This window comes from Haliotis rubra, unplaced genomic scaffold (assembly GCF_003918875.1).
Source record: "Haliotis rubra isolate DU_JTF1 unplaced genomic scaffold, ASM391887v1 Scf801, whole genome shotgun sequence".
Taxonomy (NCBI): Eukaryota; Metazoa; Mollusca; class Gastropoda; order Lepetellida; family Haliotidae; genus Haliotis; species Haliotis rubra.
Window position 1 is genome coordinate 415,584 of NW_025767526.1, and position 61,868 is coordinate 477,451.

Sequence of the window (61,868 nt, forward strand, 5' to 3'; positions counted from 1 at the left end):
ATGGCTGAAATATTGCCGATGTGACGTTAAATAATAACTCACTCACTCACTCAACTATATATTGTATGTAATGTAACCGTAACTAATTTGAATGTAGTTGTTTTAGTCACGATATGGTTCACTTCTGCCAGTGTGATTTTTCATATTGATTAACTCACTAACTCACTCACAGTAATTGGGTCGAGTTTAGGCCCAGTGTTAAATGTGTTCTCGCTCTCGGGGTGAATAACAAAACATGTTACATGATTTGTTTCGGTTAGATGGAGCAAAGAAGGCGAGTTTTCTTGGTAAGAAGATTGGGTGGGTGGCCGTGGTTGAGGGGGAGAAGTGGGAGATTGTTGGTGAGAGTGATTGAAACTGGATCGAAATGGAGTGATTGACACTGTATGCTGCTGATGATGATGGTTTGATGTTGAACGTTGGCTACTGACTGTAGCCAATGTCGCCGACGGGGTAGGTGGGATATAAGATAATAATTAATAAGTTTATAATAAGAGATAAACCACCAAACCCCCAAAAAATGTAAATGTGGGGGCGTTAACCTAAGTGGAATTTGGAAAAATAAAGTTTAAATCAGATAAACGAAATAAAATAGCAAAAGCCGAGTTTATGAAGGGAATAGAGAAATAAAAAAAGGGTAATGATTGTTAATAGGTAAGAGAAAGCATTAAGTTAAACGATAGATAGTGTAAAGGGGGGCCTAGGATGATGGAGGGGGCTAGGATGTGGGGGTGGTAGGAGGTAAGTTATAAATAAGTATAGCATAGTGGGGCATAGAATGTAGATGCAGTTAAGCTGCATGAGTTTAATAATGGGACTGTATAAAGTAGGAAAAAGGGGTTAAGCTTGGGGGAGGGGATGGAGCGTAGAAGGCAGTGAGACAGAGGACCGAAGCTGAAAGACGAGCGCTGGGAGTAAGCTGGCTGTTTTGAGTGGCCTTGACCTTGTCAGTGAGAGCTTGCGTCAGGTTGTTTACATTAGCGAGAGGGGAGAGGTAGCGTGCCGTGTGCAGAGTATGGGTAATTGAGTTTGAGCGGCGGGTCTGAAAGTGTGGGCTTATTTGTTATACTTGGGACATAGAATGGATAACTGAGGGTTGAACGCCTAGTCTAAATGTAACAGTAGGTTGAAGGTGAGAGAGGTGTATGTAGTTTATATGAGAGGTTCTTGATCCTTTGTAATAGGTTTGAGTTTTGAAGGTAGGCTGCTATGGCGTTGAAAACGATGGGGTGGGGGGAAAGTGTGTGGATTTAGAAGTAGTGGGGTATTGTTGTGATATTTAGGGGGAATGCTGTTGTGTAGTTGCTTGATATTTGCTTGTTGTAGTTTGCAGTGAATGAGTATGTGGTTTATGTCTTCTTGAGTATTTCAGTGTGCACATAAGCCATCTGTATGTCTATTTTGTTTGTAAAGTGTGTGGTTTAGGTTTGTGATGCCTGTGACTGAGTCTGTTTATAGCCGTGTCAATGTTTTTAATGTTAGAATATACAGGGATTTTCCTTAATGGTGATTTTATTATTGATGTGACCCATGTTGATTTGTTTGTGTTGATGTTGTGATGGAAGTTGGTATGTAGTATGTTTGATTTGATGAGTTGCTTAATTTCTGTCTTGGATGTGTGAAAGTTTATATTTGGTGATGTGTGGGTTGTTGCTAGTTTGGCTGCTGTATCAGCTGTGTCAGTTCCAGGTATGTTTGAATGGATGGGAATCCAGGTGAATGTTATATTTTTGTTTGATCGTTTAAGTGAGTTGGTTTGGATAATTATATTGAGGATTAGGTCTGGACGAGATTTGGAGTGCTTGTTTTGTATTTGCCTAATGGAGTTGAGTGAGTCGAGAATGAGGAAGTTGGTCTGGGGGAGAGTGGGGATTAGGTGCAGTGCAGTAAGAATAGCTGTGAGTTCTGCAGTATTTATTGTTGTGTGGTTTGTATAGTGGAGGTTGGTTGTTATAGGGGGGTTTGTTGGACATAGATGCCTATACCAGCGGTTTTGTTTTGGTTGACTGAGGCATCTGTGCATATATGAGTGTGGGTGGGGTAGCTGTTGTTGATGTAGTTGTTTGTGATGTTTGTTATGGTGGATTTGTTGGTGTCTTTTGGTAGCTGGTGGTGTTATCTAAGTTAGTGTCTGTGATGGGTGGGGGTTTGTCGTGGATGTAGCTTGTAATGGGAGGTGTGTGTTGTATATCGGTTAGTTGTTGTGAGTGTAGCAGTTTGTAGAGGTTGGTGATGCATGAAGCTCTTAAAGTGTTGAGTTTGAATTTTTTAAGTGTTGATTTCTTTATGTTGTTGTATTTGTTTGTGACGAGTTTAAATAGTGGATTGTGTTGGGCCCCAGCCAAGTAAGTGAGTGTTGTTTGGTTGATTCTTTGTGTGATTGAAGTGGTGCCTGAGAGTAGAAGGAGTGTGTTTAGGGAGGTACCACTCCTCGTGCCTAGGGCTAATTTTAGGGCTTTATATTGTATAGAGTTTAATTTTTGGAGGTTGCAGGGGGAGAGGGAGTTGAGGACCAGGGCGGCGTAGTCCAACTTAGGCAATATAAGCGTTTTGTCGACACCCCAGTTTGTGCCGCTGATGGCTCTCATTAAGTTGAGATCTTTTTGACAAGAGTTGACCAAGTTATGAATGTAGGGTGTCCATGTCATATGGTGGTCAAAAGTGACTCCTAGGAATTTGGCTTCTGTTTTTAACTCAATTTCTTGGTTATTTAAGTGTAGTTTGGGTGTGTAATTTTGCATTCGTTGAGTTTTGAATAATATGCCTACAGTTTTTTTTACATTTATGTTGAACCCCCATTTTTGGGCCCAATTTTGAATATAGTTAAACATTCTTTGAATTTTAATGGATGCCTGTCTTACTGAGGTGGAAGAGCTCCAAAATGAAATGTCGTCGGCAAATTTGGCAGTTGAGATTTCAGGCCATTTTTCTGGAAATATATCATTAATCATAAAATTGAAAAAAGTTGGGGATAATATGCTCCCCTGGGGGGGTCCATTTTCTATAGGATAGGGATCCGAAATGGTGTTGTGGGATTTGATTGTTATTTGTCTGTTGTTTAAGAAAGAGTGAATGAAATTTAGGATTCGACCGTGTATGGCATGTTTTTGGAGTTTTTGTAGGAGGCCATTGTGCAAAACCATGTCAAATGCCTTACTGAAATCTATGAAAATGGCCATTGTGTATTGTTTATGTGCCTGTGCTACTTTGATATCTTGTTCCAAATGTAAAATGTGATCTAAAGTTTGTCGGTTTGGAGTGAAGCCACTCTGGTCCTCTTTTATAAGGTTTTTACTTAGGATTTGGTGTTTTAGCCTGTTGTTTACAATGGTTTCGAGGGTTTTACATAAGTGGGAAGTGAAAGAGATGGGGAGGAATGAATCTGGATCGTTGTCTGGTTTGCGGGGTTTGAGGATTGGTACCACCCTGGCTGTTTTCCATGAAGTAGGTATGTTGCCTGATGTCCAGATGTGGTTGAAGAGTGTAAGTGTAAGGTTTTGCATGTTTGGTGTAAGTTTGTTTAGTATGGTGTAGGTAATGGCATCTGGACCTGGGTCTGAGGCTGTGTTTTTGTTTCTGAGTGCTGATTTAAGTTCGTGGATGTTAATAGTTTTGTTTATTGGGAGGTCTGTAGAGTGTTTTGTGTGTGTGTGTGGGGGTTGTTATGGTGTTTTGGAATTGTGGTGGGTAGTTGGTGGAGCTACTAGTGGCCGAGAAGTGGGCAGCAATAGCGTTAGCCATATCTTTGTTTGTGGTCAAGTCCGGAAGGTTGGGTGAAATGATTTTTTGGGAAAATGACCTTGATGGCTTTAAATTTATTCCACATTTGCAGAGTGTTAGATTTGTTTAGCCTAAGGGTTGAACACATTTTTCTCCAATGTTGGATTTTTGCTGCCTTTATAAGTTGTTTAGTTTTATTTCGTAGTTTGTTTGCCAAATATGATTTTGAACGGTCCCTTTTTGATTGATTTTTCTTGCCTTTCTGGCATTTATGATATCTGTGCTCCACCAGGGGACTGTTTTTAGTGCGGTGTTGGTCCGAATAGTGGTTATGCATTTTTTGGTGATGTTTATGATGGCGTTTGTGTAGTTGTTGTTGAATGTGTCTATGTCCTGGCTATAGATGTTGTTTGTGTCTAGTTGTTTGCAAAGTGTGGTAAATTTGTGCCAGTCTGTTTTTTTCAGGTTGAACTTAAGTTCAGCGGGGGGTGATTATGTATTGTTGGTGGTGTTTGTTGATGTGGGGGGGTTGTGTGATGTAATTGTGATTTTTATGGGGCAGTGGTCACTGCCCCAGGTGTCATTGTGGACCTCCCATGTACAAGATTGTGTTAGTTTTGGTGTGGTGAAGGTGATATCTATGGCTGTAGGTGATTGTAGGTGGGAGAGTGGGTATCTTGTGGGTTGGTTGTCGTTAAGTGAGGACAGGTTGTGTGTATCTAGCCAGTCGGATAGTCGGGTTCCATTAATATCGGTTAAAGGTCTTGTGCCCCACAGTGGGTGATGTGCATTGAAATCTCCGAGGATAATGGTATATGGCCTTATGAATTTGGAGAGTATTTCTAAATCGTTAGTAGTGATTTTATGTGTGGGCCTCCTATGCACATTTATAATGGTAAATTCTTTATTATTAATTTTCGTTTTATTGCCAGGACTTCTAGATCTTGGGTGGGGATTTCGAAAGTGGTATAGTTTCTCTGATATGAAGATGCCCAGGCCTCCGGCAGGGGGGCCTGGGATATTTACTGGCCGAGGTCTATCCTTCCGAATGAAAATATAGCCTGGTATTTTGAAGGCAATTTTGGGTGATAATCTGGTTTCTTGTAAAGCGATTAGTTGGGGGGGGGGGAGTTCATGCCCGTTGGTCCGGGGCCCATTGCAATTCCACTGTAATAAAGCCATGGTTGCAGTAATTTTGAGTAATAGCTTAAGAAAGACCATGGGTTGGGGCATAATTTGGAATGAGCAGTTGGAGGCTAGGGTAGCTTAGAGATCGGTTGGGTTTTTATGAGAGGTTTTTGATGGCGATGAGGTGGCTGGCTAGACTTTTGTGGTATAGTTTATTTTTGTTGGCAAGAGTATGTAGTTTTTTAGCTGTGGGGTCTTTGAGGAGTATGGCTGCTGATATGAATTCAATAAACTTGTTTAGGTTTTCATTAAGTCTTTGTGGAGTGAGAGTGAGGGGTTGCTTTTGTGGGGGCAGTGTGTTTGTGGTTGTGGGGTGAGGTTTGATAGCTTGGGGATGGGGGTTTGGGAAGAGTGATATTTGGGGTGGGGGTTGGTTAGTGGGTTTGGGAGGTGGCGGAGCTGTGTTAGTGCGAGGTTTTGGGGGTGGTGGGTGGGGGTTTGAAGGTGGGTTGGGTGTGGCGTGGTTTGGATGGTTTAGGAGGGGGCGGGGAGCTGAGGATTGAGGTGTTAGCAGATGGGGTAGATGATGATACTGAGAGGAGAGAGTGGTAAGCTAGTAGAGTGCGTGCTGGTTTTGGCAGGTCGGTGTGTTTTATGTGTTTATTGAGATTTAGTATGTGTCTTTGTTTGATTGGGCATGTATTTTGTGTTGAGGTGTGTCCGGTTGAGTCGCAGTGGATGCAATACTTTTGCCATGTGCATTCGTCAATTGTGTGAGTGTCCGACCCGCATTTTGGGCATAGCATGGGTGATTTGCAAGTGTTGGTTGTGTCTGTGTAGGAGAAGCAGTATTTACATTGTTACGGGGTTTTTCTCATTGGGTGTACTTTGTTGTAATTGTAACTGCCGTTGTTAGTGTTGGTAAATATGTTTGGGGCTCTGGTGCTGATTTAGTTTTTGGTGCTGTTGCGGCTTTTGGTTGCCATGCTGGTGAGAGTGTTGAAGGTTTAGTTGTTAGTTTAGTTTGGGAGATGTTGCCTTGCTGGTGATGGTGTTGGTGTGGACAGTGGTGATGTTGTTGGAGCTTGGGCTGATGTTGGTTCTGAATGTGACGCCATTATCAAAAATTGCACTCTTCTGAACTAATATCGCTCTGTTATGTTATCCCTATGTTCTTTGTAGCCAGAAGTTCTTGTATAAGAGGGGCGTTTGGGTACCCTAGTGGTTAAAGCGTTGGCTCGTCACGGCGAAGACCCGGGTTCGAATTCCCACAAGGGCACAATGTGTGAAGCCAATTCCTGGTGTTCCCCGCCGTGATGTTGTTGGAATATTGCTAAAAGCGGCGTAAAACCAAACTCACTCAGTCAGTCAGTCTTATATTAAGCAAAAGTCACCCGAAAGCAAAAGTCACCCGATCAAAAATGGTTTGTATTTTATTCAAAGTCTCAGAGAAACACAAAATAGTTGATGAAAAACGGTCTGGAAATGAATATATATAAGCAATATTACCACACAGATTAAAGTCCAGTTCTTGCATAATACGTATAGGTTTAACACTTAGTCAACAGATCCCACACAGCTTCTGAGTTATTGCTACCTTTATTTCCAAAGGAGTCCAACTTATTGCTTTGAGGACTATAAAGAAACTGTCAACGTTACAAATATAATACAGTGGAAGCCCTCAAAACCGGCAGCCCTCCAGTCCGGTATGTTCTCAATATCGGCACTAGTATATCGTCCTGGCAGAAGCTAGTTAATTTATGATCATTTACTAATCCGGTGTCAGTCTATTCCGTATCTCGGCACAAGAAAGACCACCCAATTGTACTCTAAACCGACATCCGGTATCTCGGCCCTCCTGTTGATTGCCTGAACGTGTATTAACAACACAATGGATCACCATTGACATTAAACTCATTGTTGTTGCCTGATAAATGGAGTATGGATAAGGATTAGGCCAAAGTAGGTGAGGTAGATTGGTGAGTGACACGTGTCACTTGTATTATATATTAATTGTCGTGTCACAATTTGTCAGTAGCTCACTGTGTCAAGATGGCTTGAGCAGTTAAGCGGATGGAAGGGAAACGTTCTCTACACTGGCACGCCCTCAGTTTAAGAGGGCTTCCACTGTATAATTAACAGGTTATCACCCCACAACACAATACTCTTGAGATAAATGGTTGTACGACATTTCAAGGAAGCTGTCCGTTACTTTTGGCTGCAAACGTGAGATTGGGTAGCCCAGTGGTTAAACGCATCTCTCATCACGTTTGGGTTCGACTCTGTAAATGTAGCAGGTACACCATGTGGTGGCTTTAACGCGCATCTTCTATAGTGAAGTCATCGAAAACCTGTACCAGCGATCCGAAACTTAAATCACTGGAGTAAACGAAAAATATGTTCACGAATTTTCTAGCAAGTAGTGGCTGACCGGGAAAACATCCATGTGCACGTGGGCTCACTCGTACTTCCAAAACAATGCTGCAGGTTTCGCACTTCGTCACTCTGTATGACTAGAACAGGTGTGTTGTACTTTCTCATACTTTCAACTGCAAAACTCGAAAATATAATTACCCTCTGAATATGTGCTTGCCTCACTTTATTGTAGCGAAATGTCTGATTGAAATACGGAATTGTAACAACAACACATTTTCTAGTGGTTTTGTTTTTAATGTTTTGACTTATGCTCACCACGCACACATATTCTTGCATGTGTCATGTCATAAGTATACGTGCTGGACGCTATTCCTTATTAGTGCAGTAGATCGTAAGCTACTACTTGCTTTGTGTTGTGTAAATAGTACACTTTGACAGAGTTGTATGTGAACACATGGCAATGCCAGGTACGTGATCATTGTAAACTTCCTTTTTCATAGAGAAGATATCAAGTTATGAAGTGTTCCTTAATTCGAATGTTTGTGGGTTCAAATCACCATGACTGTCACCATCACGACAGTGCCTTGACAATCATTGTTTTCTTCTCCTCCGTCATGTTGATGTCGCTGCCCTCTACAAGTCTCATGCTGACAGTGAGGAGAGATGGGTTATACACCCCGAACATCGGCCACAGTGGTTCACTACAGTCTACATTGTCTAACATCGACATGACTTTCTTCTCCTTCACATCAAGGAAGACAATTTTCTTCCTGGCGTCATCACAGACAACACCGTAATGTAGTGTGCGTGATGCCCCTGCTGTGTTGGGGAGAGTGTCAGGCAGACACAGTACACGCGTCCCCTCCTTCCCTATCATCCTGCATATCCCGCCGTGTGTAGTACAGTGGGAGACGTCTATACAGTAGGAGTGAGGACGTAAACCTATCCATTGAAGCAGGTCCCTCTCCTCCTCCCTACATACTCCAACCTCCAGGATGAACCAGTTCTCTGAGAGCGGTTTGTCCACACTGACCCTGTTCTCTACTTCCCAGTACTGAGGACACCCATCCATGAGGAGGGGGACAGTGCTGCATGTGCCCCAGTACTTCTTCAGTCCCCCCTCCCCTGCAGGTCTGGTGTACGACTCCCTGTTGACCAGGTCTCCTTCTGTGTTAATGTGGACGCAGTCGAGATTGACTCTGTCTTTGTCATACTTTAGAGGTATACCTACAAAATATGGATGTGAAATGCATGAGAAGAATACGAATAATTAATCGCTATAATGATATTTTAATGCTCGGAATACACAGCTTAATAAAATGTACCTTTATTCAAACAGTGTAATATGATCAGAATGCAGCAATGAAACCTTAAGGGTGTCACATTGAATTATCTGATAAGTCACTACTCCGGATATAGCGTGTGTTTCGTCGGTTATCAAATGGTGGACACAGGACGTCAACAACAATATTCATACAACATATATGTCATATTTACAGCTCAGATTCTAAATTGTTGCGTACCATAAACACTAAGAGAGCGGATCTGTATACCCAGACACAGTACATTAGTGTCGACGCAGACGAACGCGGTATAACGAGGAACGGGTAGATGTCAAACAATGTTAAGCTCACTGTAATTTGAGTCAACATGGTTGATTTAAGTTGTCCATGCACACCGAACCCAAAACCTGCGGCTGGTAAGCAGCGTCAGAGTGTCGACATTATTATTTGTTGTATTTATTGGGTCAATCATGTATAAAACGTCCAAATGAATATAGATTTCATTCCATTTATCATTAAGATATGCGCGAGGGAATTGTTGATTGTTGATAGAAATAATGTTGTCAAGAGGGAGAGAGGGAGAGAGAGAGAGAGGCTCCTGGTTGACATGTATTATTCAATCTTAGGTTGCAGTTGTATCTGGAATTGCTCTTAGTTATACTTGGCTGACCGTGGTACACTATCTGAAATTCACAATGCATATAGGTTCTGGGCGGGCGGACGGACAGTATTGAAGGCGTAGCATGGATGGAAGGTAAAATGACAGCGTTATCAAGTAGTCAAGCACTGGCTACCCCATCACAGTCGTGTCTCGCCGTCACCTGGTAGTCCCCTTTTGAATCATAGTGAATGAGTGAGTATGGTTTTAGCATTTTTATCGCAGTATCACGTCGGGGGAGAACAGAAATGGGCTTCAAACATTGTACCATGTGGAGAATCGAACCCGGGTCTTCGGCGTGACGAGCTAACGCTTTAGCCACTTGGCCACCCTTCCGTCCCTTGTTAAGTACATGTATATGTTACGTCGTAGTTTGATATCATAGTCACTGTAAATCCTAAATATCTGGAATGGTAGACGTCAGTAAAACATGGTAGCCAGAACTACACTTTATCAGTAAAGTACAGATTCCAGTACTTTCACACAAACGGAAGTCTGATAACTGGTTGCCTGGATCACGTACATTGTGTACCCCTCTGACAACTGAAAACTGGCAGTGCTCCCACAACCGAAAACTATGAATACATTACGCCATTTACAAAGTCGGCAATTTTACGTCCATTCTATGAAATCAATATCTTAAAATAAGCAAACTCTACTATGATATTGATTGTGAAACGTGGATCTAATACGCTCACATCCTTTCATTGAAAACGATTCGGTCTGTGACTGTCGATTACCTCAGTGAGACGAAATCAGGATACAGTAACAGAGATTTATTGTGGAGTACAGTTAATGCTACACTCGTCTGAACGCCACAGGCCAGATTACTATGACAATCCCCTCCCAACGCCTGCCCCCTAGTTTGCTTTTTAAACACCACATCGGTATTAGCACATAGGGCAGCAGTCTGTTGATAGTCGGTTTGGGCCAGACAATCCAGTGACTGATACCTTGAGCGTCGGTCTATGCAAATGGGAAGGAATGACATGCATCAACCAAGCCAGCGAGCCTTCACCATCCCCATGGATGAATATTTGACACTGCCTTTATATTTTAGTACACTTTTAACATTACTTGGAAGAACAGGTTTGAACATCAAAATATGTAAATAATACTGTAATACATGATAAATGTACTCACACTTCAGCATCAAAGATCTATCTACAGTCCCTGGCTTCAGCAGATGAACACCACATTCTCTGGCTGCACCTGAAACACCAGTAGACACATCACCACACACGTGTTATGAGACATAGGTATTTTTGATGTTATATCATTAGTGAGATGATGCTTGATAAGTTTAAGCCAAAAGAATCATTCGATATAAATATGCACTGAGATCATGATCGGGAACCAGTGGATTAGAAAAGGGGTATTCGAATCTGATATTCAGCCTTCTCCTTAGCAGAAGGAAAACATGAATTTACCAAGCAAGAGATCTATTCTTTCGGCATCCTTCTTCTCAATGGCTTCTTTCTCATCAATGCGCTGAAAGAACAACATACATGTATATATCATGAGATCAAGAAATATCTTGCCATTGTCTGTGTCACAAGGGTACTATTTCCAACAAAGGCATGTCTGCATGCATTAAAGAATGCAGTTATGAACAATTACACAACCGAGACTTGAATAAGGTGGTGACAATTTACTCAGATACACACAACAGGTCATAAATCAGATTTGGGAAATGAATGAAAGTGAGACATTGTGTTAACAATTTAGCAAATGTCATGGGATGAGTATATAAACTACCGGACAAAAGAAAGTTATCGCTTTTAAAGTATTTGTATACATAAAAATCCCAAAACATTACCGCTGGTACAGTTTTGAACCGAAGCAGAAGACTTTCGCTAGACACAGCATGCTCTGTATGACAACGCGGCTGTCCAAAAACTTCGTTTGAATCGTGCAAAAGACGAAACATGAAAGACGTAATTGTGTCACATGCACCTGCATGATTGTGGCATAAATACCGATGCTGGACAGAGCCCCGAAAGAACGCCACGAATATGCCAAGATTAACGCGAGCGCAACGATACAGGGCGATCGGTATGTCCAATATGGGGACTTTACAACGCCACTGGTAAGAACCTTCAAATGCAGTCAGGCCACCATCGTCTGCGGCGCAAACAAGTCAATACCGCCAGGTAGACCAGAGGACGAAGACCGTAATGGAACAAATTCGTGACGGCGACGTCACGTCCAGGACACACCATCAGCAGACGAACAGTCCTTCTACGACTTGGTATGGCTGGTATACGAACCCTTTCCGTGGAATGGCCTTGACCCGTCTACACCGTCACCAATGTACGTCGGCGGAAGCGACGTGACTAAGAGAGTGACTTACAGATGAAAGTCGGTTCAGTCGGTTTAGAAACGATGGCAGAGTTCGAGAGTTTTTACTCATATTTTATACGCCAAACAGCATATAAGAAGTTTGATTCAGAGGGCGTCACAATATGGGACGGCATTTATGGCCAGAGAACAACAACACTGGTATTCACCCGAGGAGATCTGAATGTCCAGCGATGCAGGGATTAAGTGTTTGGTCTTTTGTGATGCCCTTCATTCGACAAGAGAACGCGTGAACGTGAACCCCATTGAACATCTCTGAAACCATGACCGTCAGCTGAGACTGCATGTACCACCCTCCAGTGAACACACAGGCTTGAGCTGACACTCCTGGCTAGTTATTCTTGAACTGTTTCTAGCCCTACGAACCTTAAGTCCAAACATTGACTACGATCAAAGGAAAGTTACGACCGTTTGGAGAATCCTGGGCTTACGGAATAGGATTCCTGCTGACTGACTGACTGACTGAATGAGTTTGGTTTTATGCCGCTTTTAGCAATATTCCAGCAACATCATACGGCGGGGACACCAGAAATGGGCTTCACACATTGTGCCCATGTGGGATTCGAACCCGGTCTTCGCCGCGTGACGAGCCAACGCTTTAACCATTATGCTACCCACCGCCTCTGTTGATATAATATTCTCCAATTGACGACGTGACTATTGAGGAGACGTGTGTATTTTATTTGACTCATTATCTTCTTGACTAATTTATGCACAGTTTGAATGATCTGGGCATTAAATGAATTTCAGTTAAATTGTCTTTTTATTTGGATTGCTTGTAGATGCAAGAACATAAATCAAATATCAGTCAAATTCTGAGTTTTGATTTATTTCTGAATAGCAAGGCGTCAAAATAGTTTTTAGATGCTGACATATCTAATGGTATGAAACATGCAGATGAAGGAGACAAAACTATTCCATAATTAGATTAATGGACATACTGTATTCAAGCTTTCGATTTCTGAATTGAGCTTGTCTGTCAGCTTTGTAAGGCTTTCAATGTGCTTTTCGTCTGAGTCGATTTTCGTCTTTAGTTCTTCCATGTCCTGCAACATATGATATATGTCATATTGTATATTTCCGTCATGTAATTTTATCAAATTGTGCTTATAATGTTGGCAAAAATACCTGAAACGTTTCATTGAATTAATAATACTGGTCATGACTGTTGAGAAGCATTGCATCATAACGTCTCCTTTGTGATAAACTTTGTTTGCCTGTTATCTAAAGCCCAATTCAGCAATATTGCAACGCTCTGTAAATAAGGATTCTTCACTATACAGCAATCAACATCCTGATCATCGATCTTGGTGGGGATTTCTTTTGTTGGTATGTTGTTTAATGCCACACTCAGCAGTATTTCAGTTGTATGGTGGAGCTCTGTAAATAATCTCATCTGGATCAGATAATCCAGTGATCAGCAACATAAGCATTGATCTACACAAATCTGATACGATGACATGTTTCCACTAATTCACTAAGCGTGACCACTAGTTGACTCTTACAACAAGCATGGACTGCTGAAGACCACTTCTAATCCACGGGTCTGATCATCGATCTATGCAAATAGGGATCGGTGACATGTTTGTGTCAATCAAGTCCGCGGGCCTGACCGCCTGATCCCATCAGTCGCCTCTTGGGCACTTTGTGAACATGAGTATGATGTACTACAACTTCCTTCACTCACCATTTTGTGTTTCATTTCCACGTCTGCCATAAAGTCATCATCAGTCTGAGTACCCCTGTCTGAAACAACACAAAACAGATTTACATTGATGGACAGTGTTTCTATGCATGTTACAAACGCTACATGCTTAAGAACAAATCCTAAGTCTTCACCTAAATGAGTTGATGTCCAAATATAGATTCATGAGTGAGTGAGATAAAATTTTAATTCAATTAAATTCATAAAATTGTAAGTCACATAGGCAGTATTTCAGTCATATCTTGACTATTATATAGATTCATGAAGAAAGGACGCAGCATACTGCACATATAAACACAAAAAATTAAACCAATGTTAGAAATGAAATGATTAAGTTACCAGCAATTATGTTTACCAGCGATTTTCCGTCCATATCCATCGTCAAAATGGCACCAAATCCTGATACATTCGCTTTCAGCTTTGACAAACTGTTCGTGTTGAAGACAGCTGTGGGTACTGCATATGTTTGAGGCGCGGCAGTGTCTAGGCAGGTCCGAGTCATCTCCCCAACATATCTCTCCAGGCCCAAGATGTCTGACTTTGAGGCAAAGAGGAAGACATTGTTGATGTAGTCTAAAACCCTTGTGCAGGTCTTCTTATCTTCTTCACAGGCCTTGAGAAGAGCATGTTGTGTTGCCTTTGTCTCCTTCGCATGATTTTCCAGATCTACGAGAACTTCCTTCTCTCTTTGATCAAGTTGTGATCTCAAACATTGGAAAATGTGACGAATATTTTCTTTCAAAGAATTGTGTGTTTTGTCAGTGATTTCGGTTCCTTGCCTGATGCTCTGCATGTATGCCTGGTGGCGAGTCTGTAAGGTGGATAGCTCATTCTTATTGTATTCCAGTTGTTCTGTTACAGTTCCAGCAGCCACATCAACCTTCTCAACTTCGTGGTCAGCATGGTCTTCAAATCTACATCTCGCACAGATTAATCTCTTGCAGCTTTTATCAAACAGATACAGGAGGTCGTATTTATGGATACTGCAAAATTTTGGAATGTTCGAGGCAGTTGGCTCCATGTCACAGAAGGTTTGGACTACATGGCTTCTGGTAAGTTTAACGCTGCTGTGCATATTCTGGCAGTTTTCACAGAAGACCTCTTCACAGTCCTGACACCAACACACAGCCTGGTTGCCGTCATCTTCCTTTGTACAGAGAAGCTCTGTGGGGCGATGTTTGACCGCCAGATGGAATATTTTTTTCTGTCTCACTGCATCCTTCTGGAGGGTTGTGTCTGTTCAGTTGACCTCCTTCTGACATGTAGCGCATGATATCACACCACCAGCTGCAGATGTCACACACGTCTCACACACAGCGTGTAGACAGGGCAGTAGGTAGGGGTCGGGGCCCTTCAGGGTAAACTGCTGCTGACAGACAGAACACTTGGGGAAGTCGTCCATTCTGGAGGACATAAACAGCGTAATTGCATCTAAACGTCGTGATCCGAATGGATCTTTGTCAACTTTTCGTTTACTGCACCTAACTGTACGATTCCAAATACGTCCATCCAGTACATTGCAATATCAAAATTACCCACGCAACACTACATCCTACTGAGCACTAAACCATCATAAAGCACATTCATTCTGTGGCTATCGCAGTACAAACTCGACTTCCATCTAACAGAATAAATATACTGTAATGCACCATGACAAACGCCGCCTTGGATAAATATCATATTATCAAGCAAATATATTGAAAGATGAATGGTGAATGCAGCGATAATAGGGGCACAACAGGTTTGATACAAAGCAAAGATAGGAACGTGTTGTGTGGCAGTCAGACAAATGTAATGTCTCGGCTATAGTCTGTTTTCATACAGTATTTGTCATTTAAATACACCTAGTGAAATATCGACGAAGCATTAAAACATGCACGCCTATCAAAGTCGCGTTGACATTATCCCCAACAACCGCGTGTCACATTTTTCCACAACATAACAGTAGTTAAGTGAGTCATGGCTATCGTGAATGAAGACCGCCTAGTTCTAAAACTAGGAAAGCGAATTCCCAGGCAATATGCTGCATACATGAAAGTATAGCTGTCATGTTCAGCATCCTGTAACTTTTGTGACATATGTACGCAATATTTGACCCACAATATCAAACAGTTAACAGTGTACAGGAACACAAAGTGAGACACGAAACACAACACACCTACCTGGACTGGTAACTACCTCCAATGTTGACACGTACGTCACTTCCGGACGATGACGCGGGATAGTTATCGCATTACAATTGTTAATATGATACGTGGTTATGTTTATTTCAACGGTGACATATATTTCTTTTACAGACGACGTTTGCCTCAAACGTAGCAGTTTATATTTCGTCATCTAAATTATCTGTTTTGTGTAAGCCTTCACTGAACAATATTCCAGCTTTATGACGGCAGTCTGCAACATCAGTCTAGACCGAACACACTAGTGGTGGATCTAGTGGCATCAATCTACATTGATATTTTGATTATATGTTTTAAATGAAGTCACGGGGTGCGACTGAATAAAATTATCTGTCTGTCTGTCTGCATGCACTGTTGTGTATATGAACTGTCTCGGCATTGTGTGGGGCGGTGGGGTAGCCTAGTGGTTCAGGCGTTCGCTCGTCACGCCGAAGACCCTGGTTCGATTCCCCAATACAAGTTAAGCCCATGTCTGTCCCCGCCTGTCTGAATATTGCTAAAAAGCGGTGTGTACTCACTCACTCACTCACTCACTCTCGGCATTGTGAATGTAAATACGGTGAATCATAGCATCGTTACCACTTACCGGTCACAAGTCATACTTCAATCTGTAAAACATCAGTTTGGTCTTGTCCGCATAATCTGTTTTTTTCCAGTGCATATAGAATCCAATGAACTGAAAGGTGTCCTACAAATATATTAAATCTACTCCTCGCCATTCGCTCCATACTGCAAGCGAACAATATTTGAGTCACGCGTTATATTTGGATTTACACTTTCTCAGTAAAGTAAATATTCTAGTACTGTTCTTTGGTTAGTTTGATTCCCATCCGGGATTAAAGCCTCGTTCTCAGAGTCAGGAACCTAACCGCCAGCACACAAACTCTGCCATCTAACCAACTCAGCCCAATCTGTGATAATCTAGTTGTTTTACTGTCCTTCGTTGACAGGTTTGCATATATTATATGTATGTTTTATGAATTTAGAACTAGTTTTAGTCACGATATGGCTGAAATATTGCCGATGTTTGTAACCCACTGAGTAGAGTCGTTTAAATTGTGTATGCAATCTTTGTATGGTATGTTCTTAATGTTTAAGTAGTGACCTATTCTCCCAGAAACAAACCTGTGAAGATCCGAGTTAGAATTGATCTTCAGTAACCAATGGTTGTCGCAATGGTCGACTGACGGGATCGGGTGGTCAGGCTCGTTGACTTGGTAGACACGTCATCGTATCCCAAATACGTAGATCGATGCTCATGCTGTTGACCACTGAATTGTCTGGTCCCGACTCGATTTCTTACAGACCGCCCCCATATAGCTGGAATATTACTGAGTGCGGCGTAAAACTAAACTCACTCACTCACTCACTGTCAGGAACAGCAATCAATGAAAGATTTGGAGCATATCTGCTGATTATCAGTTAGCAACCGAAATACGTCTGACCACTCACACGTCCAAAGCGAGTTTGAAAACTCTATTCTCACCAATATCTCGGCAATCATTTCTATTTCTGTTTCTCGTTAACAGTATGTCAACCTGTTTACTGTACTGTTCACAGACACTGACACTCAGACTCTCTCCCACACACGCACACTAGTCTGTAGTATTACGCACTCAAGCTGCTTTCAGCAAAGGCCTATTGTCACTGTTTGAATGACACAGAATGTTCAGTCAAGCGTTGGTATCGTTCACCAGACCTTCTGCGTTCCATCGTCTTAAATCTTGAATAATGATCAGGCCGCTTATATAGCACTGAACTCCACGACGCAGGGACATGCTCTAAGCGCATACAACATGATAGATATTATTACTCCGGATACTCAAGCTACCTTTGAAGCGCTAGAAGGTAAATAGTCATATGACTTATGTCACCTGATACCCATTTTCTGATGGGTGAACAGAGGCAGTTTTGAACAAATACTCCTGACTAAGGTGAGACCACATGTGCTTAGTTGTTGGGCAGGAGAGTAGTCCTAGAAACCGTCAGAGTCAAGCTGCCAAACAGGTCACCCATCCAAGGACTCTCCGTGACCAACGTTGGTATCTTCACCTGATTTGTGACGTGCGCTCTAGACACAGGTCCACACTCCACCACATAGCTTGTTTTAGAAATCTTGTCTATGAAATAAAATACATAAATAATGTTTGTGTCAAATTTAAGGTGTGTTTATCGTGGCTCAAACCCTGTCACCACATGCTCTCTCGCCGCCGCGCACTTTGGTGTTGTGATGTAAATGCATATCTTTGGTGTTGTAATGTATATACCTTTATCTAGTGCCCTATAGATTTGTGGGAATTTTATGCGAGGATAATTTAAACATATATTTGCCTTTCATTCATTTTGAATTGTCTTTACATGTTTTTGTTTTATCTTTGACTACTATGTATGGGCTGTGGGCGTCTGTATGGGTTCTACCTGTAATATATGCTGTAGCATTACTAGGTTGGACTTGCATAATCTGTCTCTCTGTCAAAATATTATTAAATCCGCCAGCAGATGCTGAGAGTGTACCTATAAGTCCTATTTCATTCAAGTATTTTTATATCTACAATCTTTTTAATAGACTAAGTAGATTACTTGTTATTTTAATGTTCGGTTAAATTTCTAAATAATCGTCAGCACCTGAAGGGATGATGAAAATCCAGCTCGGGTCCATGCAGGCAGCAACGATACTGCAAATCCCAATGAGCCCTGGTATGGTGATACCTTCAGTTGCTGGCGATCTCTATGTTGTATTGCATTGTATTTTTATAAGTTGCTAGTAAAAATCAAAACCTTTTCCTTTTTATTTTCCTTTGACGCCAGTTTTTTTTGGTATAGATTCATTAAGGCCTTACGTATATATGAGAACACGTTCTCGTCACGGTATGGCTGTAATATTGCCGGTGTGAGGTTAAATATTAACTCACTCACGCTCACAAACTTAAAGCATAAAACAACATAGTCAAGTAAACACCCATCCCCTTGTTAATTTCTCTTGCTAACGAAGTATACCTCAAACGTATTAGTAATAATATAATTCACAATAATGTAGTCTATTGTTTGTTTGTATGCCTGCCTCACCAAGCAATATTCCAGCTATAACTGAGTCAGGACCAATCATCATGAGGATGCATCTACTGCTTAAAACACTTACAAAATAGGAACAATGTGATAAAAAAAACAGAAAAACACAAACAAATGAAAACACAAAAACCTTAATACAGTATGTTTACAAGAGGCACAATAACAAACAATAAACAATCGAATACAGTGACACATACAGATGTTCAATATGTTCACAGAAAAGAGGCAATTGTAATTTGCAGAACGTATATTTATCATTTGATTGATTACATCTCCACTTCAGACAAGCTGTGTTACGCCTATGCATGTACTGTTGGCTGTTGTTAAAGTAAGCTTCTGCATGGTGAATGTAAATACATTGAATCATACCACCCTAAACAGTCACTAACTATACTGAGCGTGTTTTTTAGGGTATATAGTGAGTGAGTGTGTGAGTGAGTAAGTATGGTTTTACGCCGCTTTTAGCAATACTCCAGCAATACCACGTCGAGGGACACCAGAAATTTGGTTCCACACATTGTACCCATCTAGGGAATCGAACCCGGACGAGCGTACTACTAGACTACCCTACCGTCCCCAATGTTTATAGAATCTAGTGAAATGAAATCTCGCCATACACAGTAGACTCATTTTACTTGCGAACATGTAGTAGACGTGTTTTCTCTCGAGAAGAGGGCTATGTAGAGTATGTTTTTAAGGTTTCATGTGTTAAGTGTGAAGGTTTTACCGGTTTTGTCAGAATCAACAAGCCCTGCATTCAATGAAGACTTTGTCATAACCTCAATCAAAATTTGAAAATAGCAGTCTGAAATAGAACGTGATATAAATTGATGTTTCAAATTTATTTCCTGTGAATATATCTATCCAACAACCTTCTCTCTCAGACTGTGTCGATACAGTTGTTATTTATAATGAGTTAAATACCTCGTATAAGCCTTTCATTCATTGTTTTGCACAATTATCACAATATACTTTATTACTGTCACAATAGGGTGCCCTATATTGTGTCTTGCATAAGCATCAATATGTTCTGAAAGAAAATGGATTTGCAAAAACTCTAAATGCTTGCACAAAACATTGGTGAGAATAAAGAACAGGATACCGTTTCTATTTCTCGCCAACAGTGAAATTGTAATCGTTATGTTAACACACAGCGACAGACACACAGACAAACAGACGAACACACACTGTCTTCCACAGTGTCTTGTAGATAGTTTAACTATAGGTAATGCATTTCTTACACTGTGAGTCGTGGATAGTTCTGTGAGTAATGTGATTCTTCAACTTTATATTGTATGTAATGTAACCGTAACTAATTTGAATGTTGTTGTTTAAGTCACGATATGGTTCACATACAGCCGGTGTTATTTTTCATATTGATTAACTCACTAACTCACTCACTGTAATTTGATTGAGTTTAGGCCCAGTGTTAAATGTGTTCTCGCCGTCGGGCTGAATAACAAAACATGTTACATGATTTGTTTCGGTTAGATGGACAGTGATCTCATCCGCATGAGGCAGTGTCTGCTGAATCGCCCGGATGATTTATCCCAGAGAGACGTAGTCGTGGGAATGGTTCCAATTTGGAGGATAATGGGCTCTATGGGGATATAGGCACGGTGACACCGGGCTGGGGATTGAGGGTACGAGGCATGTTAATTTAAGAAAGTACGGGTGCCGGTGTTTATGTTGGGTACAGTAGTGGTGGTGGTGTTGGATCTGCCAACATTATCGGTTACAAAGTAGCCTTGTGGTTAAAAGCATCTGTCGTGGCGCTTTGGTTCGACTCTATAAACGCAGAAGGACTTATTTCGCATCTTCCACTGTGAAGAGGACGGAATCCTGTACCAACGTTCTGAAACTTCAGTAGTCACTGAAGTACCCGTAAAAATTGTTCACACATTTTCGAGCAAGAAGTAGTTGACGGGGAAATAACATCCATGTGCATGTGGGTTCACCCGCTGTTGCAAAACAAAGCTGCAGTTTTGGCACTTTGTTACTCGTTTTGTTTGTAACTTGTGTGTTGTACTTTCTCATACTTTTAACTGCAAGACTCGAAAATATAATTACCCTTGCAATGTGTGATAGCCTCACTTTATTGTAGCGAAATTTCTTATTTGGAAACATAGAATTTTAACAAGAAAATTATTCTAGTTGTTTTTCTTCAAAGGATGTTAATTATACTCACCACTAACACATATTCCTGTATGTCGTATCATTTCATAATTAAACGTACTGGATATTATACCATATTAGTGCAGTACATCGGAAGCTACTACTGTGTTTTTTGTGGTGAAAATAGTGCACTTTGACAGGGTTGTATGTAAATACATGACGATGCCATGTACACGATCATTGTAGGCGTCTGTTTTCATAGAGAAGATATTATACAATCATAGTAGTAAGTATTAAACTGACCATCACTATCACCATCACAACAGCGCCTTGACAATCATCGCTTTCTTCTCCTCCGTCATGTTGATGTCGCTGCCCACTACAAGTCTCATGCTGTCAGTGATCCACTCTGGGTTATTCACCCCGAACATCGGCCACAGTGGTTCACTACAGTCTACATTGTCTAACGTTGACATGACCTTCTTCTCCTTCACATCCATGAAGACAATCTTCTTCCTGGCGTCATCATAGACAACACCGTAATGTAGTGTGTGTGATGCCCCTGCTGTGTTGGGGAGAGTGTCAAGCAGACACAGTACACGCTTCCCCTCCTAACATATCTTCCTGCATATCCCGCCGTGTGTAGGACAGCGGGAGACGTCCATACAGTAGGAGTGAGGACGTGCACCTATATAATGACTCACGCCCCTCTGCTCCTCCATACATACTCCAACCCCCAGGATGAGACAGTTCCCTGAGAGTAGTTTGTCCAGACTGACCCTGTTTTCTACCTCGCAGTACCGAGGACACCCATCGATGAGGAGGGGGGCAGTGCTGCATGTGCCCCGGTACTTCTTCAGTCTCCCCTTTCCTGCAGGTCTGATGTACGACTTCCTGTTGACCAGGTCTCCTTCTGTGTTGATGTGGACGTATTCGAGATTGACTCTGTCTTTGTCATACTTTAGCGGTATACCTACAACATACGGACGTGAAATGAATGAGAATAATACGAATAACTCTCGCTATAATGATATTGTAACGTTTGGAATTCACAACTTAGTAAATGAAACTTGATTCAAGCAGTGTAACATAATCGGAATACAGCAATAAAACCTACCGAGTGTTGCATTTTGACCTTAGCACTGAGTCACATTGAATTAACTGATAAGCCACTACTCCGAATATAACGTGTGTTTCGTCGGTTATCAAATGGTGGACACAGGACGTCAACAAAAATATTCATACAACATATATGCCATATTTACAGTTCAGATTCTAAATTGTTGAGTACAATAAACACCCAGAGAGCGGATCTGTATAACCAGGCACAGTACATCAGTGTCTTATAACGGAAACGCAGATGAACGCGGAATAACGAGGAACGTGTAGATTGCATGTAAACAATGTTAAGCTCACTGTAATTTGAGTCAACATGGCTGATTTAGTTACCCATGCACACCGAACCCCAACAGTGCGGCTGGTAAGCAGCGTCAGAGTGACGACATTTTTATTTTTTGTATTTATTGGGTCAATCTTATATAAAACGTCTAAATGATTATAGATTTCATTCCATTTATCATTAAGATATGCCCGAGGGAAGTTTTGATTGTTTATGGAAATACTTTTGTCAAAGATGCAACTCCAATCATTATTTTACATCGCTATTTCATATTTCTTGTCAACATGCATGTATTAAATAGAACAACATCATGAATATCCACTAGTGTAGCAATTATCGAGAGAGAGAGAGAGAGAGATAGAGAGAAAGAGAGAGAGAGAGATAGAGAGAGAGAGAGAGAGAGAGAGAGAGAGAGAGAGAGAGAGAGAGAGAGAGAGAGAGAGAGAGAGAGAGAGAGAGAGAGAGAGAGAGAGAGAGAGAGAGAAAAAAAAAGAGAGGCTCCTGGTTGCCATTTTTTATTCAATCTTAGGCTGCAGTTGTGTCTGATTTGGCCTTAGTTATACTTGGCTGACCGCGGTACACTATCTGGACTTCAGAAGGCATCAGTTCTGGGCGGGCGGACGGACAGTATTGAAGGCGTGGCAGGGATGGAAGGTAAAATGACAGCGTTATCAAGTAGTCAAGTCGTGTTTCACAGCTATACACATAGCTGTTGCGACTCGCCGTCACCTGGTAGTCACCTTTTTAATCATAGAGAGAGAGTGAGTGAGTGAATATGGTTTTAGCAGTTATCGCAGTATCACGTCGGGGGACAACAAAAATGGGTTTCACACATTGAACCATGTGGAGAATCGAACCCGGGTCGTCGGAGTGGCGAGAGAACGCTTTAACCACTTGGCCACCCTACCGTCCCTTGTTTAAATACATGTATATGTTACGTCGCAGTTTATCGTAATCACTGTAAATCCTAAATATCTGGCCTGGTAGATGTCAGTAAAACATGGTATCCAGAACTACACTTTATCAGTAAAGTACAGATTCCAGTACTTTCACACAAATGGAAGTCGGACAACTGGTTTCCTGGATCACGTACATTGTGTACCCGCCTGACAACTGAAAATTGTCAGGGTTCCCACAACCGAAAACTATGAATACCTTATGCCATTTACAATATCGTCAATTTTACGTCCATTCTATGAAATCAATATCTTAAAATAAGCAAACTCAACGATGATATTGATTGTGAAACGTGGATCTAATACGCTCACATCCTTTCATTGAAAACGATTGGGTCTGTGTCTGTCGATTACCTCAGTGAGACGAAATCAGGATACAGTAACAGAGATTTATTGTGGAGTACAGCTAATGCTACACTTGTTTGAACGCCACAGGCCAGATTACTATGACCCCTCCTAGTTTGTTTTTAAACACCGCATCGGTATTAGCACATATGGCAGCAGTCTGTTGATAGTCGAGTTTGAGCCAGACAATCCAGTGACTGATACCTTGATCGTCGGTCTATGCAAATGAGAAGGAATGACATGCATCAACCAAGCCAGCGAGCCTTCACCATCCCCATGGATGAACATTTGAAACTGCTTTTATATTTTAGTATTCTTTTAACACTACTTGGAAGAACAGGGTTGAACATCAAAATATGTAAATAGGAATACATGATAAATGTACTCACACTTCAGCATCAAAGATCTATCTACAGCACCTGGCTTCAGAAGATGAACACCACATTCTCTGGCTATACCTGAAACATCAATAGGCACATCACCACACACTTGTGATGAGACATAGGTACTTTTGATGTTATATCATTAGTGAGATGATGCTTGATAAGTTTAAACCAAAAGAATCATTCGATATAAAGATGCACTTAGATCCTGTTCGGGAACCAGTGGATTAGACAAGGGGTAGTCGAATCTGATATTCAGATTTCTCCTTAGCAGAAGGAAAACATGTATTTACCAAGCAAGAAATCTATTATGTCTTTCAGCGGCATTTAGAAGTTGTACATTGATGTCAAGATATTTTTATGGATTAACTTCTTTTTAATTTCTCTCACAACGTTTCGAGACCATTCCAGGTCCCTTCATCAGGTGAACTGGCAGTTAGGACTATGACGTCGTCACTTTGACGTCATAACTGAGTTATGACGTCACAATGCAAGTGACATCACATTACACTAGGGAGAGTACTGTATAAGTGAGTTTGAAGAGTTAATTACATAATGGTGAAAATTCATGCTAAATAATAGAGTTGAAAGTTGAATTGTTGTTACACACCAACTGCTAATTACACAAAGGTTACTTGATAGCAGGCTTTCCAAAAGAATAGTTACACAACAACTGCTAATTACACAAAGGTTACTTGATAGCAGGCTTTCCAAAAAGATTAGTAGACTCGTTACTTGATAGCAGGCTTTCCAAACAGAATAGTAGACTCGTTTTTTTTCCTTTATCTAAAGTTCATCAAAAGTTAATCAAGAGGTCCCACGCACTTGGCAGGTATACACCTTGATCACGATTAATTGCTGGTTTATGTATCCTTATCTCGACAGCTTCCTGTAGTTTCCTGTTGGAGAAATAACAACGACTGGCGTCAGAGAAACACACAACAGATACACACAACAGGTCATGAATCAGATTTGGGAAATGAATGAAAGTGAAACATTGTGTTAACAATTTAGCAAATGTGATGGGATGAGTATATAAACTACCGGACAAAAGAGAGTTATCGCTTTTATTGTATTTGTATACATTAAAAAACTAAAACATTAACGCTGGTGCAGTTTTGAACTGACGCAGAAGACATTCGCTAAACACAGCATGAACTGTATGACAACGCAGCTGTCTATAAACTTCGTTTGAATCGTTTATTTTTCAAAACATGAAAGACGTAATTGTGACATATGCACCTGCATGATTGTGGCATAAATACCGATGCTGGACAGCGCAAGCATGCAGTAGCCCGGACAGAACACCACGAATATGCCAAGATTAACGTAAGCGCAATGAGACAGGACTATCGGTATGTCCAATATGGGGACTTTACAACGCCACTGGTAAGAACCTTCAAATGCAGTCAGGCCACCATCAGCAAACTGATAGACTGCTTCTAGCAAACAGGCCAGATCCAATACCGCCAGGTAGTCCAAGAGGCACTTCACAGGCCGAAGACCGCTATATCTGGCAGATCCACCTTCGGGGAACAAATTCGTGACGGCGACGTCAACGTCAGGGACAACAATAGGACACACCATGAGCAGACGAACAGTCCTTCTACGACTTGGTATGGCTGGTATACGAGCCCTTTCCGTGGAATGGCCTTGACCCGTCTACACCGTCACCAATGTACGTCAGTGGAAGCGACGTGACTAAGAGAGGGCGCTCCTTACAGATGAAAGTCGGTTCAGTCGGTTCAGAAACGATGGCAGAGTTCGAGGTTTTCTACTCATATTTTATACGCCAAACAGCATATAAGAAGTTTGATTGAGGGGGGCGTCATAATATGAGATGGCATTTATGGCCAGAGAACAACAAGACTGGTATTCACCCGAGGAGATCTGAATGCCCAGCGATGCAGGGATGAAGTGTTTGGTTTCTTGTGATGCCTTTCATTCGACAACAGAACGCGTGACGTGAACCCCATTGAACATCTCTGGAATCATGACCGTCAGCTGAGACTGCGTCTACCACGTCCAGTGAACCAACAGGAAGTTACGCTGACACTCCTGGCTAGTTATTCTTGAACTGTTCCTAGCCCTACGAACTTCTTAAGTCCATTCTTAACACATTGACTACGATCAACGTTAAGAATTCTTAGGGCTACGGCCGTTTGGAGAATAAGGGCCCTGGACTTACGGAATAGGATTCCTGCTGACATAATTCCCCAATTGACGACGTCATTGATGAGACGTGTGTATACTCTGACTCATTATTCGAGTCTCATTATGTGACTATTCATGTACTTTTTGAATGATCTGTGTATTTTTGAATTTTGCAACGTTGTCAGTTTCTAAATGGATTGCGGCAAATGCAAGACCCACATTAAATATTCAGTCAAATTGTGATAGAAATATTTCTGTTTGTAAAGTAACTTACATAAATCTCACATATGTCGTTGTTTCTATTTTTGATTTAAGTGACTACTAAGTGTGAAAGACAGATAATAACAAAACTTGTTTATGTACAAAGATACCGTTTGGCATAAACTTCCAATTTGTGATGGGAATAATATGACTGAAATCATCGACGAGGCGTTTCGTTCACAGTATGCCAACACAAACACTAAAAGCTGTAGATTAAAATGGTGATTGTTGTGTTCAAATCGATAAGTAGGAATGGAATTTGAACAGGCCACAAAAAGAAATGCCACCAACGATGATCCGGGTTGGAATTGGTCTTCCCATTTGCGTAGATTGATGCTCATGATGTTGATCATGGGATTGTCTTGTCCAGACGGTACATTTACTCGATTAATTACTGTCCTGTCATATAGCTTGCCTGCGATAACTTAAAAAAAACAATGCAAAAGAATAAGAATAAATCAAACATATTTGTCGGTCCGGCCCCATTCAGAGTCGTCAGAAAAAGCATGCTTGTTTCACGAATTACGAAGAGGTAAAACTATGTCGCATCATCTATCGATGTGGAAAGACCATTCAGCCTATTGTGTGAGTAAATCGTTGTACATAGATCTTCATACTTAGCATATGTGAAAACGGTAACTTTGATAGGATTCATTCTTTCATTCATTCATTCGTAACACGTGAAGATTCGGGTTACAATTAATCTTCAGTAACCCATACTGCAAAAGGCGCCTAACGGGATATCGGGTGGTCCGCTTCGCTGACTTGTGGATCGTATTTTAATTGCGTAGATCGATGCTCATTTTGTTGATCACTGGATTATCTGGTCCAGATTCGATTATTAACAGTTTAAAATATATTATTAATGTTGTTGTTTCAGTAACAATATGGCTCAAATAAGGCCGGTGGGATATTTCATGTTAACTCACTCATTCAATCAGTGTAATGGTATCGAGTTTTGGCCCAGAGTTACAGTTGTTCCGCCCGGGTTGGAGAATGAGGAGATGAAGCATGTTTATATACCAAAGTACGGGTGTTGGTGTTTATGTTGGTAGTGGTGATGATGTTGGTGTTGTTGTAGTTGGAACTGCCGTTGATAGTGTTGGTAAATATGTTGGTGGTTCCGGTGCTGATTTAGTTTTTGGTGCTGTTGCGGCTTTTGGTTGCCATGTTGGTGAGAGTGTTGAAGGTTTAGTTGTTAGTTTAGTTTAGGAGATGTTGCCTTGCTGGCGATGGTGTTGGTGTGGACAGTGGTGATGTTGCTGGAGCTTGGGCTGATGTTGGTTCTGAATGTGACGCCATTATCAGAACTTGCACCATTCTGAACTTATATCGCTCACTTAGGTACCCTGTTCTTTGTAGCCAGAAGTTCTTATATTAGAAATATCCCGAAAGCAAAAGTCACCTGATCAAAAGTGGTTTGATTTTATTCAAAACCTCAGAGAAACACAAAATAGTTGATGACAAAAGGTCTGGAAATGAATATATATATAAGCAATATTACCACACAGATAAAAGTCCAGTTCTTGCATAATACGTATAGGTTTAACACTTAGTCAACAGATCCCACACAGCTTCTGAGTTATGGCTACCTTCATTTCCAAAGGAGTCCAACCTATTGCTTTGAGGACTATAAAAAAACTGTCAAAATTACAAATATAATTCAGTGTAAGCCCTCAAAACCGGCAACCCTCCAATCCGGCATGTTCTCAATATGGGCACTAGAATTTCGTCCTGGCAGAAGCTAGTTAATTTATGATTATTTACACGCCCTCTAATCCGGCGTCAGTCTATTCCGTATCTCAACAAAGCAGCACAACAAAGACCGCCAAATTGTACAGCATTTAATGCTCTCTAAACCGACATCCGGTATCTCGGCTCTCCTGTTGATTGGCTGAACGTGTATTAACAACACATTGGATTATCATGGACATTAAGCTTATTGATGTTGCCTGATAAAAGGAGTATGTATAAGGATTAGGCCTAAGTAGATGAGGTAAATTGGTGAGTGACACGTGTCACTTGTATTATAAATTAATTGTGTCACAATTTGTCATTCGCTGACCGTGTCAAGATGGCTTGAGCAGTTTAGCGGATGGAAGGGAAACGTTCTCTAGACCGGCATGCCCTCAGTTTAAGAGGGCTTCCACTGTATAATTAACAGGTTATCATCCCACATCACAATACTCTTGAGACATAAACAAATAGATCTTGTACAGCGGCTTCCTATATGTTTCATAAGACAAACGGTTGTACAACATTTCAAGGAAGCTGTCCGTTACTTTTTGACTGCAAACGGGCGGTTGGGTAGCCCAGTGGTTAAGCGCATCTCTCGTCCCGTTTGGGTTTGACTCTGTAAATGCAGCAGGTACACCATGAGGTGGCTTTAACGCGCAACTTCTATAGAGAAGTCATCGAAAACCTGTACCAGCAATTCGAAACTTAAGTCACTGAAGTATACGTAAAATATGTTCACGAATTTTCTAGCAAGTACTGGCTGACGGGGAAAACATCCATGTGCATGTGGGTTCACTCGTACTTCCAAAGCAATGCTGCAGTTTTCGCACTTCGTCACTCCGTATGTTTAGAACAGGTGTGTTGTACTTTCTCACACTTTCAACTGCAAAACTCGAAAATATAATTACCCCCTGAATATGTGCTTGCCTCACTTTATTGTAGCGAAAATTATGATTGAAATACGGAATTGTAACAACAACAAAATTTCTGGTGCTTTTTAAAAAAAAAATTAACTTGTGCTCTCCACGCACAAATATTCTTGCATGTATCATTTCATAAGTGTAGGTGCTGGACGATATTCCTAATTAGTGCAGTAGATCGTAAGCTACTACTGGCTCTATGTTGTGTAAATAGTACACTTTGACAGAGTTGTATGTGAACATAAGGCAATGCCAGGTACGTGATCATTGTATACTTCCTTTTTCATAGAGAAGATATCAAGTTATGAAGTGTTCCTTAATTCGAATGTTTGTGGGTTCAAATCAACATGACTGTCAGCATCACGACAGTGCCTTGACAATCATTGTTTTCTTCTCCTCCGTCATGTTGATGTCGCTGCCCACTACAAGTCTCATGCTGACAGTGAGGTCATATGGGTTATACACCCCGAACATCGGCCACAGTAGTTCACTACAGTCTACATTGTCTAACGTCGACATGACTTTCTTCTCCTTCACATCAATGAAGACAACCTTCTTCCTGGCGTCATCATAGACAACACCGTAATGTAGTGTGTGTGATGCCCCTGCTGTGCTGGGAAGAGTGTCAGGCAGACACAATACATGCTCCCCTCCTTCCTAAACTCCCTGCATATCCCGTCGTGTGTAGGACACTCGGCGACGTTCATACTGTAGGAGTGAGGACGGCCACCTATCCAATAATGCACGTCCCTCTGCTCCTCCCTACATACTGCAACCTACAGGATGAGATCGTTCTCTGAGAGTAGTTCGTCCAGATTGACCCTGTTCTCTACCTCCCAGTACCGAGGACACCCATCCATGAGGAGGGGGCAGTGCTGCAAGTGCCCTTGTACTCCTTGACTCCCCTCCCCTGCAGGTCTGGTGTCCGACTTCCTGTTGACCAGGTCTCCTTCTGTGTTGATGTGGACGTAGTCGAGATTGACTCTGTCTTCGTCATACTTTAGAGCTATACCTACAAAATATGGATGTGAAATACATGAGAAGAATACGAGTAGTTTCTCGCTATAATGATATTTCAATGCTCGGAATCACAGGTAAGTAAATCTACCTATATTCAAACAGACGAATATAATCACAATGCAGCAATAAAACCTAATGGATGTTGATAATACATTACCCCGAATATAACGTGTGTTTCGTGAGTTTTCAAATAAACGAGAACGACGTCAAAACATACGACGTCAAAACCAATTAACCATACACAATACAAATACATAAATCACTAATTGACATCGTTATAAATGAAACCCCGTCATTAAAACTACTCATTTCGATCTTTAATTCACTTAAATCGACCTTTTTAACAACAGTGCACAATTCTCACCCACTAACGAAATTTCAACCAATCAGAGGGGCGCGTCTCCGTGACGTCATGTTAGGAATCATATGAGTGCCGATGTAGAATTCATGTACATTTCAGGGGGTAATTTATCTTGTTTCCTGGTTTGTATAAACCTGAAATCGTGACAATTGTTGTGAAAACTGAAAGCTATATGTTCTCATAATTTACTGTCATTTAATTATGTCACCTGCTTTGCCTAGGTCGCGAGTTACAACTTGTTTTCATAGACGATTCTGTCAAAATCGCTTGGTGTCGCTAGGCCTTATTTGTTCGAGCCAGACGCTAGTGATAGCGAAAACGATGATCAACCTCGCTCATCACGGTTACGGTTGATTTCTTCACCCTTAACAGTGCGACATTGGGAAGGGTGGAAGCCCATCTGATGCCTTTATTTGAAAATATCCCCGGTAGTTCTTGTCTGATTGTAATAATATATCAAAGCAGTGTGGGCCTTGTCTGGTTGTAATAATGTATCAAAGCAGTGTGGGCCTTTTCAGGTTTTCTTATGCCTGAATGGTAAAATGACAGTCATTAATTGATCCAATTGCTGTTTTTTTAAGCTCGATATTTAATCATGTCACGTAAAAATAGGACGTCTATTAGGTATGATATTAAAAATTGACATTTGATTTATTTGAATCCGTAAACTAAACAACCCCACTTTACCATTGCTAGAAGAATCTGAAATGTTAGGTAAATAGGTATATACAGTTTTAGCACACGGCGATTGCTTATATATATTTCTTATGCAACAATGAAGTTCTGTTCGTATTCTCAAAACAGTGTCGGCCCATAAGTTTTCACATGCAATACAGCAATTAATACTCCCTTGTTGTAACCCGTGTTAGGAGGTGGTATAAACCTACACATGTATTAACACGGAAACATTAGACAAACATTTACCAATATTTTATACCGCTAAGTGTTATTGAAAACTGGAAATATTCCAGACGAACTGACACATTCCTCCATCTTAAACCTGCCAAGGGTCACATTGATAACAAGCATCGGACTTAATCCGGGACCAGTATCTTTAAAGCTAACAGAACCAAGGTGCATTACGTTTATCTGTCTTTACGGCTGTTTGTATTCCACGTTGGTCAAATCACGTGCGTGTCACATATACCTTCTTGGCATACTCGCGACTACTCGATGCTTCGGTCCAACTAAATGACATAATTTCACGTTCACAATAACAACGTTATCGTACGTTTTATCTGTAAACCCGATTATTTGCGATAGCTAAAATAGATATATATTACGGATGACAGTACAGAATCAGGGGGTGGCTGTCTAGTAAATTTACGCAGGTACGAAACGTTACTTTCTTCTACTTTGACATACCATTGCTATTCTATGTTAACTTTAATATCTTGTAAATACCTTAACTATAAGTTACCACCCATTGCAGTACCTTCAGGTTTATGTGGAACGAGGCATCCCTTAATATGTGTCTCATATCTTCTGTATTGCACCTGAGGATTGTTTATTTAATACTGATTGACACATGACTACACTGTTTCGTGACTAGTAAATAATATTACTAGAATGTAAAGAGTGTGTCGGATATTTTAATTATTGTATTACGTTGTGAACACTATGCTGTCTTGTGACTGCTACAGAATGTAGATTGTATGAACGCTCAATGGGGTGATGTGTAGAGTATTGAACTATTGTTGTGGACATTGGAATATGTATCGTGATGAATGTAGTATGTGTCGTGTGTAACGCATCTACATGTATTTTGATATCTGATTGCATTGTGAACATGTTCTAATAACTAATTGTAAACCATACTGTAATAACCTGATTATGCCAAAATCGTTCAGTGACTGCTGTGTAATAAACTCCTTGTTTATTTATTCAGGTGTTGTGTTGTGTGTGGGTTGGTATGGGCAGACCTCTTGCAAAGCGAGCTGATTCCCCAAAACTCGCGTTTTAATAGGGGTTGGTATGGGCACCACTTGGTATACCACATTCTTGCGACCTTTCTTTTATATATTATTAAATATATTATTGTGAAGTTTCTAGTTCGACTCCGTATAATACGCTCATATTATTTCATTGAAAACAATTGGGTCTGTGTCTATCGACTACCTCAGGGACACGAAATCAAAATTTCAGAGATTTATTGTATAGTACAATGAATATTACAATATGCCTCCCTTTCTAGTTTGTTTTGTCAAACGCCGCACTCGGCACTATTCCCACTAAATGACAGCAGTCTGTTAATAGCCGAGTTTTGGGCCACACAATCTAGTGACTGATACCTTGAGCATCGAGCGATGCAAATGGGAGGGAATGACATGAACTGCCCTTATGTTTTAGTATTCTGTTAACATTACTTTGAACATCAAAATAAGTAAATAGGAATACATGGTAAATATACTCACACTTTAGCATGAAAGATCTATCTACAGCCCCTGGCTTCAGCAGATGAACACCACATTCTCTGGCTATACCTGAAACATCAGCCGTACATCACCACACATGTGTGATGGGACATAGGGACTTTTATGTTGATACTTGATAAGTCTAAGCCAAAACAATAATTCGATATAAAGATGCACTGAGATCATATTCGGGAACCAGTGGATTAGAAAAAGGGGTTTTCGAGTCTGATATTCAATCTTCTCATTAAAAGAAGGAAAACATGGATTTACCAAGCAAGAAATCTATTGTTTTGGCATCCCTCTTCTCGGTGGTTTCTTTCTCATCAATGCTCTGAAAGAACAACATACATGTATATATCATGAGATGAAAAATATATTGTCTGTGTCTGTGCCACAGGGGGTATTATTTACAACAAAGGCATATCTGTATGCATTAAATAATGCAGTTATGAACGATTACACAACTGCGACAAGAATATTGGTGGCACACAACAGGTCACGAATCAGACTTGTGAAATGAATGAAAGTTAAACCTTCTGTTTACAATTTAGCAACTGCAATGGGATGAGTACAAAAACTACCAGGCAAAATAACGTACCTTTAATGTAATTGCATAAACAAACCCGATGGTATAGGCTTGAACCCAAGCTGAAAACATACGCCAAAACAAAACATGATCCCGAAAAGAACGTAACGTCTCCATTGCGTTAAACTGTGTTCGTTGGTTATCTAAAGCCGCACACAGCAATATTACAGCAGTCTGTGAATAATGATTCAACATCATGATCATCAATCTTGGTGGGGACTTTTTGTTGGTATGTCCACTAATTCAGTCAGGATGACCACTCGATTCCGTTAGTTGCCACTTACAACAAGCATGGATTGCTGAAGACCAATTTTTACCCTGGTCTTCGCTGCTCGAAGTGCTCTAACCCTGACTGCTCAATCCCATCAGTCGCCTCTTAGGCAAGATGTGAGTATGGGTATGATGTACTCTCACCATTTTGTGTTTCAGTTCCACGTCTGCTATAAAGCCATCATCAGTCTGAGTACCCCTGTCTGAAACAACACAAAAATTTGGCATGGTCCGGAAGATTTACATGGATAGACAGTGGAACAAAATTTTGTGCATGTTACCAACGCCACAGGTTTGATAACAAATCATAAATCTTCACCAAACCAACTGAACTTCCAATTACAAATTCATGTAAAGAAAGGCTGTAGCATGCACAGTAATAGTAGACCCAAAAACATACACAAATGTTAGACAGAACATAATTAACTGACCAGCAATGACTCTCAAAAGATTACCTTTCACCGATTCTCCGTCCATATCCATCGTCAAAATGGCACCAAATCCGGATACATTCGCTTTCAGCTTTGACAAGCTGTTGGTGTTGAAGTCAGCTGTGGGTACTGCATAATCTGTTTGAGGCGCGGCATTGTCTAGGCAGGACCGAGTCATCTCCCCAACATATCTCTCCAGGCCCAGGATGTCTGACTTTGAGGCAAAGAGGAAGACATTATTGATGTAGTCTAAAACCCGTGTGCACGTCTTCTTGTCTTCTTCACAGGCGGTGACAAGAGCATGCTGTGTTGCCTTTGTCTCCTTCGTATGATTTTCCAGATCGACGAGAAGTTCATTCTCTCTTTGATTGAGTTGTGATCTCAAAGATTGGAAAATGTGACGAATATTTTCATTCAAAGAATGGTGTGTTTTGTCAGTGGCTTCGGTTCCTTGCCTGATGCTCTGCATGTATGCCTGATGGCGAGTCTGTAACGTTGATAGTTCATTCTTATGATATTCCATTTGTTTTGTTACAGTAACAGCAGCCACATCAACCTTCTCAACTTCGTGGTCAGCATGGTCTTCAAATCTGCATCTCGCACATATTAATTTCCTGCAACTCTTATCAAACAGATAAAGGGGGTCGTATTTATGGATGCTGCAAAATTTTGGAACGGTCGAGATAGTCGGTTCCAAGTCGGTGAAAATTTGAACTACATGGTTTCTGGTAACTTTGAAGTTGCTGTGCATGTTCTGGCAGTATTCACAGAGTAACTCTTCACAGTCTTGACACCAACACACAGACTGGTTGCCGTCATCTTCATGTGTACAGAGGAGCTCTGTGGGACAATGTTTGACTGTCAGGTGGAAAATTTCCTTCAGTCTCACTACATCCTTCTGGAGACTTGTGTCTGTCAGGTTTACTTCACTCCAACATGTGGAGCATGATATCACACCACCAGCTGCAGATGTCACACACGTCTCACACACAGGGTGTAGACAGGGCAGTAGGTAGGGGGCGGGGCCCTTCAGGCTAAACTGCTGCTGACAAACAGAACATTTGGGGAGGTCGTCCATTCTGGAAGACAGAAACCACATATTAGCATTCAAAGAAATATTTTTGATTAACGTTGTGATCAGTATGTATGATTGTCAGCTAAGCATTTGCTGCACATAACTGTACGATTCCACATACGTCTATCCAGTGCACCAAATTATTTACATTAGTTTATGTCCTACTGAGCCAAAAAGCATCTTAACATACATTCAGTCTTCAGTCTGCACTACAACAATGACTTCCATCTAACAGCATAAGTATACTGTAATACACCATAAAAACCCTCCTTCGATAGATATCATTTAATCATTTTATCAAACACATATATTGCAAGGTGACGGTATGGTGAATGTAGCGATAGTAGGTCGAAGATCTGATTAATCACTTCAAAATGATGCAGTTAGCGGCGTCTGATACGGTGATGATAATGTTCCTAAACAAATACTAACGATTTTGAAATTTCCAAACGAAATAATGTATTTTAAATTCAGAAATCACAGAAGAGACAACTATTAAGTTATAACACCCAATGTCCATTGCACGTAACCAGTTACCACAACACAACCATTTCCATATCCATGTGTAGGTCTTGAGACACCATGCACTGAACTCAAGTAAAGCACCTCAAAATACCTTCAGTCTGCACAAGGAAAATGGGCGATCTTTTATCAATGTATGTTATCTCCACTAACCCGTTAGTAGTGCTGTCCCGGGCTGTCCAACCTTAAAATGATAACACATAACGTATGCATGGTACGTGTTACTATTACACTTAGAGACATTTAACCAGCATAGCCTTCAATTAACGACTGATATATTCATGATTTAAAACGTGACTTTTATAGTGTAACATATTTTAAAACAAAATACACCTCTTATCGCGAATAGTTGCAAAACTACCCAATCACTCACTCACTCACTAAACTCTCACTCACTGCAAAACATGTTACACTTATTTCGCTGTAATAAATTCGTTAGAAACTGGGCTCTTTACTTGTCGCAAGTTGCTAATAAGACCGGTAGGGGGACGTTGGGCCTACGCTTACATAATTTCTAAACGGGAGTTATCGCCCCTGGGTACTCAAATACTGCCCATAACAACCCAACAAGCAAACATATCACCTAAACAAAAGTCGCCTTTTCATTAGTGTGTGTCATCCTAACGCAATCAATATTGGTATATATGTCTTTCCACAGAGCATCTAAGGTTATCCTTCACCAACGAGTTTAATCTTTGCACATAGTATCAGCAGTCAACTTGGGTTGTGGTCTGCATGAATAACGTAATACCTGTACTCTGATACACAATAGAAACAATTTGACAGTATCTCAAACGGTCGAGTGTCACATACCCACAAGATAATAATAGCGAGTCATGGTTATCGTGAATGAAGCCTGGCCTAGTTCTAAAGCGAAAGTAGGAATTTGTGTGGCAATTTTCTTTTTTCCAGGCTATTTGCTGCATAAATGAAAGTATAGCTGCCAATTTCAGCATCCTGGCAGTAGAGTGACATATAGATACAATATTTTACCCTTAATATCGAACGTTAAAAGTGTACAGGAAGACAAAGTGAGAGACGAAACACAACACACCTACCTGGACTGGTAACTCCCTCTAATGTACGTCAATTCCGGATGATTACGAGCGAACCTTATCTCATTACAGTTGTTTGATCTGATGCATAGTTGAAAGCTATTTTTATGTTGATTTAAAAGGAAACATATATTTCTTTTGCAAGCGAAGGTTGCCTCAAACGTATAAGTTTATATGTCATCATACAAATTATCTTCTGTTTAATTGTGCAAGTGTGCAATAGATATGAATACGCAATGCCATTTAGAAAATGGTCAAATGTAACACACGTTATATTTGGGACTACATTTGAGCCATCTAACCCACTCAGCCGTCGCTCGCGGTTATTAGTAGAGTCGTTTAATTTTGTGAACTCTCACTTTGTAGGGTATGCTTTAACTTTTAAGCAGTAAAGTTGTACCTGTTCTCTCAGAAATGGAACGCAATGGAAGATTTGGAGCATAGCTGCACATGTCTGACCACTCACACGTCCAAAGCGAGTTTGAAAACTCTGTTCTAGCCAATATCTTGGCAAACATTATGTTCCTCATTCTCGCTAACAATTCTTTATTATATTGTCAATAGACACTGACTCAGAATCTCTACCACACACGCACACTAGTTTGTAGTCCGACACTCTCTAGTCCCTTGTTATCGTTCTTATCAAGCTGTATTATCGTTCTCCAGACCTTCTCCATTCAACAATCGTTTCATCTTGACTCTATGATTTGTTTCAGAAATGCAGTGTATGAAATAGATAGCATAAATAATGTTTGTGTAAAATCTAAGGTGTTTCAGCGTGGCCCAAACCCTCCTAGCATATATTATCTAGTATATCTAGACAAGTATTTCTAGTGCGTTACAGATTTGGTGAATTTTATACGAGGATATTCTATTCATATCTTTAACTATCACTTGTACTTGTGAAGATCCATGTTAGAATTGAACTTCAGCAACCCATTCTTGTCGGAAGAGGCGACTAAGGGGATCGGGTGGTCAGGCTCGCTGCGTAAAACGATGCTCATGCTCTAGATCAGTGGACTGCCTGATCCAGACTCGATTATTCACAGACCACTTCCATATAGCTGGAATACCGCTGATTGCGGCATAAAAATAAACTCGCCCACTAACTTTCACACGAGGACGTTATGTCTTTGATAATGCATAAACTATGACACTCTGCTCAATAAATGTTGGTGCCGTGGAATTTCAAGTGGTTAAGGCATGTTCATCATAACGTAGTTCGATTCCCCACCTTGAACTGTGATGTCAGTGATGTCTATCATCAAGTGCTGTTCAATGAACTTTATAGCAAATGTAATGTAACCTAAGTAATTTGCTTCCTCAAGCGCATATTTCGGATATTAAAACTGCAAATAATTATAACATTAAATGTACTAGCTGGCTATATTTTCGATGTCCAACATTCGTCATATACATTCAGCATGGATTTGGTGTTCACTTTAGGGGTAGCTCATGTTCCCTCCCATAGTCGGGACTGCGGTCCACGCCGACTCGGATTATAAACATTTACACAGGACACCCACGGTGCTTTAGTGTTGGAATTTATATAAATGGGTCATTAAAGCTCATCGGTGACAGCAGCTGTGTTCTTGCTAAATATTTTCACTTGCGATGAAACCCACGGTGTGGGATTCATCCTAACCATCCAATGATCGGGTTTAGATTCGAACTCATAACCAGTTGAGCCTGAAGCGTCAACGTGGCCAAGGTGACACTGTGTTATTCGTAGTCAACAGTTTCGCTTTCAAAAGTTGCAATTCTAACCAGACGTGAACGTCAGTTACAATACTGATACTATAACACTTTAAATAGAAGACCAGCTCAGACACAACGTCACAACAGAAATATGCTAGTATCATATCACAGCTATGCTGAAATTAACTCTGGCTGCTGTTGATCGATAGTACAGTAAGTAATGCATCGTTGTGAAAAGCTATATTTAACATAACACTTACTGCTTACTGCGTACATACTCAGTTTTATACAGTACCACCAGAAATTATTGAGAATTTAAGATCGTAATTTTTTTTGAAAATGTTCACTCATTACTCCCGTTTTTAGTGTGAATATTGGCAGAACATAACTCCAGATTCAAAGACAGGTGAATATTTAGTATGTTGTCAAGTCACCATTGACAGCAATGCAGGCTTCAATGCGGCGGGGCATACTACTGATAAAAAAAATTAAAAAGTCGTGGTCCATGCTGTCCCAATATCAGACCACCTCTTCTTTCATTTCAGCAATATTTGTCAGCTTTTTCTTATTGACACTTTCCTTCATAAGTCCCAAAACATTTTCCATTGGATTTAGGTCAGGGCTATAGCTTGGCCAATCTAATAATGTCATATTTTGGGTCCGAAACCAGGCCTGTGAATGCTTTGAACGATGTTTTGGGTCGTTGTCCTGCTGGAAAATCAAAAAAAACTTCCATAGAACACGTGAGCAGATGGATGTAAATGTCCCTCGAGAATATCTGCGAATCGCTCACTGTTCATATTCCCTTTAACTACACAGAGGGTCGTTGCCCCTAACACAGATATGCCACCCACACGTTAAATTTCAGACTGTACATTGGGCGCTGATACAAAGGTTTTTCAGTTTGTTTGGTCCAGAATTTCAGTGTATTAGGAAACAGCCACGCAGAACTTTCATCTGGGAAAATCGGCACCCTTGAAGAGCAACCTCCTCGTGGTGGGTGCTGGGTAACGCCAATGACTCTTCGCCCCCGTGTGGACCCGGGGTCGAATAGGTCTTCAGCACCCCATTGCTGGTCGTAAGAGGCGATCAAATTGGGCAACCCATTTGCCATGGTTTGCATCCCTGTGTCGGCAGAGGAAGGGAGTCTGGTGGTTGAGGATGACGGAACCGGCAATAGTGTTCAATAATCCAACACACCACTTCGACCCTAACTTTGCCTAGACGGGTGGTAGAATAGGCCCGATTCTACCAATCGGCTGGTCACGCCTTGCCCTGTGCATGGAATGTCTATACAAAATTTGGTATTACATAACACTTTTGGCCGTGTTCAAAATGTTAACTAATTTCCTATCAAAACAAATTAGCCTCGCAGACCAATGCACAGAAGGCAGTGGATCATGGGCCAATCTGGTGATGCTGACCTCCGATTTCTGTACGTCTCCAATTGATTGTCATGGACAGAACCATCCTGACCTTTAATCTGGTAGGCAGCTACAGCATTTCATGTCAAATTCGCTGGAGTATAACATCCCCTTATCCCTGGTCTTTGCAGCTTGGAGATCCGCTGCAATATAAGATCGTCCTTGTTGACACTCCACGCTGGGTGGGGAGAGGGGATGCTGAACCACATTACTCACGACATGGCTTCCCAATACCCCGGTTCAAAACGAAGACACATGGATACTGACAACTCCTCGTCTGACGAGAGTATGCCCCCCGACCTGACTACTGGCCATGCTTCCTGATCATTGAGGCTTGTGACAAGCAACCTTTGCAATTGAATCCTTTTGCAGTCTCCAAAGGTATCGCTGGTATCTGCGGAGAGGTTGCCAATGTTACAAAGCTCCGATCTGGCTCTCTCCTGATAGAATGTACCCGGAAACAATCCTTGAACCTCCTCAAAATACCAGAATTTGTCAATGTCATGGTTGCTGTCTCAGCACACAAAACCCTTAACTCGTGTAGAGGCATTGTACGGGACAGAGCTCGATGCCCGTCTGACATGACTGAAGAACAAATTGTCAAGGAACTCTCTCAGCAATCCGTCACAGCCGTAAAACGATTCACCTTCAAAAAGGACGGTGTTTTTCTACCAACGAACACCTATTTCTTCACATTCGCGCGAGCAAACATTCCTGACTCCATTAAAGCTGGTTATTGTAGCATTGGTGCGGAAAACGATTCACCTTCAAAAAGGACGGTGTTTTTCAACCAACGAACACCTATCTCTTCACATTCGCGCGAGCAAACATTCCTGACTCGATTAAAGCTGGTTATTGTAGCATTGGTGTGGAGGTGTATGTCCCCAATCCACTCTGGTGCTACAACTGCCAAAAGTTCGGACACGGATCCAAGTCCTGCCGTTCCTCTGCTGTTTGTTATCGCTGTGGTGACAAGCATGAGGGCAACGACTGTACTAAGGAAGTGAAGTGCACAAACTGCGGTGGTAACCATATGGCCTCTTCCAAGTTTTGCCCAGTGTGGAAACGCGAACCCGAGATCCTAAAGATCAAGCACAAAGAAAATATCTCCTTTCATGAAGCAAAGAAGAGGGTTGCAAGTTTAACTACATCCCCTTCAACCATCACCTACTCTTCTGCTGTCTCCCGTCCTTCTATCGCTACTGCAACCATCTCATGTCAGACCGACCTGACATGGATCATGTCATCTCAGCCAACTCAACTCAACTAAACACAACTGAGCCCATCTCAGCCACTCCATCTCCAACGCCAAAAGTCAAAACCTCTGAATCACAAACACCAGAACAAATGCCAAAACCAGAAACAGAAACTGCGCGCAGAAAAAGGGAAAAAAAGAGGCCAGAGAGACTAAAGCAACTTGAACAACCGCCAAACACAAAACCAAAGGCCACCTCTCCCTCAGAGGTCCCCATCGAGGTCCATAACTCCTTTGGCCCTCTGGATATGGAGGAAACTCCATCTCCACCAGACACCAATAGGAGTTCATCAAACGCTTTCTCACGTTCACGTGACATGTCACCAGTGGAAGCACCATGAATCCACAAAACATGATCCAATGGAATTGCAGAGGACTTAAGAATAATTATAATGAATTACAGTTATTGATTCAAGACTTCAAACCATCCGCGTTTTGTCTCCAAGAAACCTACCTGAAAAGGACTGATAAATTTGACATCCGTTGGTACAGTTCCTACCACTCCTTTTCTCCTCCCGGTGTAAAAGCTACAGGTGGCACTTCTATCCTGGTGAGGCAGGGCATCCTCCATAGCCCTGTTCTACTTAACACCAACCTACAAACTGTTGCTGTCCGCATAACTCTGAACATAGGGTTTACACTATGTTCCCTCTATCTACCTCCCACCTCAACTGTCCGCCTATCAGATCTTCAGAACTTATACGACCAACTCCAAAAGCCCTGCATAATCATGGGCGACCTCAACGGCCATAACCCCCTATGGGGGAGTACTGATACAAATAGTAAGGGAAAGGTCCTTGAAGAGTTTCTCTCCAATAATGATGTATGCACCTTCAACGATGGATCAAACACCTACCTCCATCCTGCCACTGGATCATACTCTTCCCTCGATCTATCACTTACAGATTCTAATCTTTTAAATGAGTTTGAATGGTCGGTCCATGACGACCTTTGTGGAAGCTACCACTTCCCAACAATTCTTACTCCTATCAACCCCACGGATGAACCACCATCAACAAGATGGAATTTTACTAAGGCCAACTGGCCCTTATTCCAAACCCTATGTTCAGAAAAACTTAAGCCAGACAACTTCAGGAATGTTCCTGACCCCATGGAACTATTTTCAGACGTCCTAAATGCCATCGGAAACAAAACTATTCCTAAGTCCTCTGCAAACCCGCACATACGCAAACCATGGTTTGATACAAACTGCAAACAAGCTAGGAAAAATAGGAAGAAGGCGGAAAAATATTTCCCACAACATCCTACAGTGCATAACCTGAATGCTGTTAAAATGACAAATGCCAGGGCAAAACGTACCTTCAAACAAACTAAACGCCGGTCATGGAGGAAATATGTGTCAAAAATCAACTCCCGCACACCCCTGTCCAAGATGTGGAACATGATCCAAAAGATTAAGGGCAAAGGGTCAAAATCAGGAGTTCACCACCTGAAAGCTGGTGACTCTCTCCTAACAAATAAATCTTAAATTGCAAACAAACTTGGCGAAACTTTGGCAAACCACTCCTCCTCATCAAATTATAACCCTCAGTTCCAGAAATACCAAACCCAACAAGAAAATAAATCAGTCAGTTTTAACTCTGATAATGGGGAGGATTACAACGAAACGTTTTCCCTCCATGAATTACGTACTGCCCTAGGACAGGCTCACGACATTGCGACAGGAGCTGATAAAATCCATTATCAGCTTCTGAAATACCTCCCTGACTCAGGCTTGGAAACACTACTAAATATATTTGATGACATCCGGACACTTTCCCCCTTTGTGGCACAATGCCATTATCATCCCTATACCAAAACCCTTCCGCTATCATACTTATCCCTCAAACTACCGTCCTATATCCCTAACTAGCTGCGTTTGCAAAACCATGGAGCGCATGGTCAACAATTGATTAATCTGGTACTTGGAGACCAATAATCTCCTCAGTGACCTCCAATGTGGTTTCCGAAAAAAACGAAGTACCATTGACCATCTGGTGCGTCTGGAATCATTCATCAAAAACTCCATTGTCAACAAACAACATACAGTATCTATCTTTTTCGACTTAGAAAAAGCATATGATACAACGTGGAAACATGGTATCCTAAAAGATTTACACGAGTTTGGATTGAGGGGTAGACTACCTCAATTCATATCTCAGTTTTTAAATAACAGACAATTTCAAGTTCGGGTGGGTTCCACACTGTCTGACTATTTCCACCAAGATCAGGGCGTCCCCCAAGGCAGCATCCTGTCTGTCACACTTTTTAGCATCAAAATTAACAGCCTCACTAACGTTCTGAACAGTTGCGTTGATGGGTCCCTTTTCGTGGATGACTTCAATATTTCATGTCGTGGTAAGAGCATGCACGCAATAGAAAGGCAGCTACAACTCTGCTTTAACAGAATCAAAAAATGGGCCAATGAAAATGGTTTTAAGTCGTCAAAATCCAAAACAAATTGTATTCACTTTTGTCATAAATACAAACCACACAAGGATCCAGACCTAACTTTAGATGGTACTCCCATCAAGGTAGTAGAAGAGGCCAAATTCCTTGGACTCATATTCGACCGCCACCTGACATTCTTACCACACATAACATATTTGAAAACAAAGTGCTTGATGGCTCTAGACTTGCTAAAAGTAGTCTCAAATACAGAGTGGGGAAGGGATCAGACCGCCCTCCTTCACTTGTACAGATCATTAGTTCGCAGTAAACTAGATTATGGCTCCATTGTCTCACGGTGGAGCCTGCAAAAGCAATTTAGAAAAATTAGACTCTATCCACCACCAAGGGCTGAGGCTCTGCCTGGGAGCTTTTAGGACCTCTCCGGTAGACAGTCTATATGAGGAGGCCAATGAACCTTCCCTTGAACAACGCCGCATTAAACTCTCACTGCAGTATATCACTAAATTACGTTCAAATGAGTCCAATCGAGCATACAATTGTGTTTTCAACCCGCTCTATGAAAACTTATTTCCTAAACTGCCAAGCCTGGTTCCACCACTTGGAATCAGGATCAAACCACACATATCTGCAGCTAAAATTGATCTCAACATCATTGCACCATACCGACTTCTGTCCTCACCACCATGGCAAATGGTGAAACCACAGGTCGATCTTACCCTCACCAAACTCAAAAAGTCTGAAACAAATCCCTTGGTGTTCCAACAGGAATACAACCAGTTACGTTCGAAGTATAACACTCACAGATCCATTTTCACAGACGGATCCAAGGACGGTGGGCAAGTTGCCAGCGCTACAGCCATTGGAGCCAAGACTGTCTCCTCTAGGATCCCCGACAACAGTTCCATTTTCACCGCTGAAGCAAAAGCTATCTTCTCAGCTTTGACCTACATTCAACAGCAAAATCATTCCAAAAACTTCATCGTGTTTACAGATTCATTATCCTGCCTTCAAGCACTTCTAAACGTGACTTCAAGTCACCCAATCATCCTGGACATACTAGAACTGTACAACGACCTTTCTACTGGCCAATATGACATCGTCCTCTGCTGGTTGCCGGGTCACGTCGGCATAGCAGGTAACACTAAGGCCGATGCTGCAGCAAAAGCAGCTCTTGAAAAGCCCCTATCTCCACTGCTAATCCCGTACAGTGATTTCAAACCCACTATCAGAAGCTATACTCGGGACCTGATGCAAAAAAGGTGGGACACTCAAGTAGGAAGAAACAAACTCCATGAATTGAAGCCAACAATCGGTTATACCTACTTATACCAACAATCGGTTATACCTACTTAGTAATTTTACGACGATGTCGTATTGGCCACAGTCGATTTACACATGACTATCTGCTAAAACCGGATGGGGATGGACCCCCATATGTCTCTCCTGCGATGAGGCTTTCACCATCAAGCATATTCTGCTTGACTGTGTGGACTTTACATCTGCAAGGGACTCGCATTATCACGCAACCAATCTGAAAGATCTGTTCTCCAGCGTGAGCGCTCATCTGATACTGAACTACCTGAGGGAAGTTGATCTATATCATAAATTGTAACTGTGTAATGTCACTAACGAATTTACCTGCTTTTCAATTTAGTGCTATGACATTCTCTGTTCCAAAATGACAATGTAATGAATGTGTGTCTTTGAAACGAAACCACTTTGTACTTACAATGTATATTAATGCAGACTTGTTCTCGTCACTATATGGCTGGAATAATGCCGATGTTACGTAAAGCCCAACTCAACTCAACTCAACTCTGGGAAAATCACATTTCTATGCTGTAAGCACCAGTTCAACCTTCGCTCCTTTTGTTCAGGTTTCATGATCGGTGGTCGAATTCCTCGACTTTTCTGCAAACCCATTGCATGCAGCTCAGTTCAAATTGTCTCCTTACAGACAGCCACAATTCCTCTATCAGTCATATCCAGCCTTACGTTTTCTAAACTCCTTCGTTTGTTTTTAGAAACAAGAATACCAAGCCGCCTCCTGTCACCGACAGTCAATTTTCTGGGCCTACCTGCGCCTTCCTGGTGCTCAATGCCATATCCATTTGCAATATGTTTCAAAACACGATAAACAGTGGACAAAGGGATGCCTGTTCTACTTGAAATCACTTAGCTGATCTGATGTCCTTGTTATAATACTCTAAAATCAATTCCTCTTCTCTTAATCATCCATACTGAGGATCACTGAAAATGTCGTCTGCTAGCAAGTAAACAAAGGGGGATAACTCTTCACAAACTAATGAAAAAGGATTAACGGAGTTGTTTCTCTTGAATGAAACCAAGCACTTGATAGCTGGTCGAGGTTGTTTATATTAGAAATCCAATTAAACATATTCCTAAAATTCTCAATCATTTCAGGTCATACTATACCTATATCTGTGACCCTCTAGTTATTTTACTGTCCGTTGTTGACAGGTTCTAATGTTTATAATTTATGATTAATGTTGTTGTGTTAGACACGATATAGCTCGAATACTGCCGCTGCAGTTGGTCTTCATAACTGGTCGTACGAGGCGACTAACGAGATCGGACGGTTAGGCTCGCTGACTTGGTTGACACATGCCATCGTATATCCCAATTGCGTGGGACGCAATTATTTACATACCTCCGCCATATAGCTTGAAAATGTCTGAGTGCGGCGTTATACATCCATCAAAGCAACCAATCTCTGTAGGCATGAATTCTTATATTAAGAAATATCCCAAAATGCAAAAGTCACACAGCCGTTTGATTTTATTCAATACTTCGGAATAACTTAGAACAGTATATGAGAAAAGCTCGGAAAATTCTTACGTTTGATATCGTTGGTACAGGTTTACGTCAATGGTTGTAATATTCCAGCAACTGCATTTATAGAGTCGAACCCGAGCGTAACGAGAGATGCTCTTAACCCAAAGGCTATCAGACCACGAATTATCTTGCAAGAAGTGGAGGCGGGGAAAATATCCACGTGCATGTGGCATTCATTCGTATTTGCAAAACAACGCTGCAGCTTTTGTACTTCGTCACTCTTTATTTTTATAAGGCGTGTAGTCCTTGCTCATACGTTCAATTGCAAGACTCGAAAATACAATTATCCTTGCAATATGTGCTTGCCTCACGCCATTGTAGCAACATCTCTGATGGAAATTAAGGAATTTCAACAAGAACAAATTGTCTACTGTTTTTGTTTAATGTGTTAATTTATAATCACCACACATAGATATTTAGGGGATAACTGTACTGTGTTAGACGAATTGGGGACGTATACTGGTGGTTATATAGCCGCAAATTTAACGTTATATTGGCGACGCCAATATTCAATTATATTCAATTATAATTCAAACTGCGACCTATATGCTGATTATACGGTCGGAAATTTATAGCATTCACCAATCAGAACTCGTGTTACATATTAAGTTCAATTAGAATCATGCATTTCATATTTCATAATTATACACACTGGATGTAGTTGTTACTATTGGCTTTGTGTTGTGTAAATAGTACACTTTGACAGAGATGTATGTAAATACATGGCGACGCCATGTACGTTATCATTGTAAACGTCTTTTTTCATAGAGAAGATATTATCAAGTTCTGAAGTGTTCCTTGGTAGAATTCAATTCGAATGTCTGTGAGTTCAAATCACCATCACTGTCACCATCACGACAGTGCCTTGACAATCATGGCTTTCTTCTCCTCCGTCATGTTGATGTCGCTGCCCACTACAAGTCTCATGCTGACAGTGAGGAGATGGGCGTTATACACCCCGAACATCGGCCACAGTGGTTCACTACAGTCTACATTGTCTAACGTCGACATGACTTTCTTCTCCTTTACATCAATGAAGACAATCTTCTTCCTGGCACCATCATAGACAACACCGTAATGTAGTGTGTGTGATGCCCCTGCTGTGTTGGGGAGAGTGTCAGGCAGATGAAGCACACGCTTCCCCTCCTTCCATATCTTCCTGCATATCCCGCTGTGTGTAGTACAGTGGGAGACGATCATACTGTAGGAGTGAGGACGTCTACCTATCCAATGGGTCACATCCCTCTGCTCCTCCCTGCATACTCCAACCTCCAGGATCAGCCAGGTCTTTGGGAGTGGTTTGTCCAGACTGACCCTGTTCTCTACCTCCCAGTACTGGTGACACCCATCCATGAGGAGGGGGGCAGTGCTGCATGTGCCCTCGTACTTCTTCAGTCTCCCCTCCCCTGCAGGTCTGGTGCCCGGCTTACTGTTGACCAGGTCTCCTTCTGTGTTGATGTGGACGCAGTCGAGATTGACTCTGTCTTTGTCATACTTTAGAGGTATACCTACAAAATATGGATGTGAAATGCATGAGAAGAATACGAATAATTTCTCGCTATAATGATATTTTAATGCTCGGAATTCACAGCTTAATAAAATGAACCTATATTCAAACAGTGTAATATAGTCAGACTGCAGCAATAAAACTTACCGAGTGTTGCATTTTGACCTTAGCATAGAGTCACATTGAAGTCACTGATAAGCCACTACTCCGGCTAAAATGGCTATCAAATGGTGGACACAGGACGTCAACAAAAATATGCATACAACATATATGCCATATTTACAGTTCAGATTCTAAATTGCTGCGTACAATAAACACCCAGAGAGCGGATCTGTATACCTAGACTCAGTACATTCGTGTCTTATAACAGAAACGCAGACTAACGTGGTATTACGAGGAACGTGTAGACTGCATGTCAAACAATGTTAAGTTCTCTGTAATTTGAGTCAACATGGTGGATTTAAGTTGTCCATACACACTGAACCCAAACTCTGCGGGTGGTAAGCAGCGTCAGAGTGACAACATTTTTCATTCTTTCATTTATTGGGTCAATCATGTATAAAACATCCAAATGAATATAGATTTCATTCCATTTATCATTAAGATATGCGCGAGGGAATTTTGATTGTTGATAAAATATTTTTTGTCAAAGATGCAAGCCAAATCATTATTTTACATGACTATCTGATATTTTTGTGAACATGCATGTGTTAAATAGAACAACATCATGAATATCCACCGGACTAGCAATTATATTTCGTGAAAATACATTGAAGACGTGAATAATTATATGTTCTACAAATTTAAAGGCATCAGGAACGAAACGCTTGTTACCTCATCACACTGGCGTGTCATTGCAGTTTTACAGCACACACACACACGCGCGTGCGCGCGCGCACGCACAAAGAGGCTCCTGGTTGTCATTTTTTATGCAATCTTAGGTCGTATCTGAAATTGCCCTTACTTATACTTGGCTGACGATGGTACACTATCTGAACTTCAAAAGGCATCACTTTCTTATTAGGTCAATCCATCTGCCAAGTAAACGTCGTTTGGTGACGAAATACTGTACAGGTTCCAAGATCTGCAATATCTTGCACGGTTGGGCTGGCGGACGGACAGTAATGAAGGCGTAGCAGGGATTGAAAGTAAAATGACAGCGTTATCAAGTGGTCAAAGACTGGTTACCCCATCACAGTCGTGTTTCATAGCTATACACATAGCCGTTTCGGGGGAGAACAGAAACGGACGTCACACATTGAACTCATGTGGAGAATCGAACCCGGGTCTTCGGCGTGGCGAGCGAACGCTTTAACCACTAGGCCACCCTACCGTCCCTTGTTTAAGCAAATGTATATGTTACGTTGCAGTTTGATATCATAGTCACTGTAAATGCTAAATACCTGGCCTGGTAGACTTCAGTACAACATGGTAGCCAGAACTACACTTTATCAGTAAAGTACAGATTCTAGTACTTTCACACAAATGGAAGTCCGGACAACTGGTTGCCTGAATCACCTACATTGTGTACTTCTCTGACCATTGAAAATTGTTAGGGCTCCCACAACCGAAAACTATGAATATATTACGCCATTACCCCTCTGGCAAGTGAAAATTGTCAGGGCTCCCACAACCGAAAACTATGAATATATTACGCCATTACCCCTCTGACCAGTGAAAATTGTCAGGGCTCCCACAACCGAAAACTATGAATATATTACGCCATTACGTCAATATTAAGTCCATTCTATGAAATCAATATCTTAAAATAAGCAAACTCAACTATGATATTGATTGTGAAACGTTGCTCTAATACCCTCACATCCTGTCATTAAAACGATTGGGTCTGTGTCTGTCGATTACCTCAGTGAGGCGAAATCAGGATACAGTAACTGATATTTATTGTGGAGTACAGCTGATGCTACATTCGTTTGAACGCCACAGGCTAGATGACTATGATCCCCCACCTCCACCCCTAGTTTGTTTTTAAACACCGAATCGGTATTAGCACAAATGGCAGCATTCTGTTGATAGTAGAGTTTGGGCCAGACAATCCAGTGACTGATACCTTGAGCGTCGGTCTATGCAAATGGGAAGGAATGATGTGCATCATCCAAACCAGCGAGCCGTCACCATCCCCATGGATGAACATTTGAAACTGCCTTTATATTTAGTATTCTTTTAACATTACTTGGAAGAACAAATTTGAACATCAAAATATGTAAATAGGAATACATGATAAATGTACTCACACTTTAGCATGAAAGATCTGTCTACAGCTCCCGGCTTCAGCAGATGAACATCACATTCTCCGGCCACACCCGTAACACCTGCAACACCAGTTGGCACATCACCACACACGTGTGATCAGACTTATTAATGTTTGATGTTATATCATTGGTGAGATGATACTTGATAGGTTTAAGCCAAAAGAACCATTCAATATAAAGCGCACTGAGATCATATTCGGGAACCAGTGGCTTAGACAATGGGTATTCAAGTCTGATATTCAGTCCTCTCTTTAACAGAAAGAAAAGACGAATTTACCAAGCAAGAAATCTATTGTTTTGGCATCCCTCTTCTCAATGGCTTCTTTCTCATCAATGCGCTGAAAGTACAACATTCATGTACATATCATGAGATCAAGAAATATCTTGCCGTTGTCTGTGTCACATGGGTACTATTTCCATCAAAGGCATGTCTCCATGCATTAAAGAATGCAGTTATGAACGATTACACAACGGAGACTTGAATAAGGTGGTGACAATTTACTCAGATACACACAACAGGTCATGAATCAGATTTGGGAAATGAAAAATCTTTGTGTTAACAAATTTAGCAAATGTGATGGGATGAGTATATAAACTACCAGACAAAAGAGAGTTATCGCCTTTAAAGTATTTGTATACATAAATACAAAATATTAACGTTGGTACAGTTTTGAACCGAAGTAGAAGACAATGCAGCTGTCCATAAACTTCGTTTGAATCGTGCATTTTTCAAAACGTGAAAGACGTAATTGTGTAACATGCACCTGCATGATTGTGGCATAAATACCGATGCTGGACAGCGCAAGCATGCAGTAGCCCCAAAAGAACGCCATGAATATGCCAAGATTAACGCAAGCGCAACGAGACAGGACGATCGGTATGTCCAATATGGGGACTTCACAACGCCACTGCTAAGAACCTTCAAATGCAGTCAGGCCACCATCAGCAAACTCATAGACTGCTTCTAGTAAACAAGCCAGATCCAATACCGCCAGGTAGACCAAGAGGCACTACACAGGCCAAAGACTGCTATATCTGGCAGATCCACCTTCGGAACAAATTCGTGACAGCGACGTCAACTTCACGAACAGCAATAGGACACACCATCAACAGAGGAACAGTCCTTCAACGACTTGGTATGGCTGGTATACGAGCCCTTTCCGTGGTATGGCATTGACCCGTCTACACCGTCACCAATGTATGTCAGTGGAAGCGATGTGACTAAGAGAGGGCGCTCCTTACAGATGAAAGTCGGTTCAGTCGGTTCAGAAACGATGGCAGAGTTCGAGAGTTTTTACTCAGATTTTATATGCCAAACAGCGGATAAGAAGTTTGATTGAGGGGGCGTCACAATATGGGATGGCATTTGTGGCCAGAGAACAACAAGACTGGTATTCACCCGAGAAGATCTGAATGTCCAGCGATCCAGGGATGAAGTGTTTGGTCTTTTGTGATGCCCTTCATTCGACAAGAGAACGCGTTAAATGAAACCCCTATGGACATCTCTGAAACCACGAACGTCAGCTGAGACTGCGTGTACCACCTCCAGTGAACTCACAGGAAGTTACGCTGACACTCCTGGACTTATGGAATAGGATTCCTGCTGACATAATCAACCGATAGACGACAGGTGTGTATACCCTGACTCATTATTTTCCTGTTGTCCTTTTCTAAATGTATTGCGGCAAATACAATACCTGCATTAAATAAATATTCAGTCAAATTGTGAGGGAAATAGTTCTGCTTGTAAAGTAACTAACATAAATCTCAAATATGTCGTTGTTTCTAGTTTTGATTTAAGTGACAGCTTTCTTTTGCCCTTTAGTTTATATTGTTAATAACGATGCGTTAAAATACTTTTAGATGCTGACATATATAAAGGTATGAAACATGCAGATAAAAGAGACTATTCCATAATTAGATCAATGGACATACTGATTTCAAGCTTTCGATTTCTGAATTGAGCTTGTCTGTCAGCTTTGTAAGGCTTTCAATGTGCTTTTCGTCTGAGTCGATTTTCGTCTTTAGTTCTTCCATGTCCTGCAACATATGATATGACATATGGTATGGTTCCGTCATGTAATTTATGATCTTGTGCATACGATATTGCCAAATTACTAGAAACGTTTCATGGAATGAATAATACTAGTCATGACGTTGAGAAGCATTGCATCATAACGTCTCCTTTGTGATAAACTTTGTTTGCCTGTTATCTAAAGCCCAAGTCAGCAATATTGCAACGCTCTGTAGATAAGGATTCTTGACAATACAGTAATCAACATCCTGATCCTCGATCTTGGTGGGGATTTTGTCGTTGGTATGTTGTTTAACACACAGCAGTATTTCAGTTGTATGGCGACGGTCTGTAAATAATCAGATAATCCAGTCATCAACAACATAAGCATCGATCTACACAACTGTGATACGATGACATGTGTCCACTAATTAAATGAGCGTGACAACTCGATCCCGTTAGCTGGCTCTTACGACAAGCATGGATTGCTGAAGACCAATTCTAACCCCTAACTTGATGGGTCTGATCATTGATCTATGCAAACAGGGATTGGTGACATGTGTCAATCAAGTCCACCCGATCCCATCAGTCGCCTCTTGGGCACTTTGTGAGCCTGAGTATGGTGTACTACAGCTTCCTTCACTCACCATTTTGTGTTTCATTTCCACGTCTGCCATAAAGTCATCATCAGTCTGAGTACCCCTGTCTGAAACAACACACACAAACATATTTACATGGTTAGACAATGGAACTGTATTTCTATGCATGGTACAAACGTTACATGTTTAAGAACAAATCATAACAAATCATCTAACCGACTGGATTTCCAATTATAGATTCATGAGTGGGTGAGATAAAATTAAGATCTTAAGTCACACTAGCAGTATGTCAGCCATATCGTGACTATCATATAGATTCATGAAGAAAGGCGGCAGGATATGCACTAATAGACACAAACACTGAAACCAATGTTAGAGATGAAATGATTAAGTTACCAGCAATTATTTCCGATTTTCCGTCCATATCCATCGTCAAAATGGCACCAAATCCGGATACATTCGCTTTCAGTTTTGACAAACTGTTGGTGTTGAAGACAGCTGTGGGTACTGCATATGTTTGAGGCGCGGCAGTGTCCAGGCAGGTCCGAGTCATCTCCCCAACATATCTCTCGAGGCCGAGGATGTCTGACTTTGAGGCAAAGCGGAAGACATTATTGATGTAGTCTAAAACCCTTGTGCAGGTCTTCTTGTCTTCTTCACAGGCGGTGAGAAGAGCATGCTGTGCTGCCTTTGTCTCCTTCGTATGATTTTCCAGATCGATGAGAATGTCCTTCTCTCTTTGATCAAGTTGTGATCTCAAACATTGGAAAATGTGACGAATATTTTCTTTCAAAGAATTGTGTGTTTCATCAGTGGATTCGGTTCCTTGCCTGATACTCTGCATGTATGTCAGATGGCGAGTTTGTAACGTTGATAGCTCATTCTTATGATATTCCAGTTGTTGTGTTAGAGTTTCAGCAGCCACATCAACCTTCTCAACTTCGTGGTCAGCATGATCTTCAATTCTACATCTCGCACACATTAATTTCTTGCAGCTTTTATCAAACAGATAGAGGGGCTCGTATTTATGAATGCTGCAAAAAATTTTGAACAGTCCAGAAAGTCGGTTCCAAGTCGGCGAAGTTTTGGACTACATGGCTTCTGGTAACTTTGAAGTTGCTGTGCATGTTCTGGCAGTATTCACAGAGTAAATCTTCACAGTCCTGACACCAACACACAGCCTGGTTGCCATCATCTTCGTGTGTACAGAGAAGCTCTGAGGGGCGATGTTTGATCGTCAGGTGGAATATTTCTTTCTGTCTCACTGCGTCCTTCTGGAAGTGTGTGTCTGTGAGGTTTACTTCCCTCTGACAAGTAGAGCATGATATCACACCACCAGCTGCAGATGTCACACATGTCTCACACACAGCGTGTAGACAGGGCAGTAGGTAGGGGGCGGGGCCATTAAGTGTAAACTGCTGTTGACAGACAGAACATTTGGGGAAGGAGTCCATTCTGGAAGACATAAACCGCATATTAGTATCCCAAAAAATGTTTTTGATCAACGTTGTGATCCATATAGATCTTTGTCAACGTGTCCCTTACTGCACATAACTGTACGATTCCCAATACGTCTATCCAGTGCATTGTAATATGAACATTGCCCACGACAGTCTTCATCATATTCAGTACAAAACCATCATAGCGTACATTCATCCTGTTTCTATTGCAGTACAACATCGACTTCGCGGACATACATATAAGAGCATAAAGATACTATAACACAACATAACAAAGCCGTCTTTGGATTAATCGTTTTATCTGACAAATATATAGCAAGGTGACAACATGGTGATTGTAGTGATAGAAGGACCTAGATTAGATGATGATCACTTTGATGGAGTTAGAGTTATCTGATCACGGCGTTGATAATGTTCCTAAAATATACTAACGATAATGAAATGACCACTCTGATATCAGCGAAATAACGTATTTTATATTCAGAAATCACAGAAGAGACAACCGTTAAGTTACAACAACCCATGCCCCTTACTAAGAAAGTGTAATCCCAAATATAACATATGTTACCCAATGCTCATTGCACACAACCAGTAGCCACAAAACAACCATTTCCATATCTTGTTACTATTACACTAAGAGACAGTTAACCAGCATAGCCTTCAATTAATGACTGATATTTTATTGATTTCATAGTCTTACATACTGTAAAACAAAATACGTCTCTCATGGCAAATACCTGCAAAAATACTCCCTCACTGTGAATTAACAATCACTGCAAAACATGTTAAATGTATTTCGCTCCAAGCGGTCGTTTTGAAATGAACTGGGCTTTGTCTTTACTTGTCGCAAGTTGACGCAGCGACATTGAGTTGGTCACCCGATCAGCAGCGAGACCATAGACCCTCGCTTGAATAATTTCTAAAGAGTTATCACCCCTAGGTACAAACAGTTCGCCCCTAACAACCCAACGAGCAAACTTATCACCTAAGCAAAAAGTCACCTTTTCTCTAGTATGTGTCATCTTAATACAAATAATATCGGTGAATATCTCGTTACACAAAGCATCTTATGTTCTCCTGCACCAACGAGGTTTACCTGTATACATAGTATCAGCAGTAAAGCAGTTTGTAGTTTGGATGAATAACGAAGGACTTGTACTTTAAGCTATTACAAAAGAAAGATAGGAACGATTTGACAGTATCTCAGCCCGTCGAGTGTCACATTCCCGCAAGATAACAATACTGAACTATGGCTATTGTGAATGAAGCCCGGCCTAGTTCTAAAGCGAAAGTAGGAATTTGTGTGGTAATGTAACACTTATTTCCAGGGTATATGCTGCATAAAGGAAAGTATAGCTGCCTATTTCAGCACCATGGCAGTATAGTGACATAATCAGACAATATTTGACCCTTAATATCAAACAGTTAACATTTAAAGTGAGGGACGAAACACAACACACCTACCTGGACTGGTCACTCCTCTACCGTTGACACGTACGTCACTTCCGGTGATGACGCTGGACAGTTATCTCATTGCAATTTTTTACGTGGCACGTGTGTATGTTTATTTTAATGGTTATATCTATTTCTTTACGAAGTATGCCGCAAATGTATCAGTTTATATTTCATTATCCAAATTATCTTCTGTTTATTTGCGCAAGTCTGTAATGAATATGAATACACAATGCCATTTAGAAAGTGGTCAAATGTAATCATAATGTTATATTTGGGGTTACACTTTCTCAGTAAAGTACAGATTCTAATACTTCAGTTGGGGGAGTCCCATGCCGGTTTCGAACCCACATTCTCAGAGTCATTCATCTAATCACCCAAAAATCATCCATCTAACCCAAGTAGCCGTCTCAGCTAATAGTAGAGTTGTTTAATTTCGTGAACTCACTCTATTTAACGTTAAAGTTGGAAAGTTGTACCTGTTGCCTCAGAAACAGAAGCCAGTGGAAGATTTGCTGCACAGCTGCTTGTTATCTGATTTGCTGTAAGCAACCGAAATACGTTTGACCTGTCACACGTCAAAGCGAGTACGAAAATCTTTTCTAGCCAATATCTTGGCAAACATTTCTATTTCTCGCTAACAGCATGTCACTCTGCTTAGTGTACTGTTCACAGACACTGACACTCAGACTCTCTCCCACACACGCAGACTTATATGTAGTAGTACACACTCCAGCTACTTGTAGCAAAGGCCTAGTATCGCTGTTTGAAAAACACAGATAAGGGTTTTCAGACAAGCTTTATTATCGTTCACCAGACCTTCTCCATTCAGCCTTTTTATAATCTTGAATAAAAATGAGGCCAGTGATGTAGTGCAGAACCCCACCCCTCAGGGATATGCTCGTACCGCATACAACATGGTGGATATTATCACCCCGGATAACTGACATGACTAGTAACATGACCTATCTTTACCTTCATGTAAAATACTTTAATTTCATTGGTAAATAACGCTTTAACAAGTTTCCGTGTCACCACTCCCAGGAGGGTGACAACTGGAAAAAAAATATTACCCGCTGCCACGGTAACCGCCAAACTCTCCGCTAACAAGCGCTAACTATCCAATAACGTCATAATATGACGCATGCCGTGCGCCTACCGGCTCGGGTGACACTGCTACAAAGAGGTGTACATCAGACCGTATTACCCTCGAAAGAAGCATACACATTATATTATCCACCCGTTACCCATTTTCTGCTGGTCGTATGAAATCTCAGGAGTCAAACTGCCAAACACGGTCACTCATCTGAGGATTCTCTGTGGCCAACGTTGCTTATCTTCACCTGATTTGTGACATGTATTCTATGTGTTATTCAACATGGCTTACCAAACTCTCTCGAAAAAGACCAAACGACAACTAGACAATGACAATGTAGAGAATGAATCCACGCTAACAGAAAATTGGCCACGTTTCCTAGTTCTTGACACTGTTGACAAGACTCCACTCAAGTTGAACCCTTTTATTATTTCTAAAGGGATATATGGCATTGCAGGCGACGTTAAGAACATCAAACGCTTACGTTCAGGCTCTCTACTGATTGAGTGCAGTAGAAAACAGCAGGCATCTAACCTATTGACAATGAAAATTTTTGCTGGCATCCCTGTTTCAGTCACTGCCCATAGAACCTTGAACACCTGCAAAGGCATTATAAGAGACAGAGACCGTTTGTTAGCTGACATGTCAGAACTGGACATTGTATCGGAAATGAAGGATCAGGGTGTGACATATGTCAAACGATTTACCACCCGCAAAAACAACGAACTGATTCCGACCAACACATACCTATTTTCATTCTCAACTCCAAGTCTCCCTCAGTCTGTTAAAGTTGGTTACTGTAGTATCACAGTTGCAGTCTACATCCCAAAGCCATTGAGATGTTTTCGATGCCAAAAGTATGGTCATGGTGTTAACACCTGTACACAGCCAGTGACGTGTGCTCATTGTAGCGAGAGGTCTCATGTGACGGAAGACTGCACTAGTACTGTTAAAAAATGCACAAATTGTTCAGGCAATCATTCATTCTTTTCCAAGGATTGTAAAATGTGGCAAAAGCAAATGGAAATAAACAAAGTTAAATTCACTCAAAACATTAGCTTTACTGATGCTAAAAAGATTGTGGAATCAACACTACCTAACGAAACTTATGCATCAGTCGTCAGATGACCTTCCGAAACCATGCCTAAAGTATCCACTTTGTCAATTCAATGTCAAACAATGACTTGGGTTAAAACTGATAACCCTACACTTCTCACACCTGAGCAATCTACTCAGACTTCAGACGCAAGTGTTAACACTATGATGATATCTACAGTTCAGGATGAAGAACGCACAGTGTCACAATCTACAGATCAGACTCGTTCTGAAACAAGTTCGAAGTCAAAAAGTACTGGCAAACCGAGAAGGGGAACTGGGAAAACGAGTGGCAGACCACCCAAGGGTTCAGAAAATCCAATAAACTTATTCAATAAATATGGTTCACTCGAGGAGATGGATGTGTCAGAGAACATCCATCCCAGGGCACGTAGCTTGTCGCCATCCAAAAAGGTGAGGGGTAGGTCCCCTATCAATCCACCTAAAAGATAGGTCATTTTACTACTATCGTGCAGTGGAACTGTAGAGGACTACGGACAAATTTTAACGAACTACAGCTATTAGTCCAGGATTTAACACCATCAGCATTCTGTCTGCAAGAAACATATCTGAAACAGACAGATACTTTTACTTTACGCCAGTTCAATGCCTATCATTATTTTTCTCCTCTGGGTGATAGGGCCACTGGAGGATCTTCTATTCTTGTGCGACAAGATGTTATTCACAGTCCTGTTGAACTTAAAACTAATCTTCAAGCTGTTGCAGTGAGACTTACTCTGGGTGTAGCATTTACATTATGCTCTCTGTATATTTCACCTTCCTCTGCACTTCAGCAGACTGAACTTCAGTCACTCTATGATCAACTTCCGAAGCCCTGTGTTATTATGGGTGACCTTAACGGTCACAACCCCTTCTGGGGTAGTAACAACACTAATACTAAAGGTAAAATACTAGAAGATTTCATCTCTAATAATGACTTGTGCATATATAATGATGATTCAAATACTTATCTACATCCTGCAACTGGCACTTACTCTTCTCTGGATTTGTCTCTTGCAGATTCTAACATATTCAATCAATTTGATTGGTCTGTCCACAGTGACCTTTGTGGAAGTGACCACTTCCCAACTATACTTTCAGAAATAACTCCATCTGATTCTCCATCGTATACAAGATGGAACTTTTCGAAGACGAACTGGTCTTTATATCAAACTTTATGTAAATCTAAATTGCGACCTGAATGTTTCAGTGATAAAACTGATCCCATTCAGATTTTTGCTGACGTTTTAAATGAAATAGCTGACAAGTGTATACCGAAATCCTCTACAACCCCACATGTACGGAAACCATGGTTTAATACAGACTGTAGACAAGCCAGAAAAGCGAGGAAGAAGGCAGAACATTATTTCCGCCACCATCCAACGGTCCATAATTTAAATAAATTCAAAATACTCAATGCAAAGGCACGTCGTACCTTCAAACAAAACAAACGACAATCTTGGAGGAAATATGTCTCCAATATTAATTCACGCACGCCAATGTCTAAGGTGTGGAACATGGTTCAGAGAATAAAGGCAAAGGCTCCAAATCTGCTGTTCATCATCTTAAAGATGGTGACAATTTAATAACTGACAAATGCAACATTGCAAATAAAATTGGCGAAACTCTTGCCAAAAATTCATCATCGGCAAATTATGTCCCTGAGTTTCAGAGATATCAGAAACAACAGGAAAAGACGAAACTTAATTTTGACTCGCATAACGGTGAAGATTATAATGAAGTGTTTTCATTACATGAGCTACATACTGCTCTTGAGCAAGCTCATGACACTGCAGCGGGTGATGACAATATACATTACCAGCTACTGAAACACTTACCGGAACCGTGTCTGATGACACTTTTAGATATCTTTGACAAAATATGGACGTCTGGAGAATTTCCTTCTTCATGGCGTAATGCCATTGTAGTCCCAATACCAAAGCCTGGCAAGGATCATACCGATCCGTCTAATTACAGACCGATCTCTCTAACTAGCTGTGTTTGTAAAACCATGGAACGTATGGTGAATAATAGATTAACTTGGTATCTTGAAACCAATAACCTTATAAGCAATATTCAATGTGGTTTCAGGAAAAATCGTAGTACCATTGATCATTTGGTACGTTTAGAATCCTTTGTTAAGAATGCTATAGTAAATAAACAACATGCTGTATCAATTTTCTTTGATCTTGAGAAAGCTTATGATACGACCTGGAAGCATGGCATTTTGAAGGATTTACATGATTTTGGTTTAAGAGGCCGTTTGCCTCTTTTCATATCACGGTTTTTAAAAGACAGACAATTTCAAGTCCGAGTGGGTTCAACCCTGTCTGATCATTACAATCAGGATCAGGGTGTCCCTCAAGGCAGTATTTTGTCTGTCACTTTATTTAGTATCAAGATCAACAGTTTATCCAAGGTTTTAAACGATTCAATCGATGGATCGCTTTTTGTGGATGATTTTAATATTTCTTGTCGTCGTAAAAATATGCATACTATTGAACGGCAATTGCAGTTGTGTTTAAATAAAATAAATAAATGGTGTCTTGAAAACGGCTTTACAATTTCCAAGTCCAAAACTAATTGTCTACACTTTTGTAGAAAATATAAGCCGCATAAAGACCCAGAACTATCTTTAAATGGCACTCCCATCAAAGTTGTGAAGGAGGCCAAGTTCTTGGGTCTAATCTTTGACTCCCATTTAACCTTTTTGCCACATATTAAATCCCTTAAAGCTAAATGCCTGAAGGCCCTTGATTTGTTGAAAGTTGTTTCCAACTCAAAGTGGGGAGGAGATCAAGCTACCCTCCTCCACCTATATAGCTCATTGGTCCGCTCGAAACTTGATTATGGCTCCATCGTATATGGTGGAGCCTGCAAAAGCAACCTAAAACTACTGGATTCTGTCCATCACCAAGGCCTAAGACTTTGTCTTGGGTCCTTTAGAACCTCTCCTGTTGAGCGTCTTTACGTCGAGGCAGATGAACCTTCTCTTAACCAACGCCGTATAAAATTATCTTTACAATATATTACGAAATTATATTCTAACGAGACTAATCCTGCATTTCACTGTGTCTTTAATCCCCTTGATGAGGATTTGTATAACAAAAAACCTTCTCTTGTTCCGCCTCTTGGGCTCAGAATTAAGCCATTTATTGCTGCTTCCGGCATTGAGCTGGAAAATATAGCTGCTTCCCGTCTTTCTTCTCCTCCTTGGCAATTGGTTAGGCCACAAGTTGACCTAACATTAACAGCATTTAAAAAGCAGACACTAATGAATTACAATATAAACAAGAATATCATCAATTAAAAGTAAATATAATACATATATAGAGATACTACACGAGGTCTCATTACATACGAGATTATACGAACGAGTGTCCTTCCTATGGTATCTGACCGAGCGAAAGCGAGGTCAGATATCATAGGAAGGTCACGAGATTCGTATAATTCGTATGTAATGAGACCGAGTGTGGTATTTTATTTATTACCCACGTCTTACATGCATTAAATTGACAAAATAGCGTATTTTTGTTAATATTTTGGTTTCAAACCGAAACCGGTTTCATAAAGAGGTTGCGGAAGAGTTTTGCACTGTAGTACAATATTTGCATGACGTCACTGTAATGACGTCACTGCCTTGGTAACCGACGTCACGATGCATGTCAGTTGTCATCGCCTCGTACAGCCTCCTACAGTAAACTACTCCGTAGCACCCCGTTTCTTGGTTTGCAGTTGCTTCATTCGGCTAACATCACTGGTGGAAACATTGCGTTTACGTTTTGCGACGGGTAGAATGTCTCAGTTCGGCTCACAATTAAACAGCGATACGGCAACGTTCGCGATGTTTACATTCCCACAATGCATTTAAGTTGTAGAATGAATGGATTCACGTGTTTGTTATGAATGAAAAAATAGTTACGTCAGAATGTGACCTAATTGAGAGGTCATCGGTTATCCAATCAAATCGTTAGAATCTCAGGTCAAGTTGTTACGACACAGGTCAACGCGATACGACACTCGTGTGACGTACGAGATTAGTATGCAACTACCCATACGTTGACCACGTGGGTAATAAAAATCCTTATTTACAGATGGATCCAAGGATGGTGGCGCGGTTGCATGTGCCACTGTCATTGGATCCAGAACCATCTCTTCTCGTTTACCAGATAACAGCTCTATTTTTTAAGCAGCCTATTAACATAAAATATATTAAAACCACCCTAAATATCAACAATATATC

The 61,868-nt window shown here is 41.1% G+C and overlaps 2 protein-coding genes across 4 annotated transcripts; both read right to left on the bottom strand.

Annotated features, from left to right (window-relative positions):
• Window positions 1-7,432: 7,432 nt before the first annotated feature.
• LOC124261636 (protein PML-like) lies at window positions 7,433-36,498 on the bottom strand. Its single transcript, XM_046695976.1, has 8 exons — window positions 36,491-36,498; window positions 35,586-35,616; window positions 33,860-34,914; window positions 13,214-13,272; window positions 12,468-12,572; window positions 10,596-10,656; window positions 10,309-10,377; window positions 7,433-8,451 (listed from the first exon to the last, which is right to left on the bottom strand). The coding sequence occupies exons 3-8, from the start codon at window positions 34,911-34,913 to the stop codon at window positions 7,796-7,798; spliced, it is 2,004 nt and encodes a 667-aa protein (XP_046551932.1). The 5' UTR covers window position 34,914; window positions 35,586-35,616; window positions 36,491-36,498; the 3' UTR covers window positions 7,433-7,795.
• On the bottom strand, window positions 28,752-53,976 carry LOC124261637. 3 transcript variants are annotated; one of them, XM_046695978.1, is made up of 7 exons: window positions 52,919-53,976; window positions 52,571-52,629; window positions 51,845-51,949; window positions 50,187-50,247; window positions 49,892-49,969; window positions 46,983-47,640; window positions 28,752-29,111 (listed from the first exon to the last, which is right to left on the bottom strand). In XM_046695978.1, exons 1-6 carry the CDS (start codon window positions 53,502-53,504, stop codon window positions 46,985-46,987), a joined length of 1,545 nt encoding a protein of 514 aa, XP_046551934.1. In that variant the 5' UTR covers window positions 53,505-53,976; the 3' UTR covers window positions 28,752-29,111; window positions 46,983-46,984. The 3 variants fall into 3 exon arrangements, with proteins under 3 accessions (XP_046551934.1, XP_046551933.1, XP_046551935.1); XM_046695977.1 differs by lacking the exon at window positions 28,752-29,111 and having other exon boundaries at window positions 46,336-47,640; XM_046695979.1 differs by lacking the exons at window positions 28,752-29,111; window positions 49,892-49,969 and having other exon boundaries at window positions 46,336-47,640.
• Between the last annotated feature and the right edge of the window lie 7,892 nt (window positions 53,977-61,868).

Bases quoted from the DNA above. Each gene is read 5' to 3' on its own strand.
- LOC124261637 (XM_046695978.1), bottom strand. From the start codon at position 53,504: ATGTGTGCGAGATGTAGAATTGAAGATCATGCTGACCACGAAGTTGAG. The intron at 52,630-52,918 runs GTAACTTAATCA...GTGTTGTTTCAG, and splicing joins AAAATCGGAAATAATTGCTG to ACAGGGGTACTCAGACTGAT. The intron at 51,950-52,570 runs GTGAGTGAAGGA...CATATGTTGCAG, and splicing joins TGGAAATGAAACACAAAATG to GACATGGAAGAACTAAAGAC.
- LOC124261636 (XM_046695976.1), bottom strand. From the start codon at position 34,913: ATGGACGACCTCCCCAAATGTTCTGTTTGTCAGCAGCAGTTTAGCCTG. The intron at 13,273-33,859 runs GTAATCTTTTGA...GTGTTGTTTCAG, and splicing joins GGACGGAGAATCGGTGAAAG to ACAGGGGTACTCAGACTGAT. The intron at 12,573-13,213 runs GTGAGTGAAGGA...CATATGTTGCAG, and splicing joins TGGAAATGAAACACAAAATG to GACATGGAAGAACTAAAGAC.